Source organism: Dermacentor albipictus, chromosome 5, assembly GCF_038994185.2.
Source record: "Dermacentor albipictus isolate Rhodes 1998 colony chromosome 5, USDA_Dalb.pri_finalv2, whole genome shotgun sequence".
Taxonomy (NCBI): domain Eukaryota; kingdom Metazoa; phylum Arthropoda; class Arachnida; order Ixodida; family Ixodidae; genus Dermacentor; species Dermacentor albipictus.
The window spans coordinates 120,445,104-120,517,192 of NC_091825.1; the positions used below are offsets into that span (position 1 = coordinate 120,445,104).

The 72,089-nt window shown below is 47.6% G+C and overlaps 2 protein-coding genes across 3 annotated transcripts in view; both read right to left on the reverse strand.

Annotated features, from left to right (window-relative positions):
- Nucleotides 1-911: 911 nt before the first annotated feature.
- On the reverse strand, nucleotides 912-59,521 carry LOC135911606 (leucine-rich repeat-containing protein 24-like). Of its 2 annotated transcripts, none has more exons than XM_065443922.2 (4): nucleotides 59,383-59,521; nucleotides 39,261-40,607; nucleotides 16,605-16,753; nucleotides 912-3,173 (listed from the first exon to the last, which is right to left on the reverse strand). In XM_065443922.2, exons 2-4 carry the CDS (start codon nucleotides 40,601-40,603, stop codon nucleotides 2,980-2,982), a joined length of 1,686 nt encoding a protein of 561 aa, XP_065299994.1. In that variant the 5' UTR covers nucleotides 40,604-40,607; nucleotides 59,383-59,521; the 3' UTR covers nucleotides 912-2,979. The 2 variants fall into 2 exon arrangements, with proteins under 2 accessions (XP_065299994.1, XP_065299995.1); XM_065443923.2 differs by having other exon boundaries at nucleotides 39,261-40,146; nucleotides 59,383-59,514.
- A 9,306-nt stretch (nucleotides 59,522-68,827) lies between these two features.
- The window catches only part of eIF2gamma (eukaryotic translation initiation factor 2 subunit gamma), a 17,229-nt gene continuing 13,967 nt past the window's right edge, over nucleotides 68,828-72,089 (reverse strand). Inside the window, exon 13 of the mRNA XM_065443931.1 lies at nucleotides 68,828-68,970. Coding sequence (XP_065300003.1) covers nucleotides 68,910-68,970 — 61 coding nt within the window. The 3' untranslated portion in view covers nucleotides 68,828-68,909. The remainder of the gene's footprint in view (nucleotides 68,971-72,089) is intronic.

Sequence of the window (72,089 nt, forward strand, 5' to 3'; positions counted from 1 at the left end):
ATTTTTCGAGAAAATTATTCTGCGCCTATTCGTTTATTTATCACGTAATTCGGCATCAGCACGTCCGTGTGGAGTGACGTATGCTGTGAACCGGCGCTTTCGAGCGAATTTATTGAATCTGGCCGAGACGATATTTTCATGGGCTATAGGTTTAGCGTTTTTTCAATTTTTCGAGACGATTATTCTGTTGCTATTCACTTACTTATCACGTAATTCGGCATCAGCACATGCGTGGGGAGTGATGAATGCCATGAAGCGGCTCTTTCGAGCGAACTCATTGAATCCGGCCGAGACGATATTTTCATGGGCTTAGCGTTTTTTCTATTTTTCGAGAAAATTATTCTGTTGTTATTCGCTTACTTATCACGTAATTCGGCATCAGAACATGCGTGGGGAGTGATAAATGCCATGAACCGGCGCTTTCGAGCGAACTTATTGCATCGGGCCGAGACGATATTTTCATGGGCCGTTTGCACGTTTTGCACGTTTACCGTTTTTGCACTTTCTTACGCCGATTTGCACGATGAATAAATCGATTTGCGCAGATTTAGTTTCTTGAAAAAAAAAACGCGTATACCTTATAGCTCATTGAAATGTCTGCGCAGCAGATCAACTCACTTCTCTGGAAAGTGTTCGGTTCGGTGTACATACATGGCTCTTCATGCTAATGCACGTGGTGACTCCGATTCACGCGATGAATTGACTGATATCTGCAGGTTGTCTGACAGCAGATGAGAATGAAAACGCGGTGTGTGCTTGCAATTCTTACGTCCTACGTGGACCCTGTTGCGGCCCCATTTGAACACCGTCATCGCATACATGACCTCCCTCGCTACTAGAGGAAAAACAGTGTTAGAAATGGACATGGAAAACGTGACAAAAAAATGGAGCCGTACGCCAGCCGAAGCTGATGTCAATTCAGTCATTTATTAGACGCTTGAGAATGAGTTGAGTTCATCGCAGCCTTACAACAACTGTACATCATAATTATAAATGAGGAAGGCCGTGCCACCGAATGACATATATAACTGATTTTAAGGCAATCTAGGATCCTAGGATTTCAGCTGTTGTTTTGAGTTCAGCTAGGTTCATCAACACATGTGGAATGCGAATGCGACTTTACAGGGGAACATGTACGTTGGCCGTTTACTATTTCGTCATGGTTACCCATCTGAGCAATGTTTATTGCTTTCTCGCCTTAGTGTAGTAGAAATTCGGCGTACACACTCTAAAAATGTTTACACCCTTAAGGGTGTTTTTGTCGCACGGGTAACACCCCTACCGTAAGTGCCCTACAAAAGTTTATTTGACGACGACAACGGAGCTCTAACTAGACGTGTGATGACGAAAGACGTAGTTGAAAGCCATTAATCATTCTGCCAGCCTTGAGCGCATAGAAATATCCGATAAGAGAATCTTACAGGGCTGTTAGAATGATTATATAGTTTTCAACTACGTCTTTTGTCATCGCACGTCTCGTTAGAGCTTACAGCTCCGTTGTCATCCCCTATAAAGTTTTTTAGGGCCCTAGCGGCAGAGATGTTACCCATCTAAACATTTTATAGTTAAGGTGCCCACACTTCTGTCTTGAGCGTGTCAGCGGTACGCTACGAAGCAAATATTACGGTAATGTACGTTTAGTGCTTGGCCTGAGAGGTAATGCTGAGGGCAGCGATGACTGCTCTGACCTAGAATTACGCGGTATCCAGCCTGAAAAATCTTCAAGTTCGTAGCTGGCGTGATACAATTTCTTTTTTGCTCTGCAGCACAACACTCGAGCGCTCCAGACAGAAGTGTGAACGTCTGCGCTTCGACAAGAAAAAAAAAAGAACATTATTTTCATGAAACAAACGAAGGACATTACTGCGTCATGCTGACAAACAAACGAGAGATTCATTTATACTGGTAGCCACATAACAGTGCGGTGACCTGACACGCATGGCTCATCAGGGGCTGTATGCTCAATGGGTCACTTTCCGAAATATCAATTTCAGTGCGCTCAGGAGTCGTTAAACCATTAGAGGCGATCAACAGTGGTCGACCAGTGCTTTTGTTGAAACGTTCGTTCCGGAGAAATTCTTCGTTCGGCCCCTGTCGGACAATTCAAGTCTAGCCCAAATCTTCCTCTGGTAATAGTATACCGATAGAACACTAACGGTACGCTAAAATTATCTAATGCTAGGATCCCCTGCCACTGCAATTTGTGAGAAAATCTTCGCGCTGACATTACGTCGCGCCAAGGTGAAATTATTCCAGAAAGTGACCCATCGACAGTATACGGGCCCAACTGGATCCTTTTTCTCTCGCACGTATTGGCACAAACCTGACGCCCGTCTGCCAACATGTTCCTTGGATATAGCTCGCGGTGCACTTTGCATATGTTGAGTGTCAGGCGCTATCGGAGAAAGATAATGAGAAGGAGAAAAGAGAGAAGGGATGGGATGGATGGGGGGAAGAGGGCACACACAATCGTATCATCGTGTCCACGACGTTGGAAAGGTCAGCGCCGACGCGATCAGATGCGTGGACCACATGCACTCGATAACGATGGGGGGGGGGGGGGGGTAGTGTCCGATCTATCACAGATCCACGACCGTGAACGACGAGTCAGCGAGCGATCTGCTCTCGGCACCGACGCCATTTGTTCACCAGCTTCTCGCGAACACAACACACACTGACTGGCGTCGGATGCGAAGAGCGCCTTTGTTGAATAGGGCGCGCACGGGAAACTGTTACCGGCGCGTGAGCCGGTGCAGTGCACTGCGTAAGTGCGTGTTCCGGTCTCGAACAAAGTCCGAAGCACTCTTCAGTCCAGGAGGTTGCAGCGGCTGGGCGTTGTACTCATAAATACACACACACACACACACACACACACGGGTGGCTGTGAGCGTTGGCCGCGGTTCGGGGGTCTTCCACGAAAGACTAGCTGGCATGCACGGTGCTCCTTGGTGGTGTCGGGCGCAGTTTGGTGCGGGCTTCTCAGTGCGTGCTGAGCGGGACCAGGTCGGCGCAGCCCAGGTTGTCGTCGGTGAGCGTCAGCACGTCCGTGCCGTGCAGTTGGGGCGGCGCGTTGCACCTGATGTCGTTGCGCTGCGAGAACCTCTCCAGGTAGTTGGAGTTGGTGAACGCCCGGCCCACCCACGTCAGGTTGCAGTCGCAGAAGTACTGGTTATCTGCGAAGCGATACAGAAAAGAAGGACGGCGTGTATAGTTGTGGCCCGAGGGCGCGCGCTTATCTGGAACGAAAGCAAATTTCGGTTTCCGAGGTGTGACGTCATGAACGTCGCATTGCGCGGCGATTCACGTGTCAGATACCCCTTGCCATGTAGTTCCGTGCGAGAACTTAGCGCATGTATTCATCAAACGTCCCCTATTGCCATCCAGAATCGAACACAGCTACGGCGGCGACCAAACCGTTATAATGTCAGCCACTATCACTAATGGCGCGCGCAAGAACATCGTCCAGCGAGGACACCCTATTACATGTACATACACAATTTTAACGCGACAGCGTTAAGAGGAAGATTCAGCCAGGGGCCTCCTATCTAAATACATGGGAAAGGCGAAATCGTTTTTTTCGGCTACCACTGCAGAAATGAGGTTTGTTGCATTTAAAAGAAAAAGTTAGAACCTACTGAGTGTTTGTTGAGAATTTTTTTTATTCAGATTGTCACTTTTTTAACAAGAATTGACAAATATAGAAAATTTTCAGAAAACGAAAAATATCAAGTTTACGGCTCTGTAACTCAGCAATGAAAAAGATATAACAATTCTTTAAATTGAACCTAATAGTACATCTAAAGCAGACAAAATTGATATATACATGGCTTTCAAATAGACCACTAAACTGTGAGTAAATGTTGTGCAAAACCTTTGTAAACAACATGAAAAATTTACGTAAGATGTAAACTGACATATCAAATTTGTTCGCTTTGAATGCTCTATAATGGATGGAGTTTATACATAACTGCGCCCCGACGAACACGCGCGGTACGTGGACGCGGCCGAATACCAACGGAACGCCTTCGCAGCGGTCGTCATAGAGGCGTCAACCTGCGCCACGAGGACGGCAGCGAGCGCGAGAAGCGCCGGAGCGGAGCAAGCGGAGGAGGTAGCCATCTCCCTGGCCATCGCCGACGCCGACTGCCACACGGTGCTGAGTGACTCAAGACAGGCGGTGCGAAACTTCTCCAAAGGGCAAATCTGCAGGGAGGCTGAGCGCGTACTGCGAGCGGTAAAACTAGACGAACGAAAAGTACGACTCAAGTGGTTCCCGGCGCACGCGGGCGACGCATCGGAACGCACTGAGAACCATACGCCCCGGCGACAGACCGTCCGACGTGGTTCGGAACCAAGGACCGCATGACGGATTACAATGAAATCACGAAGGCCTACCGCTTGGCTCGCAGGACTCTTCCACCCCCGCACCCGAGACTGAGTCGAGCGGAGGCGGTGGTACTGAGACAGCTCCAGACCGGATCGCTACCGAGCCCGAAACTGATGAATCGCATGTACCCCGAGACATATCCGACAGATATGTGCAGAGTCTGCCGGAGGGAGCCCGCAGACTACACGCACATCTTGTGGGACTGCGTCAAATGTCCAGAAGATTCAAAATCCAGAACACTCCCACCGCGGCTCGAGGCAGCCGCGAAGAGCTACGACCGAGACGATCAGCTCTGGGCCGTCCAGCAGGTCCTCGAGGCGCTCGAAAGGCACGGACCCAGCGAGCCGGCAACGGCGAGCGGAGACCCGCGCCGAGTAACGGCAACTTCGAGGATGACGTAGGCCCTGGTCGGGGCGCGCGAGCGCCCAACTGCAGGCATAAAGTTTCTCCAATCCAATCCAATATACAGAACTGCGATATCCGTTCTAGGTGCAGAGTTAGTAATTCGCAAAGTGCGTGATTCATCTTTTTATAGCTCACCCATTCTTAAAAATTCAATAAAAAAGAAATTCAGCCCCTTAATCAAAATTACGCTTCCGCCAGACTCTAGAACTGTACTTTCTCTTGCAAATGCAGGACATCTCATTAAAATCGGTCCAACAGTGTTCAAGAATAAAGTTTTTCGCGTGCGGTATAACTCCCGAACCACGCATCCCCATTCATGCAGGCCCTACACGTGGCGCACAGACGTTAGTAAACTAATTGAATTTTTCAAAGAAAAATACGTCAGGAAATTCGTAAAGTACGGCTCAGAGGCAACCTACAGGCATGTTAGCGTGGGAATGTAATCTGAATATACGAGAAAACATAATGCTATTACGCGGAAACTCAAACACAAACCCCTTTTCCGGCTGTCGTTTGAGGCCTGTCTGAGTTGGCGCGGCGAGCACCGCTCAGTTCCTTGCAACCCCATCCAGATGGCGCTCTCCTTCGAGCATCCACGCGAAGGAGAGCGCCAACGGTATTACCTAGAAAATACCGTTTGCGTTGAATGGGAAGGGATGAGAAGCGCGGAGAAAGTTCAAATCAACAAGGGACTGAGGCAGGGGTGCCCTTTATCCCCGCTGCTGTTTATGATGTACACGGTGAGGATGGAGAGGGCGCTAGAAGGAAGTAATATCGGGTTTAATATTTCATACAAACAGGCAGGTACAGTAATAGAGCAGCAACTCCCAGGTTTATTTTATGCGGACGACATTGTGTTGCTCGCTAACAAGCAAAGTGATTTGCAACGTCTAGCTAATATCTGTGGACAGGAAGGCAACAATTTAGGTTTTAAATTTAGTGTTAGAAAATCAGGTGTTATGGTATTCAATGAAAACAGTGAACAGACAGTGGAGATACAGGGCCAAGAAATACCTCGGGTGACAGAATATAAATACCTTGGTATATGGATAAACGAAGGCAATGGATATATGGAAACACAGGAAAAAACCATAAAGTTAAGGGGAAGAGAAACGCAGCCATAATGAAGCACAGAGCGCTATGGGGATACAATAGGTACGAGGTCCTCCGAGGTATGTGGAAAGGGGTAATGGTTCCAGGACTTACTTTTGGAAATGCGGTTGTTTGCTTTCAATCAGGGGAACAATCAGGACTCGATGGGAAGCAAAGGTCAGTCGGTCGCCTCGCATTGGGCGCTCACGGGAAGTCCACAAACGAAGCTGTGCAGGGTGATATGGGCTGGACTAGTTTTGAAGTGAGGGAAGCTCGCAGTAAGATTAAGTATGAAGAACGCCTGAAGAATATACCAGAATAAAGTAAATGGGCTGGGAGAGTGTTCAGGTATCTGTACAGGAAAAACATTGATTCACAGTGGAGGAAAAGAACTAAGAAGCTTACCAGCAAGTATGCGGCCTGTGGTGTGGGCAACACAGCAACAAAGGTCAAGCGGAAAGTCAGAGAGGCTGAACTAATCTCATGGGTGGCGGCAGTGGAAAAGAAACCTGCCATGAGTAACCACTTAAGAGGAAAAAACGAAATCAGGAAAGAAACCATTTATGATAACTCAAAGGGAAGCTCATTACTTTTCGAAGCGAGATCGGGATGCCTTAGAACACGCACCTATAAAGCGAGATATAAGAAGGAAGAAGAAGCATGTGCTTGCTGCGGTAAAGCTAGGGAAACGACGGAGCATATTTTATTAGAATGTGAAGACCCAGCGGTCGATTTAGGCACCACTGGCCTCCTTGAAGCCCTTGGGTTCAGCGGGAGCAGTGGTAAAGCAAACAGGTCCGCAATAGACATTAGTAAGAGGCGATTGAAGGATTGGTGGAAGAAAAGTAGGGAAACGACAAAAGACGGAGACGTACAAAAACACAGTTCGCAATAGGGGATCAGAAAATTTGGACGTGGTAGTTCATAGTGTTTTTTTTGTTTTTTTTTCTTTTCTTTTTTCATTGGTTAACCTAGGTAGGATATTAGGCAGCATAGTAGCAAGAGCTTGGTGGCGCAACCCACCACCCCGTTCCAAAGGGGACGCTCATAACATCCATCCATCCATCCATCCATCCATCCGCGGCGCCCGCCGTGGGGGAAACAAAAAAAAAATGGTAGGTGACCCTGGTCTTTGAATTAGGTGTATCCTAGTGACACTCGCACCTCGGCGTTGGTGTTCTTTGGGTTAGGCGAGCGAACGTCTTTCCCCTGGCACAATATGCGGGCGAGGAGGGAGGGAGGGCGAGGAGGAAGCGCAGCGCGCGCCACCTGGCGGGGCTCAGCTCCCTATCGAGCGCCGCACGAAGCGCACCTTACGCGCCCTCTCCGGCGCTGACGTCAGAACATGCAACGAGTACGCGCGCGCAGCTGTTGCAAGCAAGCGAGCGGGCGGACGAGCAGGTGCGCATCGGGAGAAAGGAAGCGGGAGAGGAGGGAGTGACGTCACATGTGCTCTGCTAGGCAGATGTTAAGTCTATGCCAGGCAGCTATTTTCTTGTGTCACACATATTCTTGTGTGTGACGTCATTACCGACGTCATTACTTCCGCTTTCTACTGCCGGGTTTCCAGGAATTTCGCCAAAGTCGTGTTCACGTGGCGGGTCTCGAGGTCTATGAGTCTGTGCTTTGGTGTGCGGTAATCAGTGATTTCAAATTAATTCGAATTATTCCAGGCACTTCAGTTACTCAACTTGTTACTAACATGCTCTGATATCATACCTATAACCCGCCGTGGTTGCTCAGTGGCTATGGTGTTGGGCTGCTGAGCACGAGGTCGCGGGATCGAATCCCGGCCACGGCGGCCGCATTTCGATGGGGGCGAAATGCGAAAACACCCGTGTGCTTAGATTTAGGTGCACGTTAAAGAACCCCACCCCAGGTGGTCAAAATTTCCGGAGTCCTCCACTACGGCGTGCCTCATAATCAGAAAGTGGTTTTGGCACGTAAAACCCCAAATATTATTATTATTATCATACCTATAATGGAAACCATGAATTTTGTACTCTACTATTTTTTACATCTTTTTCCGATTTATATTGAATTTTGACCCCGGTCGTCTCAGGAGCTGAACCGGAAGTGCCGCGCAAGAAGCAAGAGTGTCACTCGATGCTCCGGCCACTAAAAAAGTAACTAGAAAGCTCGCCTTTGAGCATAGCGTTCGCCACCAGCGTTTCCATGGAAACATTACGGTTACCGTAAGCTGCAGTTTCCCGGGAAGCGCGAGAAGGAGTCAGGGACATTTGAATGCGATTGTGTTCCATTGTTAAAAACGAAGCTTAAACGTCCGCCAGTTTTTTTGTGAATACGGGCCTGGATTCAACCGTGTGCAGTTACCTTGACTTCGATAGCAATTTTATGGACACTCCTGGCAAATTTCCGCCGTTGGCGTCGGCAGATAGCGGGGGCAGATAGCACTCATCGCCTCTTCTACTCCGGCTTTACTTCCCCTTCCCTTCCCCTAGTGCAGGCTGGCAAACCGGAGGTTTTACCTCGGGTTAACCTCCCTACCTCTCTCTTATTTGCATCTCTCTCTCTCTCTCTCTCTCTCTGCTGCGGCTGCGCATGGCGCGTCCCCGCGCGCCCTGAAGGTGGTTTTTGGCGGTTCTTGCGGCGGGTGCAAACGCTAAGCGACCCGAGAAGCCTGATCTAGGTGCGCGCTGTGTTTTCGCGCACCTAGTTCGCATTAAAGCGAGAGGCAGTACGAAGGGCGATTCGCTCGCCGCTGCTGCCGCTTTTCATCGCGCCAGAGCTGTGACAGCAAGTGTCCGCGGTCATCGAGTGAGGTGCGCTCATGTTTTCTCGTGCAAGTGTGACACGGCGCTTGTTAATTTAGTTAGCAGGCGAATGTTTCAAGCGGTTTAAACAGTGGATAAAAACTACTAACCTTAGTTCGTATAACTGTCAAAGAATTTGCTATCGCATCAATGCTGCGCCTTGCAGGTGAAACTTCTACTCCCCCTCAACCCCCTATCTATCTATCTATCTATCTATCTATCTATCTATCTATCTATCTATCTATCTATCTATCTATCTATCTATCTATCTATCTATCTATCTATCTATCTATCTATCTATCTATCTATCTATCTATCTATCTATCTATCTATCTATCTATCTATCTATCTATCTATCTATCTATCTATCTATCTATCTATCTATCTATCTATCTATCTATCTATCTATCTAACGAAGTCTATGCGCCATTTTGGGGCAGTTCTTCCAGTACAGACGCGAAATACATGTTTCAAGAAATTGAATAAAGGAGCTACGGTGCGAACACTCCGAGTAATGAAATAAACGTTATAACCTCAAGCTATGTCTTGTTGTTTCACGTTAAGCACTGCGATGAAACGAACACAGCCCTTGAATATTCGAATGTTTTAATATATACCAAGCGAAGTAACTGAGACAAATTATTATTTAAGGAATATGTAAACCTCTCAAGAGGACGCGTACTGCTGGGAGCAAGCTCATATTTCCTTGCCCAAATACATGTGAGAAACAGGAAGACTGTGACTAGACAACTGCTGAAATGACGTGAATGAAATTCTCTACACTTAATACAGAGGACAGTGATTGGAGCATAATTTTGAGTTAGAAACTAAATTAGTTTACAAACATTTAAAAAAATGTTAAATTAAAAATAAAAGCGAGGACACCAGGTGTTTAACCATGCAACGAAAACAAATAATGCTACTTTTTATGCTGGAATTCTAGTATTGTAAATTGCTTTACAAAGTGAGACATGGTTAATAAGCGCCTTAATTACAGAGTGGTGCGCTCAGCGGCGACAGTAGCGGAGATATCATGTGATAAACGCATTTGTCGCGCCTACGAAATATAGTGTCCAGAGGCGTCATGCTAGCGTGGCCGTCTTTGGCAGGAAAGTGTCAAATCCTCTCTGTACGTTTTGACTGGTTCACTCGCCACAGTGTCTACGTAGCTGTGGCTTTCTGCCACTGAGCCTGGCAGCGGTGCACGAATTCCGACGGAGGCGGCATGCGAAAACGCGTGTGCATATCATGATGTGGCTGCACGTCAAAGAGCCCCAGGTCGTCAAAACTAACCCTAAGTCCATCACAACGGCGTTTGATTTGATCGATTCGATGAGTGGTACAGCAAAGCTCCACAGGCCTGCTGCGAGAATTCTCTTTGACGCGTTCACTATTAAGAGTATACGGTGCACGTAACCAATGACCTTACAATCGCATCATTGGATACGAGATATCGGTGTGCAAAGCCGATTGCATACTAATCACTGTCGCAAGGACATGCGCAAGCTTATCTGCAGCTCCAGGTGTCGCAACACCGGCTTTAGCAACTCCGCGTGATCGTCAGCACCGTCACCACACCATTTTGCGGTTGAATAAGCTCTCTGCAACGCCGCTTTCTATATATACTGGGCGCAGTGCATGATAAGCCTATCTACGTATCGGGTCTCGCAACACCCCTTCTGCGCAGTGGTTTCATAATGGCTATACATGCGGTGACGCTTACATTGCAGATTGCACTGACAAACGGAAAGGGGCGCTTGTCACTATACAAGGGACACGCGCGCCGAAAGATTGCAAAGATAAAGCATAAAGCGAAAAATGGCCAGTGCTTTTGCGCTAACGACCATCGGTTCTTGTAAAGAGTGCAGTTCAATAGCAGGCGGTCTTCGTGTGGCTTGAATGCCCTGTCCTCTCGGCATTCTGCGCAGGAGGCCGAGGGTCCGATTCCGGTGGTTGCATTCTGACGCGGGGCGGATTGAAAGAATGCTATAGTGTACTTACATTTATGTGCACTATAAAGGAGTCTAAAGAGCACGCGTGTTGTCTTGGAACGTCGAAACCTGTAATTTAATTTCTTTCTGTTGCCATAGTAATTACATGGACACTCCAGGCGCATTTATGCCGTCGGCGTCGCCGTCGCCGTGATGCCCCGTATAAAGTACAAGAATGATAAAATCGTAGCCGCGTGCCGTATGCTATATGCGCGAGTGAAAGGGTGCGAGGGTGAGCCGGCGATCGCAGCGCTATCTCGCGCTCGCAGCGGACGAAAGCAGGGACGAAGCGCGCCGCCTTCCGCCGCGCGCAAGACTTCGGGGGAGGGGAGGGAGGAGGGGGCGCGATCTACTCCGAGCGGCCCCGCTGTATCTTGAAAACCATCTGCGACGGGTACAGAGTCCGCGCTGCGCTGCGGTTGCTCGGCTTACTTTGCATTTATTCGAGTGGCAGCACGAAAGTGAATTGACGGCTTGCAAAAAATGCTGTTGCGCATGCGCGAACACGGATGTCACGAGCGCCCTCTAGATGGTTAGATACGAGAAGTGCGGTCGAGAGAACGGCGTGCCGTTTGAGACTTTTCCGCGAGCGAAGAACCACCGTCGTATTAAGACAAACAGCTCTGTGAAGCTTTGTAGCAGATGGGCCATATTAGCACAGTAATCTATCCTAAGCAGAGCATCACGCTCGGCCCGCCGACTTTGTTGGCAGCTGCCAATCGCTCGAGCCGGTTGGCCGAGATCTCGGTTGTTGAAGCAACAGCCGACGGCGCTTGCCATGAAAACACCGCTAGTCATAAAGCGTTTATTTTCGTCAGCATTTTAGCGTCTGTACAATTACGTCGTGGATAAATGAACATAGAGCTGGTTCTCTCTATACGAGCTCTGTCGGCAGCAAAGAGCAAACCAGGCGCGCCGCCTTGCACGGTGGTCACTGCGTGCGGCCAGTCTGCGTAACCAATTGTGGTCACTCGGCGAGACATCAGCAGTGTGTTTCGACGACATACACTCCGCTCTTTTTTGAAGGAGTGCATGTCGCTCGCACCAGTCCCGTGCTGGCATCAGCTAGCAGTCTCCAAATATATATATTTAACATAGTCTTCTTTCTTCCGTGCTGAGCCTCGACGAACCAGGCGAATAGTGGCAGCTTTAGAAATCAGGTACTGCCACACACGATCAGTTTGAATGGCACGCTTCGAGCAGTCGGAGGTCCATGTCATGTACGAAAACGGGAACGGAGTGACGGCGTCTTCAATTATTTTTGCCGCAGTGAAGAACACACGCGGCTGCCTGCGCAGAGGTCAGGCAGAAGCCGAGAAAAGAAACTCACTTTCTAGCCACATACTCTCGCGCGCAGAGCGCTGAAGCTTCGTCTGTTGTGCGACAGGAGGCGCTCCCTATTTCGCAAACCACCAATTCGCTCGCTGCTACTGCCGCCTTTCCTCAGTGCAGCGTTTTGACAGCGAGTTTCCGCGGTCATCGAGTGAGAATGTGCTCATGTTTGCTTGTGCGCGCGTGACGCCGTGCTTGCCAACTTAGTTATTCTGCCTATGTTTAAAAGTTTACACAGCCCATAATACTATATATCCTTACTTCGTATAGCTATCCACTAATTTGCTATCGCAATCGATGCTTCGCCTTTCGGGCGAAACTGCGACTTCCTTCTTTATTTTTGAGGATTATCCATGGACGTCGCGTTCAATAGCTTCCTCTATGCAGAATACCGTGACGGACAGCACTGCGAAATGCCGCCGCCACGCCTCCTGTGACGTCACACTGCTCCTCCTCAACGTCGCTCTCGCTCTGACATTGTCGAAGGCCGTTTTAATCTGCACAATGCTAAAGCGTGAAAACCCCGACAAGGACGTATCCTCCACTGCTATCAGGAACGCAGTTTTTGGCAGAGCCTCGGTCGATTCCCTCGTTTTGCTCAATAGCTGCAGCGCAACGCAGACAAAGACGAGAAAGAAAGGGCCCTGTTCAGTTTCAGTTCAGCCAAAAGACGGCAGTTCAAACAAGTTTCTTGATATGCAAACACGTCGTAAGAAAAAAAAAAAGGAAGAGAGAGAAGGAGAGCACTGCGGAGAGGTTTGCGACTATACTGAAAGGTTTATTGAGTTACGATTTCCTCGTATTCATCTGCGCGAAAGGAAGAGAGAGAGAGAGAGAGCAAGTCAGATACGGGAGACATCAAGGCACGCGCCTGGACTGCAGTACATGTGCGCAGAGATAAGATCACAATGGCCACGAATCTTTGCATCTTGGCGATCTTTTTATCCCGACTGCACTGCAATGACCTCGCTAATTGCCCAAGCGTGGCGATCGCGTGCTCTCATTTGCAGCTGCACCGAGGCGCGTAGGCGTGCCATGTCAGGCACTGCGGGTCGTCTGATAAGAATGACAAGGCTTATGGCGCTGCGAAGCAGAGCAAGAATAAGCAGAAGAAGCTAGATACAAAATCACCCCACTGTCCGTCTGCAAGTGGCCAGAAGTCGTTATGTTGTAACGCTATAATCATGACTAATTCCTCCGAAGTCAAGATGCGGGCTCACAGATGGAAACACGCGGTGAGATAAAAGCTGTTTAAACAGAGGTAAAGTGCCTCAGATGGGCTGCCGATGCTCCGATAGGTGGACCTATCTTTGTCAAAGGTGGCCTTGTCATCCTTTGGTCCAGACGGGTTTCGGCACTCAAGGCCTTAAGGGCTTTGCTGAATTCTTTAGGGGCTTGTGAATTGTGCGACCGTCTTTGAACGTTGTAGCGCGTGGTATTGCGTTGTTGTATGAATCTCCCTGAATTTTTTTTCTTCTTTCACCTTTTATTCTCTTTACCCCTTTCCCCAGCACAAGGTAGCCAGCCGGTACTTACACTGGCTAACCTCCCTGTATTTCCTCCCCTTTTGTCTCTCTCTCTCTCACTCTCTCTTGGCAAGTAAGGTTTAACGGGACAGCGACACCACGTGACGTAACTCTAAGAACGCGCTAACCCTGACCGGCCAAGGGTGACAAGGCCGCCTTTGACAAAGATAGATCCGCCTGTCGAAACGTCGGCTTATGCAGCTACTATGACGCAGCATGACTGATTCGTGTAACTTATTGAGCCCGAAACCTTCACCAATGCTCTAAAACTGCAACACGCTCGCCGTTGTGACGTTCCGTTAGCCGTCGGAATGCGCCCACGGTGCCAGGAGATCGAACCTACGACCTAACTGCGGTCAGAAACGGAATGCTATGGCCACTGAGCCACACGACAAGTTTCAAGCACTGCGCGCAGTCCTTCATCGCGGCAACCTTTTTTTAAAAGCTTTATTTTCACATTTTTGTGACCCCACAAGTTAGAACGCACGCGCGGACTTTAAGAAAATAAATTTAAATGATTGAGTTTAACATCCCTAACCGCCACAGCGGGTCATGAGGGTCGTCATATGGTGCCGCGAAAGGCCCCGCATCAATTTTGATCACACGAGGTTCTTTCACGCGGGTACAAAGCACGGTATACACCGGGGTTCTTGCACTTCACTCCCATCGAAATGAGACTGTCGCGACAGGCATTCGAACCCGCGACATAGTGTAGATCAAGATAACGCCACGGCCACTTACTGTAAAATAATTTACACCCTAAAATGGAAGAAAATTGCGTAAATCTGTCCATAACTCACATCCTTACCCCCTTTTTTTTTGATGTAAGGATGTGAGTTACAGACTGATTTACTCCCTTTTTTACTTTAGGGGTGCAAATTATTTTACAGTGTAAGCGACAATTACCAGCGGATGGACTTGAAAAAGGAAGAACCAAGAAAACGACTATATAGCGCGCCGAAGCTTTTAATTAGGGTACATCGCGCAACAATGCCAAAATGTCGTCTTTATCAAGGCACTTGGCGCGGCAAGAGCGTATGCGCATGGGGATTTCCCCGAAACTTGCAGCAATGCATGCAGCTGGATAAAAGAGGCGTGGCGTTCAGCCGTTATCTGAATGCCGTATAGCCGCCAATAGACAGAGATGCGACGATGAAGCGACATTGAATTGTAATGGCCTTTCGACTGCTTCTACTCGTGACTCGGGCAAGCCCTTGTGACCGTGACGTCACGACGTAAATTGCTATATTAAGCGCTCGAGTGTTCCGCTTTGATAGCGAGAAGCCATTAAAGCGACCGCGTGATGAGACTGGCCTGAAGAGCGCGACCGATCGAACGTGCCTCGTGGTTTGCCGCGATTTCGGCGAGGCCGTCATGTGCAGTTCCGATGAAACGGAGAGAGTAAGATCGTTCGACGCTATAGGACAATCAGGAAAGCCCCTTGACGCAACAAGGTCACTCCGTGATAATGTGCGCGAAAAAAGTTCCGTAGCAACGTAGCAATCACAAAAGGAAGAAAGAGGAAATCAAGAGAGAAAGGCATGGATTTAATGCACGGGAAAGGGAAGGCAGACAGACAAGAGGAAAGTAGAGAGAGAGAGAGAGAAGAGGATCATGGTTCGTCACGATCACGTGCTCAACAGCAGAACGCCACTGAGATCCCTCGCCAGGTTTTTCGCTGCTTTACCAAAAGTGTAATGCAACAACTGACCCGGTACAAGCTATATTGCATTTTAAAGAGGGATGCGCCCGTAACTGCGCTATCGCGCAATTTTTTTTTTCGCCGCCTAAAATTGCCAACGGCACCTGTGTCTGAATTTTCGCGCGTTTGGTTTAGTTATCCGCTGTTCTTCCCGCGTCTTTCCTTCCCCCTTACCCTTTCCCCAATGTATAGGGTAACAAACCACGTAGAAGCGCCTCTCTTGCGGTAGATCTAGATGCATAGCCCTGGGCGTTAGCGGCACATACCCACTCTGTGGGATTGGTCAAGAATCGGGTAATTCCTTGTAACAATAAGAATAGAAAAAGAATGATAAAATAAACGTTAAAAAATTGGCGAATAGGGGGTATATATGAGATATAATGGGTAGATTCTAACTTAAGATGTTAATAGAACGTATGAATTAATGAAAACAAAAGTACAGCTATTATAATGGATTTTGTAGAAATATACCAAAACTTAAGTTCTGATTTTATAGTAGAAACCTTTCTGACCCTGCACTAAAATCCTGGATGGCATCACAAACCTTCCTGTCGCTGTGCCCAAAGGTCAAGATCCCCAAAGATAGTAAATTTTGAACAGTTAAGTCTAATCTATGAAGGCGGAACGGCGTTTCTGATGTTCTTTTTCGCAATTCAAAACATATTTCAGAATGAATGAGAAAATGATCTATTGTTTCATGTTCCCCACAAGGAGGACAGTTCGGTGAGGGAGCCAGACCAGCAGATGTAGGCAAAAATTGAGCAATGGAATTCGGCAGCGTAGTCTAGTGACTGCGACTTCAAGTGCTCGTGCTTGATAGAGTTTACTATCCCAATAATGTGACAAGTACTGTAAATCTGTAGAGTTTGTTAAAGAAGGCGCGTGAAATTCACGCAGCGTCATTTGTCTCCAAAATCTCGCCCCTACAGATGGAAGCTGATGCCGGTAGGGTATCAATGACTGGGCAATATAGGGACGCTTTCGCCAACAAATCTGACATTTCCTTTAGAATTAGGCCCTTATGTACTGATACCCAAACCAATCTAATCAAAGCTAAATGAGGGGGCACTAACTATTTGAAAGCTCGCAAAACCAGGGAGTCATCAGAAGCAGTGAGGAAGGAGCACAGAGGCAGAGAATCCGTCCCGACCACTTCCGGTTAACCTGCCTGCCTCTTCCACCCCATTTCTTTGCAATCAATCAATTAATCAGTCACTCGGCGAATCAGTCAGTCAATTGATAGGCCTATCAAACAATCTATCTACATTTCAAAAGAAACCTAACGTCACCGTCGTCAACCGCTCACTTCCCACGGCGCCGGCTTTCTGTCACGGCAAAGGTGGGAACCGTGCTGTCTCCTCCCATATAGAAGGCAAAGCACGGGAGCTCACTTACTGCTCATCTCGAGTAGCCTCAGGTTCCAGAGCACGGGCGCCATGGAGCTCTCGGAGAGCGTCTGCAGGCAGTTGTTGCTCACGTCCAACAGTACCAGGGCGGGCATGTCGTTGAACATGTCCTCCGGCAACGAGCGGATTCGGTTGTGCCTGCGGCGGGAGGACAGCGAAGTGAAGGTCACACACACACGGAAGCTGTACGGAACGACGGCGACGCGCTGAAGCCAAACTTTTACTCAAATCAAACTTCAACTCAAATCAATCAAACTCTCAAACTTCAATTAAACTCAAACCAAGATTCGGGATGTTGAGGGCCCTAAATGAAAGCCGGGGAAGGGAGTCGGATTTGATCCGTGATGGCGATTTCAGCGCGACAGGAGTCTATAACGGGTGCGGGAAGAATAAGTACACTTGCTGTCGGGCGAGAGTCACAGCGATGAAAAAGAGATCCTGACTTTGATGAAAAGCTGGAGGTGTGTGAATGCAGACAACGGTGCGGGAATCGAGGTATTTGTAACTTCTGCAATGTCGAATCAAGTGCTATAGATTGCTGAGGTGCCAGGCTGTGTCAGCTCTGACTGCAATGCGCATTAACTTCTGACTATCTCTCCTTCTCCTAATATTTTCCTCTCGTGTTCCATTCCTTTGTGTAGGGTAGTCAACCAGACACGGTCTTGCTTAACCTCCCTGCACTTTATTTATCATTTTGCTTTTCTCTCTCTGGAGGTATGTTGGCGGATGGTGCGGCATGCATTACGAGGTGCGAGGTGCAATACGAAGTACGGTATTTTATTCCACAAAAAGTTTTTCGCAAAGTAAGCAGCAGGGCGGAGAAGGTGACAATCAATAAGGTGAAAGATAGAGAAAGGAAAGGCACGAAGGGTATATCGCAATTTTATCGGAACAAAATAAACCCCAGGGGGCGCAAACATATAAGTTAGGGTGCAATATTCAACTCCAGTTTTCGAGTGTTCTCGGACCCCGCAGTGGGGTATGATACGAAGTTATTAATTCAGCAGAGCTGTAAGCGAGGCCTTGATGGGGAGAAGGAAAGAAGGAGATAAGGCACGCCACGACCGATATTGAACTCGTAGGCGCCGCTTTAGAAGCTCTGCGATTACCCGCCGTGGTTGCTCAGTGGCTATGGTGATGGGCTGCTGAGCACGAGGTCGCGGGATCGAATCCCGGCCACGGCGGCCGCATTTCAATGGGGCCGAAATGCGAAAACACCCGTGTGCTTAGATTTAGGTGCACGTTAAAGAAGCCCAGGTGGTCAAAATTTCCGGAGTCCTCCTCTACGGCGTGCCTCATAATCAGAAAGTGGTTTTGGCACGTAAAACCCCATAATTTATAGAAGCTCTGGGATTAGTATTCACCCACAGCGCGATTAAAGCACCGCGTGCGTCGACTGCGGGATACGTTCGCTCTGATTGGGCGCAAGCAGGGTGCAGGCTCTACGCCGTCGAGGGGCGCAATTTCGTCACGCAACAATTGCCGCCATCAATTAATACTACGTGCATTTCATTGTCTTTAAACACTGCGCACCCTGTACTTTACGCGTCCTGCGTACTAAGCATCACGTACTTTACGGGACGCATGAGACACCGTGCACGTCTCCGTAGCGCGATGCTATTCTCGGCCGTCAAATTCGGCCACATTTCAGGGTGAGAATTCGTCGGGCTTTGGGAATTGAGAGGGGAGAATTCGCCGCCTTGATTTTCTCAGCTGTCTGAAGGGGGCTGCTACGGCCTCTCTCATTGGCTCAAAACGCCAAGATGGCGGAATTCCAACCGCCAGCGACACCATATAGCGCTCCTGGCAGGTAATTGCCGATTTTACAGAGTTGGGGAGAGGAACATGATCTTGGCTTATAGCTCGAAATGAACACGGACACAGAAAGGAGCAGACAGGACGAGCGTCCTGTCTGCTCCTTTTTGTGTCCGTGTTCATTCCGCGCTATAAGCCAAGATCACGTTACCGTACCAACTCGCACAACTGTCTATCCTTTTGAGGAGTGGAAGTACAATAAAAGTTGATGGTGCTGGTCGTGGAGTGCTAAAACACGGTCAGAACTACGCCCTATAGGTACATAACTATTTAAAGACCTATGTGTCTATGTTGTAGAACACTACATATACGCTGTGTCAAAATAGAGCGGCAGATACGTCAGTGGTCGCTTCCTGCAGCTGCAGTGGAGCCGTCACCGGGGTCTGCAATGTGGCCGCCAGCTATTTGCGCAGCCCGCCAAATAAGCGCACTGTGAGGTGCCACAACCCCGATCATCAGCATCGCCAAGGTATCTCCTCACTGTCCTTCTATTTTACTAGGAATTATCTTTTCGGACGACTTAATAACGGGCCTGGTTGTAAAACGTTTACGACTGACCAGTAGCCGTTTTCAGTTGCATAATGTGACAGCGGGAAAGACTAAATAACGCAAATTTAGACTAGGGCAAGAACATGCAGAACCCAAGGTCAGGACACTACACCACTTCGAACAAAGTAGCTCCAAGGGCAGTGTACCCACCAGCACACAAATCGCTTAACAAGCGACAAGAAGTAGCTTGGAGACGACTACAGACGAACACCTACCCCAAACCCGCAGCCTATCACTACTACTACCCGGACCAATACTCTAATACTTCCAACCATTGTAAGAAAAAAGCGGATCTATTCCATATTATGTGGTCGTGCCCTGCGGAAAATCACACAAATCACGAAATAAGTAATACTGAGCAGTGAGAGGTCGTGTTGCTCAGCTGCGACCCTGACCTGCAGGCCAAGGTCATCAAGAGAGCTGAAGAAGCCGCCCGGGGCCCAGGGGCTCGTGGCTGCCTAACAACAAGGTCATCCGTCAATGCCTTGTTTTCACATGTCTTGTTTTACTCACTCACTCCAACACATTAGCTTTTATAAACCTACGAACACTGCAAAAGAAGCTGAAGGTGTCCAAGTCAGCGCCGACACACTTAAAACGAAGCTGCCGACAACCACCACTGGGATTCGAACTTTCCTCCTTTCGCCAACTTGCTCCCGGGAGCTGCGGACGCGCTAGCCACTTGGCTATAGCGCTACACTCACGCCTGGTAATTTGCGCAAGGTTTTGGGCGTCCCACAGACTCCGAGAATGGTGCTGTCCCTGCGCGTATTTCGGAGGCAACGTGTGCATCGCAATGAAGTTATTGAGTACGATTGTCACCGGCCATCTTCGATTTGTCGTTCCGGGCTGTCCAGGGGCGGCTTGCGCGAACATTTAACAACGAAAATAAAAAAAGAATTTAGGAACGCCTTCTTAAATGTTCCACAGACAACGCCTACATCCGCACAACAACGCGTGCTTAATAAATTCGTTGTAATTTTCGGTATTAGATGTTCGTGCAAGCCGCCCCAGGACTGCAGCTCGAGACGCTGCACACGCAACGCTCATTGGCTGAAGCCCAACCATTGTGACAGCCTGCCGCTGTTGTACTGAACGAGGTACCAGAGGAATTTCTGAAGTGCGGTAATGTTCTTAATGTGTCACGTGACGGCCTTCGGGTCGTACGCCTGGCGGACGCGAGAGTATATCGCGATGCTCCAAACCTCGCGCGGCTTCTGTACCACCGTATGAAGGCAGCGCTCACGCAGATTACCAATGCCGATAGTTGCATTGCCAGTGTAAACAGGATGTAACGCCTCAAATCAAGTAAAGAATGCAGGCAAAAAGCTAAAGCTCAGTCGGAATGCATCTTGGAAAACAGACAGCGTGCCGGGGGAAATCACCCACGGCTCTGATCACTCTGGAATCCAAAGACCTGTTGAAGTGGCCTTCTATCAGCCACTTCCTTGGCAGAGCCTTTCTCCGCAGCTTGTCGCTTCTTTTTCCTTTATTTTTCTTTTTTTTAGCATTTGCTTGACGCTTCTTATCAGGCAGCGCCTTCTATATCTCGAAGGAATGCTATTACCCCAAGGTTCGTGCCAAGGTTCTCGCTGCGTGTGTAGAAGCGGGAATACAGAAGCGCTCTCGTAACTTCGTCCGCAAGGTAAAGTGACGAAAAATACGCAATCAAAGCAACAGAGAATTGCATTCACTGAAGCATCCGACCAGTGAACCACTCTCATACGAATGATATATTAGGCCGCCTATAGATTGCCTGTGCGTTGTTTGGAGAAAAGCGGAAGAGCTCAAAACAAATTCAGCGAAAAACAAATGCGAAGTTTTAGAACAGGAGCACGAGGAAAGCATATAAGTAATGAATGAGACCTTAAAAATAACATCGAATGAAATGTGGAGTACATCATACCAAGACAGAAAACAGGCCATCTGTTAGAAGTAACCAAAAAACCTAAATGTCCGCTTCAGGCGCCAGTTAACTCTGCCCACTGAAAATTTAATTTAACCACATTTCTTACATCTTCAGAATCAGTAAAAGCGTGCGCGCAGATGTAAAACAGATCTTAAGAATTTTTAATTCTTAATATTGTCGTCTCGTGCACCGTGTAATCTCGCGCAATGTTTTAAGGAAGAAAGGAAGGAAGGAAAAAGTGGAGAAGGAAAGGCAGGGAGGTTAACCAGTTTAGCTTAACCGGTTTGCTACCCTACACATGGCAGAGGGATGGGGGCGATGAAAGATGGGAAAGGGGGAGAGAAAGAGAGAGCACATAGCACAGCACACACACATCGTCCGTTAGAGTCCATCAATCCGGCAATGTTTTAAAGTTTACGTGCTACACATGGGGCACAACTTTAATGCGCTCGGAATGCTCACGCAAAACGCCGTTCACAAGATGCGCCGAGAAACGCAAAAACGGCAGCCGTTCACGCGAATGCGCCAGTCGAGACACCGACGTACTCGGGTCACGAGGACGAAGGCTGTGTTCGACATTTGACGAAGGAAGAATGGCGAGGTGAGTTTGCGAAGAGAGCAAGCAGTACGACGCGAAAGAAAGTGGTAGGGTTGACTGTCATTTATCGGTTTAGCTCGTATATGCCTTTGGCCTAGAGAGCACGTGCTCTGACGCGAGAGAGCACGTGGTCTATCACACACGTGCTCTCTTGCGCGCCTGCTCTGTTACACAGTTAAAAAAAATACAGTAGATGAAGGGAAATTTCTTGGCAGCTGTATTTCCAAGCATTTGAGCGTGAAAGTGACGGCAGGTGGCACCATTTTGTAAGGCGTACATCACGACATACTGCACATGGTACCCAATCGAATCATGCTTTTATCACGAACAATTTCTTTACTTGTTTTCTTTACTATGGCTCTCATTTTCTCCTTGGTCATGGCGATAGAAACGTCTCGTTTCAACGACGCCAGTAACTTGTCAAAAATAATAAAAACATGATCGTTGAAGTGGAGGTTGGTTTTTTTACGATGTAGGTAACACAGTTGCTTAAGTCTGGGAGAGTTTTATTAATTTTTTTTTTTATGGCCCGGATATCGTGATCGTCAAGTCGGGCGACCAGTTTCTCAGAACTACGTGACTGTACACGCAATTTTCCTCATTTGCAGCACACCCGAAACTTCGATAAATGCCAAAATAATTAATCCGTAAGAAAGGATACGGTTAAAGAACTCCAGAATTACAAGCAGCTTTCTCTCGCCATTTTACATAATGTTCGCAAACGTAACTTTCGAATGTTTGATTGTTCCTTTCTTCTTTTCTGATATTCCTTAACTGAGTGGGAACCCGCCGTTGTTGCTCAGTGGCTATGGTATTGGGCTGCTGAGCACGAGGTCGCGGGATCGAATCCCGGCCACGGCGGGCGCATTTCGATGGGGGCGAAAACACCCGTGTACTTAGATTTGGGTGCACGTTAAAGAACCCCAGGTGGTCGAAATTTCCTGAGTCCTCCACTACGGCGTGCCTCATAATCAAAAAGTGGTTTTGGCACGTAAAACCCCATAATTAAATTAATTAATTAACTCAGTGGGAATTTATTGCTTTGATAATTTTATGATAACTAACTGCTCGTCAGCGCGTTTTCCCAGACTGTTTTTATAACAAGCAGCTACATTTAAAAATACCCGCCGTGGTTGCTCAGTGGCTATGGTGTTGGGCTGCTGGGCACGAGGTCGCGGGATCGAATCCCGGCCACGGCTGCCGCATTTCGATGGGGGCTAAATGCGAAAACACCCGTGTAGTTAGATTTAGGTGCACGTTAAAGAACCCCAAGTGGTCAAAATTTCCAGAGCACTCCACTACCGCGCGCCTCATGATCAAAAGTGGTTTTGGCACGTGAAACCCCATAATTAAATTAATTAATTAACTCAGCGGGAATTTATTGCTTTGATAATTTTATGATAACCAACTGCTCGTCAGCGCGTTTTCCCAGACTATTTTTATAACAAGCAGCTACATTTAAAAATACCCGCCGTGGTTGCTCAGTGGCTATGGTGTTGGACTGCTGAGCAAGAGGTCGCGGGATCGAATCCCGGCCACGGCGGCCGCATTTCGATGGGGGCGAAATGCGAAAACACCCATGTGCTTAGATTTAGGTGCACGTTAAAGAACCCCAAGTGGTCGAAATTTCCGGAGTCCTCCACTACCGCGCGCCTCATGATCAGAAAGTGGTTTTGTCACGTAAAACCCCATAATTAAATTAATGATTAGCTCAGTGGGAATTTATTGCTTTGATAATTTTATGATAACCAGCTATTCGTTGTCGCATTTTTCCCGGACTTTCGTGTAACAAACAGTTACATTTAAAAAATCCCGTGCTGCGCACGACCTTGCGACAAAGGCGCGAAGGGCATGCGCATTTCTGTTGCACAACGACCGTATACAACGTGGCGAGTTAGCTCGATTTTCGCGTGACATAACGAGTACAGATAGAAGCGTTATCGCTCCACATGTGTAAAGGGTTCCCGGCCACACAGGCCGAGCAAAGCCGTGGCATTGTGTGCCGACCCTGTGCGATGTGGCAAGTTCGAGAGACAGCGTGCCAAAAACAATGAATCCTCGTCCGGAACCGAGGACAACTACGAACCAGCATGCCGTTCGTAGCCAGCGTCCAAGGCCTGTGTCCTTATGACGTTGGGAGCATCGTCCTTTCTCTTTTAAATAAACAAAATATTGGCAGCTCGACGCAGGCTGTTAAGAGAGAGAGAGAGGCAAGAAAGGACAGGAAGGTTAACCGGGAGGACGTGCGGTCCATACTCTGAGCGGAGGAGAGGGGATGGGAAATGAAAAGAAAGAACGCTAATGCAAAAGGACAGAGAGAGAGAGAGAGAGAGAGAGAGAGAGAGAGAGAGAGAGAGAGAGAGAGAGAGAGAGAGAGAGAGTGAAGGGACGGGGGGTTGGGAAATGAAAGGAAAGAAGGCTAATGCAAAAGGAGAGAGAGAGAGAGAGAGAGAGAGAGAGAGAGAGAGAGTGAGTGAGTGCTGCCACGTGGGCGGATGACCAAAACTGTGAAACTAGACAGAAGAACGCAAACGCACCGGAAGAATCCAGAGCTAGTGGCAGCAGAATGCGCTAAACGAAAGCGGAAGTAAGGCGGTATTTAACTCTAGATAAAAAGGCATTCTGGTGCAAGAACCATAGCGCGCCGGCTGCGTATTTCTGTATGCGATAGATGTATCCCATTATTAAAGATAAAGGGTTCGAAAGAAAAACGATAATCTTCTCTTACGAAGCTTCACTTAGCCGCGGGAAACGTCAAACATTGTTGTGATAATCGATTAACTGATTACTATTTAACACGTTTCACTAATTAACATTTAAGCTAATAACCTTAGCGCGCACGTTATATTTACAAAATGTGGAGTCAACCAGTACTCAAAGCATGGCCTCTTGATAGGAACTCAGAGCCTTGCAGCAGTTTCGAGAGACACTTAAATATCTTAAAATCTGCAGCGAAGGCCGTACTGCATCTGAGGCCTGGTCGTCACAGAAGACACAATGTACATTCTTCTATCGTTGAATTCCCGGAAGTAAATGACAATACCATGCATTGCACTGTCGTTGCTTAACATTGTTCATTGTGTTTGATGCACGTACATCTTCTGAAGTTCAGTTTCTGATCAGGAAAAAGGGGGGGTAAGTAAATTTATTATAGAGAGGGATCATTTTTTAGTTTTATAGAATTTTTAAATATAGTCTGCTGCAGATAACATAATTCTTCTAGCTCTTGAGCTGGATTATTCAGACAGGCGGACAATACTTGCATGAGCACACAAACACACATTTAACTAATTAACCAAAATTCACTAATTATCTTCTTTATTAGTTACTTTCCGGCGCGCATTGTGATTTAGGAATGGTAGCCGCAGAGTTTGCGAGGCATATCCACTTGAAATGAGTTTATAGAATGACGCCAGTTAGGAGATATGCGCCACCAAAATTGCCGTAAAAATGCACTGTTGTTCCACTTAAGTTTTTAACAAAACGCTCGCTCATGCATTGAAGCACAAAAATAACTGGTACGCCCATGCACTTCGTCCCACACTTTGGGAAACAACGTCTCGAAACTGGTGTCAGCCTGGAAATTAATTTCAATTGGGTACGTCTTGCAAGCTAACCGGCTACAACTCGTCAATTGCGATATGTGCCGTAAAGTAATTAATTGGGAAGCCAATTAGTTAATTTCTGTTAACTAGCTGAATATGTGTTTCGATTCCTCGTGCTAGTAAAGCCCGCCTCTTCGGTAACCCAGCTCAAGGACAAGAATTATGCCATCTGCCACAGGCAATTTTTAAGAATTCCATAAAACTTGAAATTGATCAACCTTCATAACTATTTTTTTAAAATTCAATATCTCTGCTTTGCCCTCAGTGCATGGCTGATAACTCACGATGATGATGTGCAGAGCTAACAAAGGCAAAGACAAAAGAACGCTCACATAGTACCAATCTATACAACATTACCGTTACATTTCAGTCATGCGCTCTCTGCAAGATAAAAGGCAGCAACGCTATTCAGTTCTGATAAGTAAGTGGACTAAGAACTGCGTTATCTGCGTTACCAAGTCAATACCCGCAAGGCTATAAAAAAATAATCCTTTACTGTATTTTATTGAGGTACGTCACAAAATATCTGCCGTTGAGACCAAGATTGTGCGCTTGGTCAACGCTCTGCTGTTACTGGGAATCCGTCTGTGGGAAAATTTACAAGGTGCACCAAGATGAGAGGGAATTATCTTTTTTTTTTAACGCGGGAGGAACCGTTGTCGAAATTGAGCGAAGGTTAAATGTCATCTACGATGCCACTACGCATTGTGCTGCGTGTTCGCCGTGCTTCACGAGATTCATTATACCAGAATTGATTCAAATTCCAGAATTCATTTCCTTGTCTCCACATGCTACATTTCTTTCATCCCACCCTGTACCCTTCCTATTGCCCCCACTGTGGGGCCAAACCCACGGTGTATCACTCCATACGGGAATGCCCTAACCCTTCAGGTGTTCCTCCTATACCCAACCCTACCCTTTCCTCTTGGGAGTCTGCGCTGCTCAGCACAAGCCAGCAGGAACAGCGACGGCTGATCCAGCGGGCTCGCGAAGTCGCGCATGGCAATGGAGCCCTGGACTGAGGGCCCCACTCGTCGAGGAAATTTTCTACTCGCTTTATGAAACAAATGTTCATTCTCTCTCTCTCTCCAGATTCAAACCATTAAACCAGATTCAAAAGATTAATTAGACCCTGCAGAATATTAAGGAACATAAGCGTGTGTGTGTGTGTGTGTGTGTGTGTGTGTGTGTGTGTGTGTGTGTGTGTGTGTGTGTGTGTGTGTGTGTGTGTGTGTGTGTGCGCGCGCGTGGGTGCGTGCGTGCGTGCGTGCGTGTGTGTGTGTGTGTGTGAGTGTGTGTGTGTGTGTGTGTGTGTGTGTGTGTGTGTGTGTGTGTGTGTGTGTGTGTGTGTGTGTGTGTGTGTGTGTGTGCGTGTGTTTGCGCGTATGTATGTGTATGTGTCGGGGGGGGGGGCGTCGGCACGCGCCTGGTGGTGCACGGGCGTAAACAGTATGCATCGAGCATTGAAAACACTTCAGACTGTACCGCGGCCTTTCTTAAGGGCGCGTTCGCTTCGTACGCAGATCATCCGTGACGGCCTTACAGCGATAAGGTATGCGCAAGCGCTGCGCGTATAAGCACGACAGCCATTGACACGCGTCGGAGATTACACGCACATTGTGCCGCCGCGCGGGCTTCTCGTAGAAGCGAGAGAAAAAGAAAGAAAGGGAAGAGCGTGGCCGTTAATACGACGCTACAGATTTGACACGACGTTCTTGATTTGTCATTCTTCTTCGTTCAATGAAGATTTTTACGCCCTCCGTGGAAGAAATACTGACAAGAGTCAGAGCTCCCTAAACAATTTACTGTAGCCCTTGAGTATAGATGATCGTTGGTGCACTAGTTGACACGTTATCTTATAGAAGAAACGACAAAAACGAGAATCACGCGTATGGCTAGACAACGCATCCCTGTTATTCTGTTTATATGGTGTTACTAGTCGTCCTGTGTTGCTTAATTTCTTTCGAGATGAAATATAGTAGCTGTTTCTATAAAGCAGTTTCGGTTTACCTTCCCAGCAGCTGGACGTGTCACGACGTCATGATACGGGAGAAAGCGTGCACAGCATACTTGCTTATTTTTTTTATATAAGCGACGTCATCATACCTACCCTACTGCTACACGACGTCAGTAAAATTTGCTGCGTGTCGCGTCGTCATGATACTGCCGATAACGCCGCCAAATCCTGCATTTACAGGTCGACCTCAGCATTACCAAATCTTATAGTAGTATACGGTCGTGTGGTCACCGAATGCACGAGCTATACATACATATATATATATATATATATATATTCACAGGGAGTGGCAGAGAGGGAGGTCGCGTGAGGATCACGTCAGCTCGACGTTTTTGGCGCGGGAGATTCAAATTGAGGAGCAACAAAGAGACCTTCGATGGCAATTTTCGACGCAGCAAAGTGAGATTATGACGGCGAATAGAAAGACGGCGATAGGCTTCCAGGTGAGCCGTCCTTTGGCCTTAATCGGCTTAATGTTTTCCCTTAGTGGTCCCCTTCGATTAGCATGCTTCTCCCCTCTCCTCAATTCTAGACTTCTACATCTCATCAGCTTCACGTTACGCGTACTCGAGTATAGACGGGACGGGATGGCTTCGTCTACCCTTTAAAAATTGCATCCTTACTATAAAAAAGCCTAAATTTACCCGCCATGTCACGTGTAAAAATTAGTATCAGGTCCACTCGGACATTTCATATTTATTTTTATCCTTTTTTTTTCTCCCACTCTTTTCTGGAATCTTTTAATCCCATTCCCCATCCCTATACAGAGTAGCATGCCAGCGGTTATATACGCGCCGGCAAAATTCTCTGTTCTTCTAATAAAGAGCCCTCCCTCTCTTCGTCCACCCAACCGTGCATATGACGTTAACGCTAGTCAGCGCGGAAGGCCAGTGTCTATGGTCAGTGTATATGACACAGCGGTGCGGAGCACGAGGACGCGGGTTCGACACCTGTCGCGGCGCGCCCGCATTCCGATGGATCGAGGCGGCATGCAAAAAAAAAAAAAACGAGGGAAGGAAGAAAAACGCTCAAGTATGCGGTGCTTTGGGTGCAAGTTAAAGAACCGCGGTTTGTCAAATTTGACCAGCAGTCACTCCCTACGGCGTCCCTCGTGACCCATTGTGGACTAAAGAATACATTGTTGCGCCAAAAAAAGGAAAATAAACACTTGGGAAGGAAGAGTACGAAACGACAGATTGAGCGCTGAAATCTGTCGTACTCTTCCTCCCCAAGTCTTTATTTTCCTTTTTTGACGCAACAATGTACAACGTTTTTTTTTTTCTTTTAGTACAAAGTTTTTATTTGGGCAACATAAATACAAGGTTTGCCCGCAAGGTAAGGCAAAAGGAGGGCGTAATCCTCCTGACTAACGCCTTTACCTCGCTGGAGCAGCAGAAGTAGCAGTCAACTGATAACAAAGTGCAACTAATATGACACAAAACTTCAAAACTATTTACAGCAAAATTTTAAACACAATGAAAAGTGTAAACCGTTTGCCAAATAGCAAGTAACTGAATAAATACAGCACAGGAAAAATAAGAACATTCTGTTATTAACAGAAATTATACATTCAGAATAGAGCACGAATAACATTACTATTGATATTAAACAAAGAAACTTTATTAACATTCGCTAAACACACAGTGATCCGAAAATATTATGTTTCGTATTGCATGTTTAAATTTGTGAATTGTTCTAGAATTTATAGCTTCGTCAACAATGTTAGGGTACATATTACATAAAGAAATGGTTTCATATTCGATCGTTTGCGTGCCATATTCTTTAGATCCCAACCAACTCGCCCAGCAACAAGTTCTACCCATTGCGAAATTTCGCGACGTTATAATCCCCACGATGCGAATTAACGTATAGGCCAGTGCGCGCGTGCGCGCACGCTGTTCTTGTTTTGGGCGTTGTTTTCCCGCGACCCCGACCCGGAGAAACTGCTCGCGACCGACGCGTGCCCCGCACAGCCCGTGCACGCACTCGACTCGAAGCCGGTCGACACCGCGGCCTGTTGCCGGCCGACAGCACTTTCTGGAGTGCGAGTGACCAAGTGTCGCGCGTTGCGAGCCTATCAGCTGCTGCCGCTGCCGCCGCGACCAGACCGGCCGTGCGACTCAGCTTATATTGGTTCTGTGTGGCGAACACACGAGCGGTGTACAACGGCCGCGCAGCCAAGACAAAGCCGCCAACGCTATATAAACCTTCGGGCGATACAACGCGAAGAATACACATTACGTATATACGCATTCCACGTATTACGTGGAATGGCCGACAGCCCTACTTGCGACACCTGCGGCTGCGAGGAGACGATTGAGCACCTCCTTTGTGACTGTCCCAGCTACAAAGTGCCAAGAACAGTGCTCGTGACCGCGCTCGAAAAACTGTTTAATCGCCCCTTTACAGAGGAGAAAGCTCTAGGACACTGGTCCAGACGGGCTTCGGCACTCAAGGCCTTAAGGGCTTTGCTGAAGTTTTTAAGGACATGCAAATTGTGCGATCGCCTTTGAGTGTTGTACCGCGTAGTGTCGCGTTACTGCGTGAATTTCCTTATTTTTTTTCTCCTATTCTTCTTCTTTCTCCTTTTATTCCCTTTACCCCTTTCCCCAGCACAGGGTAGCCAGCCCGTACTTACACTGGCTAACCTCCCTGTCTTTCCTCCACTTTGTCTCTCTCTCTCTCTATTACGTAGATCATATAGAGACCACGTCGAGGAAGTTTGCAGGAGCTGGGCATTGGGATTCGCACTTACCGCTTGCCGAATCCACAATACGAGGAAGCCGCAAACGAACGGCAGAGGAAGAGAGAGGGCCAAGCGAATGCACTGCCTCTAACCGAAGATAAAAAATGAACGAAGAAGATTTCGCAAGCCGATGGGTAGCGAGCGATTAATATCGTTTATCAATGGGCGAACGAGAGCCCTCGAAGCTGTTTGAAGAACGTTCTTGCGAGGGGCCCGGGCTGTTCACGGGGCCACCACTTACGCTGGCGGGAGATCACACGAGCATCATACTAAGAAGGCTCGCTAGTGGGGCAAGGTGGAATACAGCGGTTCAGATTGTAAGCGGTATTTGATTTACAGAGTACCAAGAGAGAAAAAGTATAGGGTGTACAAGCCCGCATGGATCTTGACTTCTAACTGGGAGCGTACATAAAGCACGAGACGACTACACACAGTCGCTACACCATGAACTATGTACACGGACACCAGTCCCTTTCCCATCCCGGACATTTCCCCTCGGTTCCCCAGTGGTTTCCCACAAGGCCACCGCTGTGGTTTCCGAACGGTGGCGTGAACGGACGCATCAACAGCCAAAAAAATCCCGCGAAACCATATAGCACCGCAAAGTGCAGCTCCAATACTGCACCATCGCGAGCTATTTAACTCCAAGTCAGAATCAGTTCCGTTGTCATGCAAGATCAGCCAAGGCAGTTCCTTCTCGAATCCTGCCCTACCTCTGCCGCAAAGCACTGTGGGCAGCCCTCCGCATTGGCGTAACACCTCTCCACAGCTGCGTGCGCTCTCCCGAGCGGAATAAATACTTAATGCGGTGATCTCGGAGGCCACGGCACGAGTAGAGAAACCAGCTTCCCCTCCTCCCCCGCTGACCTCTGTCCCTTCGCCGTTGGCCGGAACCGACCGCTTTTTTACACGCATTTCGCCAAGCGCGTCCAGCCACTCAACCCACTCGCTGAAGGCAGGCCCGACTAAACGCGACCCGACTCCCACTCCCCTCGACATCGTTCGAATAAACCCAATGACCTGAATCAACGTAAGAGCAGCGCAAAAAAAAAGGGGGGGGGGGGGGGGGAGTTGGGCTAAAAAAAAAATGGCTGTGGCTTAGGTAAGGTTAAGCCCAGGATGCGAAGCATACTAGCCTTTATTTTAGTTGTTGAACCACTGTTTAGCCTGGTGAACTGCTGTTGCTTGGCTATATTTGGTTCGGCTAGACGAAGAAACAACTCATGCGTTACCCTGCTTCGCCTTCAAGAGTGGAACGCGACAGCGTTCCCGTCGACCCGCCAAGGGGTGTAAGACAATGGGCTACAGGGCAGCGACTACGCGCCCCGCATTGGACGCGGTGAGCGTCGAGCAAAGCAGCGTTCGGCGCGGCAACGAAATGTGCGCCTGAGCAAGAGACGCACGCCTTAGAAACAGCGCGTTTCTAAGGCAACACCGTATTCACTAGAGGCGTTTTTGTACCGCTTTGAAGCGTTGTACTCGTGGCTCAGTGGTAGCGTCTCCGTCCCACACTCCGGAGACCCTGGTTCGATTCCCACCCAGCCCGTCTTGCAAGAGTTGAGCCAAAGCCACTTCTCCTCTGTCGTGACGTCACGGTGTCACGTGATTTCATGGTCACCGCCGCGCCTGAGGAGCTGGGTTGAGCCCTCGTAATATGCTTCGCATAAAAACACATGTAGAAAAAGGACGCCCTGTTCCCCGTATGTGTGTGTGTGAGTCTTTTAGCACTGTTGTTGGGTTCGTTCTCGATGATCCAACCAGCTCTATAGTCAGTGCGCTACCGGTGGCCTTATGAGTCAATGCGATGCAGGTGGTGGTCCAACTCATCCCGACTTCGTCAAGCCCGTCTAAGCACCGCTACTGCATGTGATTATTGCGGTCAAGTTGCAGGCACCTATGTGCTCGATTTCGTTTACTACGCGCAATGCAGCAAAAACATACTTGTCGCGTCGATCAACTAGAGAGGAGAACCAAAAGGGTTTCTCATATGTAGGCTGCCTTTCAACGACCTTCGCGCGACGCGGTTTGTATGCGGAAGCTTCACGGAGCGATTATTGGTGCGCAATTGGCTAGCCGCCCTCCCTTCTCGGGAAAACGCAGTCGGTTCTCGTTGCTGATCAGTTGGCACGAGCCGTGTAGTCAGCACTGTGCAACAAGGGGTGCGTGAAACTGAGTGAACGCATGAACGTTACAGAGAACAATAGACGGCAATCGGGAAGAGAGTGCAACGACCGCTGATTGCAATCACGCGAGACGCGGGGCTCTTCGACAACTGGTGACACACCCCTGAGCTCAACTCGCAGAAGCCTCGGGCACAACAGTTGCCGGCTACGTTTGCCAGGCTATAGCCCCCAGCCTGCTGCGACACCACCACCACCAACAACAAGAACAATAGACGGACAATCGGGAAATTCTACTCAGAACAGCGTCCGGGTTGGAATCCCGCACCAGCACAGGGTAACAGGCTAATGCAAGTATGAAAGGGAGAGGGCCTGTTCCAATCCAAACAAATGTTCCAAGCGTGTTCCAAAAGAGTTCAGCCGGAGTTCCAATGCAAGTGCGGCAACACCGCAGAGAAACTTGGAAGTAGCCCTCGCAAGCCGATTATAGCGTGCACAAAACTGTAGCGATGTTGTCGTATCCGACTGCGCGCTACGCATACCAGGTCGTGCTGGGCACTCGAGGCTAGTGACTGAAGGCGATTCCAACGCAGAAGGTCACGTGGCGACGCTACGCGCGAGATCGCGCGATTGCCGCCCTGAATGGCCGCGTTACGCTTCTCCAGAGCCAACATCGTTGCTGCTTCCAGTACGAGTGCTTTGTGTTTTGAAATTCGTTCTATAGACCGCTGTATCAGGTCAGCATTTTAGGAGGATTCCAGCTTTTAAGGTGAACGCCACGATATATATATAGCACTGAACTCGGGACACATCAAGAGAGGGAACGACCGTTATTCAAACGGGAGAGTGGTGCGATGAACCGAATTGCTGGATCACGCGGCTGCGACGGCCGCTATCGCCAAACGAAGGGTACACGGAACGTAGCTCCCGATGATGAGCGGTTATTGCCTCACGTTTTTTTTTTTTTTTCGTAAGCTCTAAATAGAAGCTCTCCCATCGCGCATGCTATCCTTATCGCGCTGCATTGTTTCGCTGCTCGCATAATGCGCGGTCAATTCGATCAACGACGGACCTTCGCATCTGCGCTTCGCTAACACTGTCCTTGAGCCGGGAGCGCGTCACTCTCGAGCCCTCGTGCCCAACGTGCTTTGAGGTCGTAGCTGAAGCTCAATGCAGTTCATCATCATCATCATCAGCCTGGTTACGCCCACTGCAGGGCAAAGGCCTCTCCCATATTTCTCCAACAACCCCGGTCATGTACTAATTGTGGCCATGCCGTCCCTGCAAACTTCTTAATCTCATCCGCCCACCTAACTTTCTGCCGCCCCCTGGTACTCTTCCCTCCCCTTGGAATCCCGTCCGTAACCCTTAATGACCATCGGTTATCCTCCCTCCTCATTACATGTCCTGCCCATGCCCATTTCTTTTTCTTGATTTCAACTAAGATGTCATTACCTCGCGTTTGTTCCCTCACCCAATCTGCTCTTTTCTTATCCCTTAACGTTACACCTATCATTCACCTATCATCAGAATGCAGTTAGCGCGCCCAAAGTACTCTTTATAGGAGACCTCGAAATATACAAACTGAGAGGTACTGAGTTCACGCGGTGTGCTCATTGTAAACGTACCTGTCGCCCCGTTGCTAAGCTCATGTTGTAAGGTACGTGCGAGCCTGTTATCATTCACGTGCAGTATCTATTCACGTGCAGCGTATTCAGGTGCAGCTCTACGACGCGCAGTATGCGCGTACTTCTTCAATTTAGGCGTCTCGAAGGCCATGACCGAAGTTTACTCGACCATTTTTCACGTGCCTCGTTACCTCTGACGACGCAGTATACATTTACGTGTGTTGAATCATGCAGTTTGAACTTTTCCCCGCTTCAGCGTGTGAAAAGCAACATGATTGATTGATTGATTGATTGATTGATTGATTGATTGATTGATTGATTGATTGATTGATTGATTGATTGATTGATTGATTGATTGATTGATTGATTGATTGATTGATTGATTGATTGATTGATTGATTGATTGATTGATCGATCGATCGATCGATCGATCGATCGACCGACCGACCGACCGACCGACCGACCGACCGACCGACCGACCGACTGACTGACTGACTGACTGACTGACTGACTGACCGACCGACTGACTGACTGACTGACTGACTGACTGACTTACCGACCAGAGTTTAAAGATTCGAAGCAACACTTCCGCTACGAGGGACTCCGCGTGCATTGGAGTGATCCGCTTTAATTTTGACCACCTGGAGTGTATACCTTAAAGCACAGCTCAAAATAACCGCATCCAAGGCCGGGTATCCAAACCGCGACCTTGCGCTGAGCTCCACAACGCCACAGTCACTGAGGCATTATCGCCGTACAATTTCACTTGCTCGTACAACTGTGACTGCACAGCCCACGAAACAGGAGCGGCCGGCATGCACACTCGAGACGCCAACGCCTCCAGTTCCCAGACGTACACTACACGAGTAATACGCAAGAGTCGAGGCATATATAAGTATATACGAACAAGCGGCGATGCGCGAACCATTGCGTGACTTCGAACAATATGGGGCATACTTCCTCCCAGGAGAAAGTGCGGAAAACAAACGAAAAAGGTCAAGTACCCGCCGAACGCTTATCGGCGGCACGCCATACAGCGCGACGCCAGCGTGGTTTTCGAAGAGGGGGGGCTCCCTCTTCTCGAGACGCCGCGGTTTGGCCCGGCACCGATGGCCGTGTGAGAAACGAAACCGCTATCGTGCTCACGTTGCACTGAGCACAGCGAAAGCTAAGAACGGAACAAGGACCGCGTTTTTTTCTTTCTTTCTTTTGCCCAAATATGTGCGGCAGAGCTATCGTCATCGTGATCGATCCCGTCTGTTCCTCTTTGCCGGACGACGGTACTGCAAGCTAATTTGTTTATATTAGACAGAAGACCATTCACTCTTAAAAAGATACTTGGCCCATGGCCAACTGCGGGCCTTCAAAAAAGAGCACTTCTTGCTCTGAAAAAGTTTTTAGAGGAGACCAACATTTTGGGAAAATATTAAGTATCAGATGATCCGAATACTTTAATGAGTTACATAAACGTTGTTCGTTGTTCATAATTGGGTTATGGGGTAATCGCATCTTTTACACAACATGTATAATCCTGTTCTGTACTTGCAGTGTATTACATGTGTTGTGTGTTTTGGCTGTTGAAAACAACTGACTTTATATATGCGTACGTGGTCTGAACAAGTGCACAGAACTTTGCGACTCATGTACTGCTGGACTGTATATTTTTTTACTGATCCGGTGTTCTACTGAGTGTTATATTTTGTGTCGCTATTCTCTCTTTTTACGCAAATTCGTTTCCTTTGCCAAGTGACAAGGAGTAGCCGGTGCCACCATAAAGGCGCCAACCTCTCCTAACATTCACTTCAATAAAAAAAAAAAAAGACATCAAGTGTTACCGCACGCTGTTCCCGTGGGAAATGTTCCGCGCGTGTTCTCGTAATTTCAGATTACGACCTATGTAGGCTCTGTTCGCAAACAGGGACACTCACACACATAATGTGGGAATGCACCTCGCTCCCGTTCTCTCATCCCCCCCGTCAGCAGCGAGACTGACCGGACAGCCTGGCTCAGTTCCGGGGACGTCGACCGACTGCTTGAACTGGTGGACTGGGCGGAGGAGGCCAAGTAAGGCCCAGGGCCTTACTTGAGCCCGATCCCTCAGCCACCTCCCCTTTCTCCTTCCCGCTTTCAGTAAAGTTTACCACCACCACCACCAAATTTACCGCGTTATTCGGGAGCGACATAAGGGCTCCAACACTATTTCGCGTGGAATGGCTGAAGCTCACACTCGAGTGGGGGGAAGCGCCGGTAAAATAAAGATTATTCCTAGCTCTCTTTCTTCACACTATTTCCGTAAGAATAACACGGAAAACATGCGGAAATACAAGAATGGACACAAATTCGTTTAGTAAGGATGTGGCGGTAATGTCCGCAACTCGCGCGTATACAGTGTTGTCGAAACTTCGTGGAATTAAAAGCGAGCAAACGACGTGAAGGAGACAAACAGTTGAGACATTAGTTTTCGAGAATTGTGCACTAGGTCCTCGCATAAACACAAGGGTGATGCGGCACAAAAAACACAATCCGATGCACAGAGTTTCGTACAGTCACTCCAGCAATCCAGTTCAGTTCACCCCAGTTCAGCCAGCATGGAAATGATGGGTATAGTACATGGATTTGCCTCAACTTCGTCCTTATGGCTTTAAATGGCTTCGCGACTTTGCAGAGTGACCATCTTTAAGAAAGCGTTATGCATAATTCCGCAAGCATTATTAAAATTGTCCGACGGAAGGATTCGAACAGAGGACCTCTAGCACAGAGACCCGATATTGAAACTATTACGCCACGAACCCAAGGACAAGCGGAACCATTGCAATCACCAGTGATTGTGCGTGCTTGCCGAGTCATATCACCTTCTGTATTAAAACAAGTTGACTCGCCATTACGGCCCTACTAAAGTGGGTGTCCAGGGAAGCAGTTGTAAAATTACCACTGCAACTGCTGAGGAGGGTATGCGATGCTTTATTGGCGGTTCGGGTGCTTGTTTTGAGCTTCTTCCTTATTGAAACGCACGCTGTTCTGTGCGTTGTACGCGTGATTCCAATGAATGCATGCACTGTTCGTTTCGCTTTGCTGAGTGCTTGTAGCCACTGCATTACGAGGGAGATGAGCCATTGCATTCTTTTACTTGCTCAGGGGAAGTACGGACATTAGAGATGATGGTAATTTATGCTCACGGTCGGACACGAAACATGCCGACCATCGAAAGAATAACAGTTTCGCTGTAAAAAAAAAGTATAAGCTGCTTTCAAATTTAGGCCAATTTAGGCCCAGATAAAGCGCAATAAACGAAGCCACAAGATATTCTGAAGCCCTAAGCAAGAAGATCAGACTAATACACGTACTACCTATCGCAGCGCCACAGTTCCCTATGATAATTATATGAAACTCTATGGTCAGCTACTTGAAAGAAACCTGTGACATGAGGAAGAAGCCCGACAAGAACAACACGGGCTCGCTAAGTTATAAAAAAGTCAGAACCAGATTTCTACGTTTCGCTGCCCAAACCAATCTCTGGTTCACAACTCGATAGCAGGCTACAGTGGTGGCCTTGTCGTGGATCAAGCCCACCACCATAACATGTCTGCCACCCTCTGAGTTGCAGCGTTTCGTCCATAGTGGTGGTGTGATTAGCTAGTTTGTTTGCTAGATTTTTTTTTAGACAAAGTTTTTCGCCATTGAAGGTATAGCATGCTGATTCCTTACCCATGTCGTCTTACTGTTTCAAGCACATTAGGGAGTTTTAGATTTTTCGCGTCCAATGATCAGGCACGCAAACATCCGAACTTACATGCGAACGCAAAGACAGTATGATATAACGCAAAGGGCTAACACTGGAGTTTGGGTCTTTGCTGCGTACACAAAGATGCTTGGGCGCGATATTCCTAAAACTCCCTATTATGATCAAGGGACCTGTATTGCGGCCCGTCACCGTGACTTTTTCATCGCCATCGTGAAAAAATGTGGGCCCCGAAACGTCCCAAATGTGTAACTCGTTACTATTGAATTTCACGCGTGAATGTATAACTTTACTGAACATCTGAAAGCAAGCTCGTGTTAGCTTTCTCGAGAAGCTATTGACTGGAGCATTTTAGCATTTCACAGCACGCACGACAGCTATACACCAAGTTAAGAGAGACTCGTGTGGGCCACAATACGCGAAAACATAATAGGTTCTCGTTGTATGCGGCACACCACAAAACATGAAAGCATAATCATGTTTTTGTTGTCGATACTAAGCACAAGTCTTTACAGTTGTAAAATATCGGATCTCCAGAAAAGCCCGTTAGACTAGCTGCTCTGTTTTACAGCGACGGACATAGACGCTTGTTCCGTGTAATGTCGAAGTCTTTAGGGAATGGGTGGCGGAAATTGTCGACTTTTCAACTTGCAGGTGCTTGCTCTATAGCGAGGCTACCGTAGTAATTTCCCATACCGTTTCATTTCACAAGATGAATAGTTCTCTAAAGCTCTTCGCGCAAGGAAACCACAGAGTGCATCAAATTCGCATTCTTCTCAGCACATGCACGGGAAGTATTTTCTCTCAGCTATCAGTCTAAGGCCGGAACGAATATATGGAGCAAAACAGATACAGCGTGTAATGAGAATTTGCCTTGAATTTGTCGATTATCATTTCAATTTTTATTTCTGTTGTAAACGGGCACTACATGCAATATGTCCAAAAACAGGCATTCAGTAACGCCTCACCAAAGGCTGCAATGAGTGCCAGATTGTTGGGTAACTGACAGCTAACAACTCGAAGTCATTGGGAAAAAAGGAGCCACCGATACTTCGTAAAATAAAATGAGGCCAAATAGCGAAGAAGTGAATAATTGCGAGGGCTCATACGTACTCATACTACACCGTTTAATTTTTAACTCCGCACTTAAACGCGAGAATTATGTGAAAGGCAAACCCAGATACCATGCTTGATTTTTGCTTTTTTTCGAGTAGGTAACCCAGAAGATCTGCAGCACACAACAGTGTTCTGACCGCAGTATCAACCGGAAGTCAGAAAACTAGCCATAGTTGTACGACGGATTGACAAAGGACCTATATCAGCAAGAAGGCTAAGGTTCAAGCGACAACACAGGCCTGAAGCCCAAGTAATGAACATTAACATTGAACATTAACGTTGTTTCTGTGTGATATGCGTCCCCTGAAGGGTGATACACAACGGCTATGAGCCATAAGTGAACAAGGTAACTGGGCAGGAAAACGGAGTTCTCCATTGAATTCAGCTACGCTACATAAAGCAAGGACTGGAATGAGAGTAACCACGGGACCGACAGTTGCCAACATTCAGTGGACCCTTACCGACTTGACCGATTCGCATAATTTATCCTGCCGAGCACGATCTCGTGATTGATGAGCGTGGTTTCGTTTCTGCAGCGCGGCGGCATTTCGAGAGCAGTCGATTGCAACTGCATGACAATTTGCCGGAATCCAACACGTTGCTCATCTGCAAACACTATGATTTAATCACGGCGATATACTTTTTTTCTTCGTCTACAGCCTACAGTGCTGCGTACACTCCCGCTATACAGACCCGCATGCACCTATGAACCAACCTATGAAGGACGTGTTGTTACACCGGTCCCTCATCGGCTCAGCGGTCAAGGAGCAACGTTCCTTTCATCACAGACAACGTATACGCACCTGAGGGAAAGGACGGTCAGATTGGTCGCCGGCGTCGGGAAGACGTTCCTGGTGATCTTCTCCAGCCTGGTGAACGATATCTCCAGGTCCCGAATCTCCAGACCCAGGAAGGCGCCTTCGTCGACGCGCTCGAGGCTGCCGCCCTGCACCATCACGTGCGAGAGGCTCTTGGGCATGAGCGAGAAGCTCTTGTCCAGCCTGGGGAAGTCCGACGAGAAGACGAACAGCCGCCGCAGGTTCTTCAGGCGCCCCAGCGCGCTCCAGTGCAGCTGCTCGAGCCCCTTGGCGCGCTTTATCTCGATCATGGTCAGGGTGTCGTCGAAGCCGTCGAACAGGTTGCTCGCGTTGCAGACGTTCGTGAAGTCGGCCATGTACGTGTACAGCTCGGTCACGCGCACGCCGCCGAACACGTCCGAGGGCGCGTCCTTGAGGTTGTACTTGGACAGCTCGAACTCGAACACGGACGAGCCGCGGAGCGCGGCCAGCGCGCTCTTGAGCGCCCTCCGGTCGACGTCCTTGCACTCGACGCGCTCGTAGTTGTGGTAGCTGAAGCAGCTGCAAGGCCGCAGCAAGTCCTTCTTGGGACAGGCCGCGCCCACGGGCTCGACGCATGTGCCGAGCGCCAGCTGGAGGAACACGAGCAGGGGCAGCCGCAGCGTGGCCAGGGTAGCAACAGCACGGCCCGATCTCCGGGAGTGGGAAGCCATGAGTGCACACGGTATAGGCGGATGTAGTTTTCCTGATGTAGATAGCGGGCTGGCCAGCGCGCCGTGTCTGTAGAAGTTGCCGTCCTCGAAGCTACTTCTTCGCCGCCACCGTGCTACCACCGCCGCTGCTGCCGCTGTTCCGGGGGGCCCAGCCTTTCTGCTGCTGCCGCCTGCGGTTGCTGTCACAGCCGGGACCGAAAAGAAGCGCCAACGAGGTTCGAGGAGAGGAGCGCTGGCGGCGGGCCTCGCTGATAGTGACTCCACAGTCTCACCTGCCGCAGCTGCTGCTCGCTGGACGTCACCTTGCTTCTCCTCTCTATCTCTTTTTGCTCTTTCCGAAATTCTTTCGATGCGTTTTTTTCTTTTTTTGTTACCGTACCGCCCAACGCGAAACCTCGGATGCGCGGCCGGCGGGACGCGAGCGTGTCGCCCCCGATGTCCAGACCGGGAATTAACATCGCCGAGCGCTCCGATAAGCGACAACCGAATTTCGCAGATACGACACCAGGTAGCGGAAGATTGCGGACGCGCAGGGAGTCCACTCCAGAGTCGCGTGGAACGAGCCCGATAAAGAGAGGACGGGCACGTCGTCTCTCCTTTTGTTACTTGTTCCCGGTACCCGATGTCTTGCCGCATGCTCCTGTCGGACAAGAGAGAGAGAGAAAAAGAAAAGCAAGAGCGGCACCAGCAAGCCTCAGAGCGTGCCTGAGATAAATGTTTATCACGGGCTGTTCGTATACTACTTGCGTGCCGTCCACCGTTCGTGTGTCGTGGACGTGCCCAATTAGCATCCTATGCAAAACCCGCTCGCGATACCGCGTTCTGCAGGAGTTTTTGCAGTCAGAACTGGTTTTCTGTAGGGAAAGGTCGAGGTCTTATTTATCGTTACTCTCTTTTTCTTTTTGCCCCGTTATCGTCAACTACCTTGTTGCGTCGTGTGTCCCATATCCGCACTTTTATAGCTTCCGCCCGTATCGCTGTGCCATTACGCTTGACAGTCGGTATTGAAAGGCTGCTGCTGCTTAGGTCCTTTCCTGTCTAGGGATGGTCGGTTAATACTTTTTTTGTTCGATTAACGATTATCATTCATCATTTTAGCGTTTAATCGATTAATCGCTTTCCATCGAGTTTTTTTATCGATTTATTGATTAACTGAAGTTCTTGCCGGGAACTTTTAGAAAAGTTGAAACACGGTTATCTACTTTTGTAGGAATCAATTTTAATGTTCGAGATGCGGAACCAAGTTAGAAATACGAGTGTATGAATTTTGATAGAGAATAATCTTTGTTAAAGATTAGATAAAGTTGGCATTAGTGCTCTTTGAAGAGACAAATAAGGTGGCACTTAGAGTAGAATTAAACATATATGGCACTAGTCAATCACTGTACAGTAGAGTTAAACAAGAAAATTACTGGTTCAGGATTTCAAGCCACATATTCTTTTCTATAGAGCGAAGGTATGTCAACTGGCTTGGATGCTTGAGTGAAACCGACGCCTTCTTTGGATGGCCGCACAACCAGCACGCGATAATAGATTTAGAATAGAAGCTACGGATTTGCTGGATTCGACATGAACTCCACCGTTATGTCAAATACGTGCTCCTTACCGGTGCGAATGCTGTGCCAAGGTCTTTAGTGAACTGGCAGTGACACTGCAATCAACGACTGGGTTGCTATAGCGTACCTTGAGTTGCGAGAGCATTTCTAGCTTCCAGCTTCGGACGACGTGTGCGGTGAGGGGTGTTACGGTCGGCATGCGGGGGCTCGCGATCTTCGGAGAAGCGACATCCGAACCCTTCCCAGCCCGCTGCGACGACTCGCCTTGTAAAGACAACAATGCGCCGCCTCAACAGCCAAACGGCGCCGGCATGTCTAGCCACGTTCGGCGGGCCGAGTATTGTTAGTCTATTCGCTGTCGCTTTCCCGGTTTGCTTGGAGCGAGAGAACTCCTGGAAATGAATGTTTTGCGATGCTTTCTCGCGGGCCCCAAGAGTCGTCACAGTCAACGGACAGACGCGGCGGCCACAGACTGCGGGGTCAGCTCTGGGAACAAGAGGCGCCTGCTCGGGTCAAGACCTCTGTCTAAGAGAACCCTCTCACCTCGGTGTGATCAGTGAAACCAAAGTGCGGAAGTGAGTGTGTGAACCCTCCCCCTCAAAGGCGGGTCGACGACGATGACTCTGGACGCTTCCATTGGTCGAAGGATGAACGGCAGTTTTCCCTCACCTAGGGATCTAGGGAGGACAGAGTGTTTTTAAGCAGCCATTTCCGGCTCTTAGGTGTGCATTCTCTCTCAGTCATGTTAGTCTGATGAAGTGTAACGTTCCCCACCCTTCATGTAGATATTGCAAATAAATCTCATATTCCTCGTTCTCGATGAGAACAAGTCACTCCCTTCAACAACGTCCTCAGCGTGGATGAGTCGGACGACGGCATGGGCCAGCTACCATTTATTTCATGCCCAGCCCCAATCCTTACAGGGGTGAAGAGAGGGGAAGCGCTGGGCTCGGCATCACTCACAACTCGTAAAAACAGTCGACAGTCGTTTTACCTAGAGCCGCAGAATCACTGCTCGTGCTCCGCCATTCAAGTGCGATATAAAAATTTTGAGCCACTCCTGTCAAACTTTAGGAAACGATTGATCGAACAGTTCTAATCGATTAAGTCGATTAAATGAAAGGTGGGCATCGATGAAGATTACTCGTATTGCGGGGTACCGTTAATCGATTAATCGTTCATCGATGTTACCAACCCTTTTCCTACCGGTCTCTTTTCTCCCTTCCCTGGCTTTACTACAAGACACTTTACTACTTTGACACGTAATGCGTTAGCATTACGAATGTCAAAGCGGGAAAAAGTGTATGTATGTGAAACGTGGGTAGCCGGTCACGTGATATATATATATATATACATTCATTTGGGCTAGATGGTGCATACTTGAATTAGGAATGAACAGCGCCAACTAAGACGATCACAAGTGGGGGGAACGACACAGGACAAGCGCCAACTTCATCTATCTTTATTCACCGAAAAATCAGCAAATATAAGGGAAAAGACAGACATGCGCGCAATGACCATCATGCGTCATCTGCCAAACCGTTCCAGATAGGGCATTTCGCTTTTGAAGAGGGTCACGGAAGTATCAATAACACAGTTTTTTCCTTTTTTCTTTATACGGAATGCTTCTAAAACCTCACGTGCCTTTGTTTCCCTACTTCTGCCAAGAATCTTTATCTCTCCGAACCGTGGTTCACACTTCCTGCAGTACTGGCATTGTTTTTGTGGCGAATGTTCTGCCGCTTGGTGACACGCAGTGCAAGTTGCGCAATGTTGCGAAAGATGCGCACCTGCTTCTTTCAGCGACCTCACATGTTCAGCAGCACGGTCGTTCACGCATCTGCCCGTTTGGCCCACATAGGTTTTCCCGCACGTCAAAGGTATTTCATATACCACACCGGTGCAGCACTTTACAAACTGCTTTCCATGTTTTTTGGTGCAGTTGCTCCTCGTACCCTGGCTCGCGGCGCAGAGCTGAGCTTGTTTTTCGAGGAGCCGAAAACACGAATAAAATAAACACGAAAATAAATAAAAAAAATAATACGCAGAGCGAGGTGCCAATTGAAGAGAAACGCAGCAACGGGCGGGAGGCGATCGGGCAACGTGATGAAATCCGTTTGAAAGCACAGCCTCGTGCCGGGTAAGACAAGACGCGCGCAATCCGAGATTGCTGGCAGAGCCACTCGTACTGTGCAGTCGAGATAATTAAATTAGGCCGTCGATGAGGATTGCAATTATGCTGGTAGCAAATGACGCGTTCGTGCCGTGCCATTCGTTGACACGGATATACATGCGGGCGCTTAACTCTCAAAACGCTGCGACTCGTCTGACCTTTTTTTTTTTGCTTTGTTTTGTGTTTGTCTACTGCTCCAGGAAATGCGTGGAAAAGTGGGCAGCAACAAAACCATCAGCACGCGAAGGTGTAACTTCGGACTGTTCCTTGTTTGCGCAAGCTTTCCCCGCAACCTGTCCGAAAAGATAGTGACGGGACAGCCTTTGTATGCAGCCACGGGCTTTTCGAACCGGGCATGTTTGTCGGCAGTGGAAATGAGTGCAAGCCTATAGAACAACAGCACTCGCGCAAGCCACACGAAAAACGCCCATCAGCTTGTTGCGAGAAGAAAGGTGCAAGCTGTGTACACACGCTCCTGCAATGGTACATGTCGGGAAATGCTGTTTGCACTGCAGCAATATACGTCCCCATGAGGAGAGGTACATCATGGAAGCCGGAGGAGCCAATTGCGACAGGGCTGGTTGCTGAGGTTCACGTATTTATTTCTGAATGCCTCGATCTCAGAGAGGTCATACAGGAGGGGTGGTACCTAACAAAATTGTTTCATACAGTAAGCGCGAAACACACGAAAAAAAAAGAAGATGTACTGCGCATAAAAAAAAACGAATAACAATTTGTTACAGTCGAAGGGTGAAAAATCAATAAGTAACAAAATAGGTTCCTAAGCAAGAAGGCAGAACGAAACCATAAATGACACTGCCGACTAAAAAAATGATGTCGTGGCCTGCAGGGTACATCAGCTAACTATACAGGATGCTCAAAATGAAGTTGTATGGTTTGCTTAAAGTTAGGCACTGGTAGGCACGCGAAGATCACCTGTGCAAGTAAGTTATGTGGCCGGGGGGAACACAAAGTGAGATGATAATTATCGCTGTCAGCAGCCCAATGAACTAAAATTAGTTCATTGGGCTGCTAAAACTTCTAAAACTCCCAAAACTAAAATGAACTACAGTAAGTGGTGTAGGGGTTGGAGGACGGACTTCGGGATGAAAACCAAACTTGGGAGGATTTATTCTACATTATGTACAGGGAGGTGAGAGACAAGTATCAGTCGTACAGTCATTACGGGCCGGCAGCAACTCGGACGCTGCGGCCCGCGGATGTGAATCAGGGAATCAGGGCATGTCCCAGAATCCTCAGGTCTCTCTGGAAGGCTTCTTATAAACCCTTCGAGCACTGCAAGTCACGTCATGTTTGACCAATGGGAGAGTCCGCTCCGATGACGCCACTTTCAGCCAATGGTAGGCGCCCGTGTCGCGGTGTCACACCTGGCGGCTCTCTGCGGTCTTGCCTCGCAGACTGGCAATGCACTTCTAACGAGGAGAAGGGGAGGGCTGCTCATGCTCCATTGTCGGATGCCCACCTGCTAATCCCGGCGGCGCACGAACTTGTTGGCACGTGAACTTGTTGCCTTAAACTTGTTTGCTCGGCCGCTCCTCTGGAATGCGCTTTCCTGCTTCTGCATTCCTCAATTAGCTGTGCTGCAATCCGATGTGGTCTGGGGAACTCGAAGTAATCGCAGGAAACAGCTCCATATCTAACAGTGGATATGTTTGTACTGAAAAGGTAGAGGCAGTCGTGTTTTTACACAGTATCAGTTGGAAGAGTTCTTCTAGCACGTCTGTGCTCCGAGATATCCGACTCCAGATTTTAATTGTCATTCGCATGATTACGCAGACAAGAGAATGAGGATCCGCGCAAAGCTCCTCCCTGCATGTGACGCGACTATTGTGTGCGGCGTTAAGTCTGACAATGGGGCGGAGGCATTGGCAAAGATGATAACTATGCCCCTTCCCTTCTCGGCTGTCGAAATGAAAAACCCAAGAACCCGGAACCACTGTCGTAACACACGACCGAGCAGCCTGTTACCACGGGGGCAGCTGCCATGCCGAGACAATGGAGCGAGCGGAGAAGCCGGAGGGAAGTGCGCGTTCGTAATGGTGACTATAGACGAGCGGGCACGGTACTTCCCTGGGCTACGCAAACGAAATGACTGCTGATTTCTAAGTATTGTAAGTTTCGTAGAAGTGCAGGAGCCACAATTCCACGGCACACCACGCTGTCATATCTTGGTTTCGCCAGCCGAGAGGGGAAGGGAAACAGTTATCATCATTGCCTACATGCCTCCGCCCAGTTGTCAAACTAAACGCCACACGCAACAGCCGTGCCACATCGGGGAGGAGTTTTGCGCCGATCATCACTTTCTTGCGTGCGTAAATCTTGCCAGATCAGGCCCAGAACCCAAAATTAATACACCAAAAATAGCCAGCATACTTTCCGGAAGGGAGCAGTGGGAGACTTGGCTCGCCAGCGAGGATCGGGAGATGCAACTGTAGCGCTCCTCGACCAAGCACTGCGGACCGCTCAAGCCAGCGGGGCCCTGGACTAGGGGCTCCACCCACTCGCTTTCTGCATTTTTTTTCTTTTAAATAAACGTTTTGATATATATAATCATGCGAACAACAATCGAAATCTGGAGTCGGATATATCTCGGACCACAGACATTCTTGAAGAATTCTTCCAAGTGAGATTGTCTAGAAAAATGACTGCAGCTCCAACTTTTCAATACAAACATACCCGCTTACTGCAGTCAATAAAAAGTAAATTATTAAATTTTAGTTAATTGGGCTGCTGACGGCGGTAATTACAATCTCACTTTATGCCTCCTGGCCACACAACTTATTTGCACAGGTGGTCATCGCGCCCCTTCCAGTACCTAACTTTAAGAAAACCATAAAGCTTAATTTTGAACGCCCGGTTAGCGCAGGTTTTGAAATGTTCGGGTGCTCTGTAGGAGTACGCACGCGACTAATATAGCCTGTAGTCAGCCACTTTAGGGGCAAACGCTACAATTTTTTTTGTGTGTGTTCTCTTTAGTTGCATAATCAGTCAAGGTTATTTCAATCGAATCCGAGTCTCATTTAGAGACACACTCCCAATGTGCAAATTGCAGTGTGCTCTAGGAAACGTCCGATTCACATTCAGCAGTACATTCGTGCATGTTACGCAGTCATTTTTTTTCGCCTCACAAAGAAAGCCAGCGAATTATGAAAATGCCCACGTGAATATGTCAGCATGTAACTGGTGCATGCTAACGTTATTTAATCCCTCGCTAACCCCGCGGGCATTCTTAGCGCAGAACTATAAAGCGTCCAGCTGCTGCGCTTGTGGAATCCGCACAGCGTCGCAGAAATTTAAAATAATATTTAATATCGGAGAGCGGCATAAAAAGGCTAGATAAACAGATAATTACACACATACAATGACTCAAGTAGGCTAGCTGAGAACTCTAACCGCATTAAAATAAGAGGAGGAATAAAGTGAAGCCTTCAACTGGCAGATATATAGCACGACCGAAGACCTTTTATTTCACAGACCCTTTTCGTTTTATGAAGTATAGGTTATAGAAGTCAACAGACACGCTCATCTGGCCAACCTCTACGGCTCCATCGACTTACTTTACTCTATCTACTTTACTTTACTCCATCGACTTACTTAAGGTGCGCACTAACTTTAAACTGATAAAACATATTCTTCTTAGAGGCTGTTCTCACTCATCTGTCGGAGAAGGGTCCGTTATACCAGCGGAGAAAACGGGTGCCAAGCTTGCTTTTTTGTTTTAATCTTTGCTGCGAAGCATCAGCGCCGGTCTATGGCAGCGTTACGTCACGTGATCAACACCGCTCACGCAAGGAATGTCGCTGGAGAGGCCTATACCTTTCGGCGCGGGCACTTTTGCCTTCGTCTTCGAGTTGCTGCCCCGGCGAAGGCGCGTTCCTTTGATTCGCCGCGCGATGGCGAAGTGGCTACGGCGTAAGCTCTGCTGAGCACGAGGTCGCGGGTTCGAGCCCGACCGCGCGCGGCCACATTCCGATGGGCGGGTGGGGGGTGGAACGCAAATACGCTTCTGTATACCGTGCGTCGTTCAGCACGTTCGAGAAGCCCGCGAGTGGTCAAAGTTAATCCGGAGTCCCCCACTACATACCCAGCGCGTGCCTCACAATCAGATCGTGGTTCGGGCAAACCTAAAACCACAAAATTTAATCTTGAACAGAGCTCGAAGGAGTGAGACACTCGGAGAGAGAGAGAGAGAGAGAAACAACTTTACTGGTGCATTATGAACTGAAACGCGTTAAGCGTCTGATGGGGTGGCTCCCTCTTCGCGGGCTCCATATGCTTCCAGGGCCGCCTGGCCCCTGTGGATCAGTCGGAGCTGGTCTTCCAGGGCGGAGCTGGACAGCATGATCTCCCATCGCTCGGAAAGAGTGGGGATAGCAGGGGGGTTAGTTATGGGTATAGGTGGGGGGTGGTCTATGGAAAAATTGCACTCTCCTATGACGTGCCGAAGGGTGCCTAATGCATTGCAGTGAGGACATGTGTTCTTATATCTCTCTGGGTACATTTTGTTCTGGAGGCAGGGGTGGGGAAAGGATCCTGCCTGGATTTGCCTGTATATTGTTTGTTCGGCTCTGGTCAAGGAGTGGTGGGGGTGCGGGAATGTCTTCCTGCCGTCCCTGTAATATCTGACTATATCTCTGTAATTTGTGATGGGTTGCCATCCCCTTGCCTCCTCCTCGTTGGCCCGGGAGTTTAGCGCTCGGGCCTGTTGATGAGCATATTCATTGCCCTCAACTAAGGAGTGAGCTGGGACCCAAACTAATTCGATTGCTTGTTTAGGAGGCGTAGCTTTACCAAGAATTTTTAGTGCCCCAAGGGACACCCAGCCAGATCTGTAGTTCTTGTATGCAGCTTGTGAGTCCGTGACGATCTTGGTGACGTTTGGTTGCAGGAGTGCGAGAGCTATCGCTGCTTCTTCTGCTTCCTCCGAAGACGGAGTGTAGATTGATGCGCAGGTGACCAGCTTCTCTAGCCCGGTGACCACGACTGTTGCCCTCGTGGAGCGTTTCGATAGAGAGGCGTCTGTATATAAAACAGTGTCGTCTTCCTCCAGGGTCCTGGAGATGGCTCTTGCGCGGGCGTCGCGTCGTCCGGCATGCCTTGTGGGGTTCATGTTGCGTGGTAGTGGTTTGCATTCCAACTTCTCACTCAACTTTTCGGGTAATTGGTCGTGGCGGGTGTAGTGCGATTCTTGCCATCCTAGCTTGCGGAGGACGCTTCTGCCCGCCTTGGTCTGGCTAAGGCGTACCCTTTGATTGGATAGGTGGGCTTCTACGAGCTCGGCTACTGTGTTGTGGACTCCCATTTGAAGTAATTTTGTCGTGGATGAATTTATGGGAATACCCAGGGCCTGCTTCGTGGCTTTCCTGATTATTGCGTCAAGTAGTGAGACGTCCTTCTTGAGGAGCTGCAGGTACGGCGCCGCGTAGACGATTCGTGATATAACAAAGGCCTCAACGAGGCGCAAGGTGTCCGATTCCTTCAGACCCCTCCACCTGTTGGCCACTCGTCTGATCATGTTCAAGATTTGGTCTGACGTGAGCTTCATTTTTCTAATCATGGCTGTTGCCTTGCCGTCTGCCTGGATCAGGAGGCCCAGGATCCTGAGTTGTGGTACCGGGAGGATCCGGTTCCCTTCCAAAGTGATTTCTATATTTTCTGCTTGTGTACGTGATGCACGTGGTCTGACAATGGTCAGCTCCGATTTTTGAGGCGAACAGCAAAGGCCACATGTCTTCACATAGCTGTTGATCGTGTCAGCCGCTTTTTGGAGCGTGTTTTCTATCCAGCCATCCGACCCTGCCCTCGCAGTCCAGAGGGTGATGTCGTCGGCATATAATGCATGGCCCAGACCATCTATTGATTCGAGAAGCTTGGGCAACGGCAGGAGAGCCATGTTAAATAAGAGGGGGGAAAGGACCGAACCTTGAGGCGTTCCTCGATCCCCCAGGTAGATCGGTTGGGATGTCTCCTCTCCTATTCTGATCCTTGCCGTTCGGTTACGAAGAAAGTCTCGGATGTAGTTGTAAGTTTTCACTCCACAACCCGTGTTGCGCAGGTTGCGGAGGACACTTTCATGTGTGACGTTATCAAAGGCCCCTGTGAGGTCTAGCGCTAGTATCGCTCGCGGCGCCTGCTTCGTTGCTCGCTTAATTACCAGTTCGTTGAGTTGTACGAGAACATCCTGGGTGCCCAGGTGTTGCCTAAAGCCATACATTGTGAGACACTCGGAGAACGATAACCTCATCGTAAAAGAGTGACAAAATTAGCGCCAAGTTTGTCCGACGCAGCATGGTGAAGTCCATCACGACGTCAAAACACTGTGCTTGGAACGAAAGTAGGTGGTTTAAAGAGGAACGCTAATCTATAGGGGGAGAAAACTCCAGACTATTGGATATACCCGTGAAATGCAAGAATACTCTCACTAAATGACCGCTCAACCACTTTCAATAAGATTAGTGGAACTTAAGAAAGAAAACTACGTTCTACCGGCCGTCGGAAGCCGAATTTAGTTTCATGGGTTCCAATGTTTTACTAAAATTGACAAAAATAGGCAACATTAAAAAAAACTTGTAGCAGGAAGTTTACAAATACATAACTCAGTACTAAAAAAAGATCCCGCTGTTTATAAGCTGCATCTGCTCAAGCATATCTGAAGCAGACAAGTGTGATACGTGAATTCGTAGCTTACGTGTATGAAGTTACCGCAATGCCTAGGGGTTTTTGAAAAGATCCTGCTTACAAATCAGTGGTGTATAACAGAGTGGTGTAAGTGCACTACGTATGTTCTCTTTAGATGCCCTAATGCTAGACGCAGTTTGCACGATGGCGATATCGTTCTTTATGTCCGAGTTAAAAAGCTGTAAACATGATAGTTTTGTTTATTATGATGCAATTTTCATAACTATTTTAAATTGATAGCGTAATTTAAGCATCTAATTCATACAGTTGGCATATTCTGCCTTATTCTTTTAAATGCGGCAGACCTCATTAAATTCGGTGCACCTGTTGCCGAGAAAAACGATGTCTCCCGTTCTTGTATATTTAGATACGAGCTCCCAAGCAAAAGCGAAAGTCTGCACGTTTTCCTGCTCTCTCTCTCTCTCTCTTTGCGCGTTCTCATTGACAAGAGTTCGACAAAGCTCGTCTGGTCAGGTAGCATGTTACAAAAAGTGAGTTGAAGTCACTGACCAGGACAAAATTATTCTCAACAAGGAACCCGACTCAGTCCGAAAAGTAATAATAAATAATAGTAATGTTGACTTGGTCGCGGCGACCTCAATTTTTCACTTACTGTGTCAAGAAAGGTTAAGTTGTCATCGTGCCGACTAAGCACATTCCCGGGACAACTGGACATATTGTTTCAGTGAAATATTTACGTATCCAGCTTCGTAGTTTGCGTCTCTTTTCTGCGAGTAAATACTTCGGCCTGTAATGACAAACTAACCAGAATACGTCCGAAGACAAGCAAATTGTATCGGACGAGATCTTTCATATTTTTTCACGTATCGAACACGACTTCCTTCCAGCGCATATGCTGTTTTTCTCTTAATTAAATTAACAAAATTATGGGGTTTTACGTGCCAAAACCACTTTATGACTATGAGGCACGCCGTAGAGGGGGAGTCCGGAAATTTCAGCCACCTGGGGTTCTTTAACGTGCACCTAAATCTAAGTATCACGGGTGTTTTCGCATTTCGCCTCCATTGAAATGCGGCCGCCGTGGCCGGGATACGATCCCGCGACCTCGTGCTCAGCAGCCCAACACCATAGCCACTGAGCAACCACGGCGGGTTGTTTTTCTCTCTTGAAGCAGTCCAGGCTGTTCAGTATTCAGACTCCTGTCGATGTGTGCTTGATCCTTTTCGTCACTCTCCTTTTTTTTTCACGCTTCCTTTTAATTAAATCATTTTGAGCTGAAGTAGCATTACTTGTTATCAGTATATGGATGGATATACGGATTATCAGTATATGGATTATGTTCATCTCAAGCTCAGTGGATCTTTCAGGCAGAAAGCTATAGCCACAAAAACTGTGAGAACATCCATTGGAGATTACCCTGAGGTATGTACAGTCGCCCAAATCTTTAACTGGTGTGCGGGAGCGGCGACTTTTCCGGGCGTCAGCGCCGTATGACGCGGCGAGGCTGGAAACAGCCTAGTAGACGATGGGCCCAGCTGAGCGCGCTTTGTCCGCATGCGCTTAGCCTCAGACTGTTTCCAGCCTCGCCCCGTCAAACGGCGCTGACGCACGGAAAAGTCGCCACTCCCGCACACCAGTTAAAGATTTGGGCGACTGTACATGCTGCGCTGGGATAACAGACAGCACGAATGGGCATGATCACTTCAACCTTTTGCCGCGGAAGGAGCATATTCAACATTTATTTGAGCACGTTTGCCGACTAAAAATACCATAATTTTACCCCCAAAATGTGAGTTTCTTCCGGTAGGCGAATCATTCGCAGCAATAGCAAAGTACTGGACAGCTGCACAAATCAAGGTAGTTTTTAGGCCGTACAAATTGCAGCAAACATTGGCTTACTAGTTAAATTAGCGACCATGACGTGACTCGCACAGAGGAAAACAAATAAATATATTTCGTGACCATTCCTATACCTAGTCAAGCGTTGTTCGCATAGCTGGAGGCATTCAAATCAGACTATTATGTCACCGGCACGCCATCGCTTATGTAAAGCAAAAACTGCAGGCAGCAGGCGGAAAATTTAGGCGCTCCCCATTGAAGTTGTTCCACACAGAAGTAGGGCATGAAAAAAGTGACCCTAAATTCGGAAAACGATATGCACCGTTCTTCCACGCGAGCTTTTCTTTTTTTAATTTTTCTCTCTCTCTCTTTTTTTTTTACTGCTCATTTTCAGAGCAGCGCGGATCAACGCAAGGTGTGTTCCAGAAACCTGCGGCACGGTGACCGCTTTTGAAATGGGTATAAGATAAACCAGTTTTATCGTCGGCACATCCGTCGTCAAAAAAACGGAACGCCAACACGTCGAACTACTTCTCTTCAAACCAGGTATGCGCAGCAATCTTGTTCCGTGCAATAGGAAAGCCACAAATCTTGCGGATGCGGTTGTGAGCTCCGTCTCTTACATCAGCGGTGTTACTCGCGGAATCCGACGCGCGGGACACATTGCAGCACGATCGTTAACTTGGAGATTATTCGCTCTAAGGCACGTGTCCCAATCGCAGGATTGAAGCCTGGACCCAATGAAGTCCATATCGGTTTAGAAGAAATCACCTGATTAGCGCAAGGCCAGTTTAGAGATTACGTCCCCAATATCTGTAGCGAGATATAGATATTGAGGTCACAGTTAGCGTTTATCGGGACTCGATAGTTCCACAGCACGCTGATAAGCGTGGCCTTGCGAGATGCAACGAAGCAAGAACAGTCCATGTATGGGGGGAAGCTGAAACGCGTATAGCAGCTACCCTATACGCAGTGCCTATATGCCGCGTCTGGCTGAATCTACAACCACGGTGGGCATTAAAAGTGCGATATATGGTGCAAGGAGTGAACAATTCGAGGAGCAGGTTGCGGTAATTCGTTACGAATTGACGATTGTTGTCGTACTTATCAAGACATCCTGCAATAGTTGCATGCAGCTGCAGCGGATGTGAATGTGCGGTATAGTTGCCGAACTGGCAGAGACATCATGACGTGATTGAAAAGAAGAAAAAAGCTTGTCCGCCAAGTTGACCGAGACTTCACGTGGAGGTCACTCTATCTGCGACAACACGGTGAAGAGTGGCAGTGCGAAAATATGGCGTCGTGGCCCACTTAAGGAATGAACTCTGTTCGTAACGGAAACCGGCCGGTCTTTATGGGCTATAGTACACGAGTCGATAGCCGAGGCACTGGCTAATGACAAACATTCTTAGAAATACAAATCATATAATCATATAAATGTTGGCTCTTTCGGCAGTTACTCGAGGACGAGTGCTTGCGACGCTGAAGAGAAGGAATGAAGGAAGTGGTGTTACGGAACGTAAGCGTTGAGCATTAAAAAAAAAATTATATACGATTTCGTGGTTAACAGCTAGAAAAAGTTTCGTGTCCCATAGCATTTCTGTAAAACAACACACGATGCAATTTTTGTCCTGTTTGCAAAAGCGAATGACGCAGTTACTAATAATAAATTAACAATCGTAATCACAATGCAGATCCCCCAGTACAGTTGGGAAGCAGTATAGAGCTAAGCTGTGGCATCCACTACACCACTGCATGGCGCCCAGCCGCGGCGCGCGCCGTCTGTTCACTTGCCTGATGACGTCATCGTTTGCGCCAAGCGACCGGCTCCGCACCTCTCACCCTCCTCACCCCCCATCACGCTCCTCTCCATAGTAGAGACACCGCCATCGGCAATTACAGTTAAACCCATCGGACGCAACGAAGAAGCCTTCGCATTAGTAGCAGTATAGTAGTGGTGGTTGCGAGAGACAACTGCGAATGCATGGTGCGTTTAAAGAGCGAGTAACAGGAACGGTGGTCGTTTTCTGTTTTCTAATATTTTACAGACGCAATGAAGTGTGCGTGGTGTCTGCTCGCCATCTGCGTTCTTGCCGCTTTGAACGAATGCCTCGGTGAGTGCATAAAACTTCAGCAATTTGATACCATACGATGTTGACGTGGCGGACGCGAACCTTTTCTACCGCCAATTGTTACCTTTGCTGCTTTACCGGAGAGAATTTAGATTCAGGAAACTGGTATGGCACATGCGATATGGCGCTCGCAGACTCTGTAGTCTCGACTCCCTAGAATATGGTGCTAGAACTGCATTTGTCGAGCTACAAACACGTTTTATCCACCAACAAAGGGAGAATAGTGAAAGACAGAGGCATCGAAGGTTGAATGGAGAGTGGGAGGAAGTGGGGGCCGCGCTTTCCTTTTTTTACTTGCGATAGCAAGGTAATTATACTTAGCGGTTTGTGAATGCTCTTGTCTGCAGCCTTTTGCGTGTCATATGTCTAGTCACAGAAGGTACAGAAAACGCGGGAACAACGCAAAGGTGTGCGTGAACTGAAATCTCGAAGGCCATCATACACCGAATGCATTCCAGACGGCACCACGATACCACGTCATAGCAAACTAGGAAAAATCACTAAAACCTGGCTAGGGAAAATCCAACGTCCACCTCAATTTGCGATTGATGAGCAAGAGGACGTACTTCAGCGGCACCTTATGTAGGAGGAACCTGAAGTTGCTATCGCTATAGTCCTTTTAGTCGCACTTTCGTGTGAAAAGCCTTCAATTTATTTCATATTTTAATCACCCATCATAGACATGGAAAATGAGAAACGCAGGGAGTGAGGACACAGCTGCTCTTAACAGTGCTGACTAATATGAAGAGCTGAAGAGATAACACGCCTCTGATGCACGCGACACTGATAGCAATTCTGAATTCAGATTCCCTTATATCTGTAGTGACGCAAGACGCTTAGGTATGTGAGCGGAAGCGCAACAGTGATTAGGTTTTTAAGAACCAAAACCACATGTGAAGCTAACCCCCCTAATATTATATAATATTAATACTAATTAGTATAATATTATTACTAATATAACCCCCTCCCCCCCAAGGATGACTTAGAAGGCGAACACAAGTCATTTGCTCACCGGACGGGATACCGCGAACTATTTTAACGTTCATGCCCAAATTTCCATCGGGTGACACCGTTAAATGTCGGAGTACTTAAACCTACTGTCCAAGCGAGGCGAAGGTTGGCATTAATATACGAAGGCTTAAGCTGATAACCGATAACTTGGTAGAACAATATAAATCTCAGGCTGCATGAAGCTAACTTCCACAAGGGCACATCTCCACGTCGGGGCGAAGACAGGTTTGACGACGTTGCATTGTCGAAACCGTGGGTTGCAGCCCGAGATGTCCCTCGTTCGACCAGTGTACACTGTAAAATAATTTACACCCTTAAAAATGAAAAAGGGTGTAAATGTGTCTATAACTCACACCTCTAGGGTATCAGCTATACACTGTAATATAATTTACACCATAAAAAGTGAAAAATGGTGTAAATGTGTATATAACTCACACCCTTAGGATGTCCGTTCTATAGATAACACCCTGAGGGTGTGAGTTACAGACACATTTACACCTTTTTTTTTCACTTTTTAGGGTGTAAATAGTCTTACAGTGTATAATGTACACCCTAATGATGTTAGTTATATACACATTTACACCCTTATTCACTTTTTAGGGTGTAAATTATTTTACAGTGTAGATCACACTCTGAAGTCTGCCGTATACGATTAGATTGCAATGCGCCAGCGGAGAGACGTCAAGTGAAGGACGAGTCTAAAATGTGGTTGCGCTACAGAATGAAAATACTGCAACAGCGCAAATAATTTTTTTTTCTCTTCCAAATGGCACCATTTAACGACGGCTGTAATTTCTGCCGCTTTTGCAGGAGCCAATGGATTGAGACAGTGAGTACTGTTTTTGTTTTTTCTCCGAAGCGCCACATACACCCATTAACGAGTCTTTTACACCTTTCTGGTGCATTTTAGCACATGACGACGCACGCCGATCTCCATAATTATTTTGGGCTAATTCTGCATTTTTCCTTCGCGCCAAAACCATTATCTGATTACGAGGCGCGCCGCAGTGCGGGAATTCTTTATTAATTTTGACCTATTGGGGTTCTTTGAAGAGCACCTAAACCTAAGTACACACACTAGCGTTTTTGCATTCCACCCTCATCGAAATGTGGCTGGGTTCATACCCGCGAGCGTGAGTTCAGCAATGAAATCATGCGCGGATCCACGGGGATGCACGATGTCCTGACCCTCCCCCCCCCCCCCTCCCCCCCCCCTCCGTGAAATTTGTGTACGTGACAAATTAATGAAGTCCTTCTTCCCAGCTGTTACTGTTCTTTTGCTCTGTGGATACAAGATAGGTATGATGATCATTGAAGAGAACCCGTAAGCACGTAAAGAACTCATCACTATCATCATCAATCAACATCTCAAGGGCAGGTTTGAGATGGGTGATTGAAATGAGATGGCGACTGATTGAGATGGCTCCTAGAAAAAAAAAAGAATAAACTTGGATCCCCACTTGGCGCAACTTATGCATGGCATGTGCATATTGAAGAGAACCCGTAAGCATGTAAAGAACTCATCACTATCATCATCAATCACCATCTCAAAGGCAGGTTTGAGATGGGTGATTGAAATGAGATGGTGACTGATTGAGATGGCTCCTCGAAAAAAAAAAAAGAAAGCTTGGATCCCCGCCTGGGCGCAACTTATGCATGGCATGTGCATGGCGTTGCAACGAAGTAAGAAAAATTGAACTTTCACCATGCGACAATTTGCTTCGCCGCAGCAATGTCTTTCTTTCTTTTGGGGGGCGGGGGCACGGAAATGAAAAAGAAAACGCAAGGAAAGCGTGTTGGCCATAATCGAATGCCTACTTTGGGCACCTAATGCGGCTACCGAAGGAATATCGAAGAAATCGTGAGACGCTTGGTCCACAAAGAACCATAGGCATACTGCTCGGTATTCTACACCGGCGAGACAAAATTTTCCTGAGAGGTTGCGCTCAAGCGAACGCGTTGCAATCGAGCCCCTGCAATGATGGCGGCGAGCGACCATGCATTGTTTCTTTTTCTCGTCTGCTAGCCAGGGAGCGTCCAAAACTATTCCAGGCGAAAATCCACTAGGCCAGAGAAAAAAATTACCGACGATTACGTTACTTCCTAATGCGAAATTTGAGCGCAGCAAATAAGCTGTTTCACCTTTTCGATAGATTGAGGCAAAGAAATCGAGCAACACATGTATGCGCTATCACAGAATTTTTTTTTATTTTTCACACGTATTCCTTTAACAAAGACTCCACTAACAGTTCTTGACAGTCATGAAGGAAGCTTTGTGGTCGGAGAAATAGACTGATATATGTTCGACTTGGTACACCAATGCTTGATTCTCAAAGACGTTCACAAAGACGTTCACAACTGGGCCCTTAATGCCATATTGGCCTCCGCCGTGCATCAGTCGTCGCACTTGCATGAATGGGATTCGCGGAGATACGAGTCTTACACTCACCGCATTAAGTTGTGGAAGGTGCGCTGGCCTCGAGGGATATTTGTAACCGTTTGTTGTCGAAATAACAACCAAAACAAGCGCGAACGAGACCGACCCAACAGAACCAAACAGGCGCGGGCGAGAGCTGTGGCGCGAGCAGACGATAGTACGAAACGAGCGGATCGGCTGAGACCAGACCCGAGTGCGCATCGAGCCGTAAGGAGGGTCCGCATGACACCAGCATCGCGCGCGCACGTCACTGAAGGGGCCGCTCTCATTGGTCTCCGCCGCTCGCGTCCTTCGTCTCCCACTCCAGCGAAGGGGGGCGGAGCTGGTTACGAGGCCAACGCCGACGACGACGCGAAACCCAGGAACGGACGCCAAAGAGCTGCGCTCTAAAAACGATCGAACGCGCATCGAAGTGCACCGCACGATAGCCGGGGCAACACGAGAAAAACGCATGCGCTCTGGCCGGTTCCGGCAGCGCGCGGCAGCGTTGCCAGATTGGAAAGTCGGCACGACACCAGAAACTCGCTAAAATTTCCCCAGATTTCAGCAGAAAATAAAATTGCCTTAAAATGCACAAAAATGACCAAGAATTAACATTCGTCAAGCACTCATCTTATTATATATATAAAATCACGATGAGAAGCCTTTAATCATCCCTTGGAGCATCGTAGATGCCTGAACGAAACCTTCGTAGCATATCGTCTGTGATAGTGAACTTCACGCAACACCCCTCTCTGGAGGCCAACGTTGTGCGTATTAGTACAATGGAATCCAAAGTTTTCAGCGACATTTTGTTCCTGTACTTCGTCTTAACACGCGTGACCTGACTGAAGACACGCTCCACCACTGCATTCGACACTGGGCAAGAAAGACATGCCAGTGCATACAATGCAAGTTCCTGGTAGGGCTTTTCCCTCATGGCATTTTTAAACTTGAAAATTCTAGCCCAGAATGTTGCAGAATCCTCAGGAAGTTTCCCGTCGAAGACGGCCTGCGCAACAGGATTTGTGACACAGCGAAACGAGCGGAGTGTCAGCACGTGTGTTGGCTGGCCACTTGACGCATTGCCGGTGGCCCGGCGTTGCTCTTCCCGTGCTTCCCACGGTAAATTCATTCCTCCACTAGAACAGCCGGTGCCGTCTATTGAAACGACTTATAACTATACGTGCGTTGAAACCTAGCGCTAGCATCACACGCTAGCACAAACCTTAGCTACAGTAAGCTTTATATAGTTCACTGTACCCTAGCAGTAGCACAGCAACACAGGGATTTCATGAGGAATAAACAAACAAAAATATAGGCCTTAGAATCTTGGCGGCCGTAGGCGCTACCTAGTGTTCAAATGTTTGGATGAGCAGCGCGGGTAGACTGTAATTTCGGTAGAGTGGTTTTCCTCAGATATCCCCAGATTTTGTCTGGTGTAGTAGTTTGTTGGCCTGGCCACCGGGAGCGCTACATTTTCACCAGATTTCCGAAATCTGGTGGCCAATTTCACCAGATGGCAACGCTGGCGCGCGGGTAAACGAGAACGTCAACAACAACAAATAGGCTTAATGTGTCCTCGCGAATAAAAGTAAAAGTACAAAGATAAATAAGAGAGTAGTTACCTTTGGTGGCTTTAGCGTCTTGACACGGATGCTTTGGCGCAGGTGAAAAAAAAATGTTGATATTCTGTTCTTTGACATACCGGCACAAATCAACCACGTCAACGCTTCGTCTCGTGCATTGTCAACTTGTCTGGTAGGGTGTTGATTCGGCTTGTCTCGTTGTATGATCCGATGTACGACTTTAGGAAAGTCAATGCACCTTTGGCGTCAAATGTTTGTAACAACATTAAACCCACAAAATTCCGGATCTGAAAATCTAAAGCAGTGGAAATGGCAATGCACCTATCGCATCAAACGTTTAAGAAATTTATACCCATAAAGTTTCAGAATTGAAATCCATGCGCTCCGTAGATTCCGCGGCCTTCGCAATGTGCCACGACGAGCCCGTCGTCATCGAAACGCCCTTGAAACTTCGTTCTCGGATGGGGCCCCTTGCGTTACGATATGTGACTGCCGGTGCATGGGCGTTGCCGCGAAATCCAGCCCGATTTCGCAATGTTCGCGCTGAACACACTTTTCGAGCGTGAAAAGGACACTCTAGACAAAATCCAGCATGATTTCCGGCGCCGTGGGTTGTTTTGGTCGGCGGCGCACGACAGCATTTCGGGGGGGGGGGGGGGGGGCTTATGAGGCTTCAGCCCTTCCCCCCCCTCCCTCCTGGCTACGCCTCTGTTAAGATAACCACCGGTTGTCCAAATTTATCCGGAGTCCCCGGGACACTACGGCGTGCCTCATAATCAGACCGTGGTTTTGGCACGTAACACCTCATAATTATTTCCTTTTAACCGCGGAAACTCGCCGTCAAAGCGTTGGCGCGAGGAAACGCGGCAGCAGCAGCGAGCGAAGTGACATTCGTGCTGCCTATCGCTTCAACGTAAAGTGAGCGCCGAGAACACACGGCACGCTCAAAGCTACGAGCCACCGAAAGCACCTAGACTCTGGCCCCAACGCAAATCGCTCTCAGGATACGGCCACGCTACCGCGCGCAGCCACCACATGCGCAGTCGCAGCCGGAGTGGAACACCGCCCCACCCCCTCTCTCCCCTACCCTCGGTGCCTCGCGCACGATGGACCGAGATAATAATAATATATGGTGTTTTACGTGCCAAAACCACTTTCTGATTATGAGGCACGCCGTAGTGGAAGGCTCCGGAAATTTCGACCACCTGGGGTTCTTTAACGTGCACCTAAATCTAAGTACACAGGTGTTTTCGCATTTCGCCCCCATCGAAATGCGGCCGCCGTGGCCGGGATTCGATCCCGCGACCTCGTGCTCAGCAGCCTAACACCATAGCCACTGAGCAACCACGGCGGGTGATGGACCGAGACGGCGCGCTCCACTCGCACATGCAGCGTAGGACGTTCCGCCGTTGGAATTTATACGAAACCTCACGGCGACGGCGGAAATGCGCTAGGAGTGTCCATATAATTGCTATTGCAACAACAACAACAACAACAATAATAATAGATTCCTCACGCTACACTTGACGGATATGTCTGCGTCAGCATGAAGTGACCATCCTCTCAGATTCAATGATTCACACACAATAGGGTAAGCTCCTCTAGCCCAACCTTGGTCAGATATGGGTAGACAGCGAAGGAGTAGTTGGGGCAGGCATGACAAAATAGCTCGAGATTGACATCGGCTTTACATAGGTCAGTCGTCAGGGGGCCTACGTTGGGCCAATCACTGGCCAACGTTATGCACGGCATGACGAATTTTCGGATGGGTACAACCTGCTCAACAGTTTGTCTGAAATCAAAATAGTTTTTCCGTGAACTTGGACACCACATTTTTGATAAGTATTCAGTCCTAGGGTGGGCACGTGCACTGCAACACAGTCTATTTTTCTTGTGCCACAGGTAATGCTGATAATGCCAACTGCCGCCACGGAATCGTAGGTTCACCCGGTGAACTTCGTACTATGACTGACACACTCTGAAGAATAAAGGAATACGCATCTTAAAGACATACATACACGTATATGTTGCTGGTAAAAGAAGCAATATACCAGGTGTTTCTAGAAAGATATGAGCCAATTTTTAAAAATTGTCTTAGGCAGAAAGCACAATCCTAGTCCTTGAGTTGCATTGCTCAAATGCAGGGACACTATTTGCACAAGAAATCTAAATGTAGAAGTGATTAACAAAAATTCACTCACTAAGTTTTTAGCTAATTACCTTACATCAAAAAGCAATTTACTGTTTATAGCTGGGGAGTTCACAAGGCACACCACTTGAAATGAATCCTCAAGATAACACCAGCTTCGAGATTTTCAAAGTGTGTGGCGAAATACACTGCCGTTCCAGTTACTTCTGTGCGTTATGCATAAAAGTTTTTTGTTAAGTGAAACAACGGTGAATTTTTTAACGTAAGTTTGACGGCACATATTTATGCACAACACAAAGTGCTTTGTGTTGTCTTATGTGCCTTTCTGTGCGTTCGGTCATTCTGCCTGCACTACAACAAAGAAGATGCATGCCGTACCAACAAGCCCACATAGCTGCCCTTATTGAGCTTCTCTTCATTTGGAATATTCCTGACATCCATTGTTCAGAAACAACAGACTCACACCAGGTTTCGATTGCAATATTTTCTGGGCATCAGGCATGCACTTTAATGACACTGCATTTCTATTTATTGCAAGACAGCAGGGGGGGAGGGGGCGAGGATATTTTGTAAGTGGTCCACTTAGTAGGCATGAACATTTAACATGCTGCCAGAGTACTGATAGGCTGGGTAGGAAGGGGCGGGGGCTGTCTCCTTCTGACACATACCTTAGACCAGTCAGTCAGAACTTCAGCAACAGACGTTGTCTGGTGGTCCTTCCGTAGAGTGTTTTCATTTTATTTTCAATACTGTTAGACTTTTCAGGCTGTTACAGGGTGGGAAAAAGAACTACTTCTACAAAAAGCATTTCCAGCCTTTTTTGAAATTTGTTCAGAGAATTATGGTTTGCAAACACAACACAATCAAGACTGTTCCAAAATTTAAATAGGTTGTTATGTTGCTACAGGCGAGGTCGAAAATTTAAGTACATCAACTCTTCGGTGAGTAGGGCCAGACAGCTATGGTTTGTTCAAGTTGGGGCCACGGCACCAGCATGGCCTCCGTGATTCGGGTCGTGTGAGCTCAGAGGCTACAGTGCTGACACGAATTTGCCAGAGCTAACAAGTACATATATCAGTACAAGTGAGTGATCATATTGTAGTGTTTTCGCAATTAAACTCATAAGATAATCTGCAAAGGTTCAAAAACAAAAACTTGATTTGGAAATTAAACACTCTTTCTATGTGTCTATTGCGAGAATGTCCAGTAATGATTTATTTCTTATATTTACCACTACCTATAAAGGGAACATCAAGACCGAGCTGACGTTGCTTCAGGAAGGGCTGAAAAAGAAAAAGACGCAGAAGAACCTGATTCATCTGTTAGCGTAAGTAATGTTAACTGAATTTTGCAATTGCTTCATGGTGCCATGTTGGGAAGCACTAGTCGTTCCTTCCATTTTCCTAAATTCTTCTTTTACTGTTACCTTTCCATTCTCTTTCCAAAGTCCATATATCCTGCAGTATGAGTTTTCCCTTACAAGATTCAAAAGTTTACTGCCACAACCTGCTTGTTTCCCACACAGCTGGCACCAAACGAGATGCTACAAAAATTGGCTTAAAACCCAGTCATAACGAGCCTGTACACAAAAAGTAACTTCCAGTACCGAACCATTGGAACAGTACAAACATTACTAAATGTGTGGTACCATACGGGTGCACGAATGTCTTTGCAATTACTGATTGCTTTCTTTCTTTCCCTGTTTTTGCTCTGTTTGCAGGGTACCAAGGTGTCAATGACCGAAATCATTAGCTTCATCAAAGAGTTTGCCAGCAAGATGTCTGAAAGGAAATCTGGTGGTTAGGAAACATAGTCGCAAGAGTCCCATGCAGTGAAATATGCTGGTACACAGCACACTGTCTGCGCATCTACGACTTGCAAGATTTGCCTATACCCGCTCCATGTTTCTTACAGGTGCTCAAATATTAAAATTTCTTAACTGAATGGAATTTGAGTATCCAAGAAAAGCTGGGCTTCAATTATCTTATAAGAGTGCTGAAAGCTGGGTGAGTGGGCAGGTATTCATTATGAAACTGCAGCAAAGGTAACACACTGCACTTGTCTGTTACCATTGCTTTGTGTCTCATTTGTTGTGTGCACGCTGCAGTTTCATAATCAATTATTTTGTTCAATGCTGACCATTTCCCATGTATTATTCTAAATAAAAAAATGAAACAGCACTTGCAACATTAACAAGATGAAACAAAAATAATATTTCAGATACAATGAGCTACCATACAAGTAACTTATGGAGCAAACATCAGCCATTGGAATGACTGCAAGATATTGTGCGAGAATAGTATACTAACCCCCAAAATTAGCTGAGAAACGTGTGCCTCTGTGATGCAACAATGCCTCCCAAAGCATAGTTCTCTGGAGCAGTCATTGCCAACTACTGTATTTTCGTTTGTGCTACATAATTAAAGAGCATTTTAGGTGGCCTTGTAAAGCTGTTTGCCCAGGTGGGTTCTAATGACCATTCTGTAGTGAGCCAAAAAGGAGTGTTAGAAAATATTTAATGCACAGTTCTTGAATTGAATTCAAATTGAAGAATGGGCTATTCTGCTTGTGCTTGGAATGTCAAACATTTGCACAACTCCAGTGTTTAGTGTACATAGACCACACCAAAATCACAGTGCAGTACTTCCTCCAGCATTTCACTTTTCACCCATTACTACTGTTTTCCTGTGCCTGTAGAAAAGGGCTTACTACAATGGCATGGACACTGCACAAGGTGTGCTTACTCCTTGCTGCAAAGTACTGAGAGTGAAAGCGTTGGCCCTGTCAGAACTACAGGCGGCCTAGCCCATGGCTGAAACACACTACAAAGAAACAAGAAAGGCACAGAGTAAATGTGTTGCTTTCTTCCTACATGGTGTGACTGTGAGTAAATCCACCAAACAGGCACAGGCACAGACAGCAGGTTGTACAAGTAAGATAGAAAGAGACAGCGGTATTGTAGCGGCTGTTTCTTACTCGTATACTCCCACCATGTGATGAAATGCACCATCATCGTGTCAAGCTGCATTCAAGAAGTATTTGTTGTAAACTGTGCCCTACAGCTGCTCTTATGTTTTGCCTTTCTTATGTTTGTACTTTTGGGGAATGCGGACACTATTATGCGTTCATTGCATCCTTCACAGAGCTATAGTACTGTATCATACTGCAGCACTGCTAACATACATTGTTAAGCTAAAACAACAATGTCATGTGTTCACCCTCCCTTCATGCAGGGAACCTTGCATCATTTGTATTCGAGTTCTATTTTCCATACTGCGTTCTCTCATAAATAAAAAAAAAGTGTTATCTACTTCATCCATTTGTATTGAACTTCCTATATATGGCTAACACAAATTTTATAGGAGGGCCAAGATATACTTTACTTCAATACCTCTTGCAACATACATATTGTGTTCTTTGTATAGTACTTGTCTCGAAATAAACGATCAAATTGCAGAATCGTGTCTTATGCTGCTTTTTTCATTGCAAAGTTTAGCTGAAGGACGTTCAGACGTACTTGGTGTGAAAGAAATTTCAGGGTTGAAGGTTGCGTTTGAAATCCTCGGATGGTGTTCTAACTGTATGCGTGTACGACGCAGCACGCAAGGAAACTCCTGCAGGGCAGAAGGAACAGCCTCCTTGCAGCTACCAGACATCGCACCTCAACGGTGCCCGAGATGAGACCGACAGGAATCCAAGGAAACCAATGGCATTATTCAGTGTCCAGTGAAATAGTGGATAACGATAGCTAGACATTTGCTACCCAAACCCAATCACACACACAACAGCTCAGCAAGAACACTACTGTGCTGATAGTGTGCATACATGCAATACTCACGAAAGCAGTGGAAGGCAGAACGCTGCCACTTGCTTCAACAAACCCCCCCCCCCAACCCCCCCCAACGATCAACCATATCGTTGATGGTGCATCCACTTTGCTTTGTTGTACGTGCAGCCAAACTACTCCACATCTCTGGAGACTCTCTACCCTTCCATGCACGAGCTGCATAAGTGGCGTCAGCAAGACAGTACAATGCCGCTGCCAACGTGAATGCGCCTCAAGCACATTCACATCGGCGATGTATAATTGTTATGGCAAAACAAAGGAGAGGGAGGGTGGGGGATTGCAGTTGGGGGATAACTGGGGGTGGAGGACTAGGGAGCAGCTGAGTGAATTGTGAGCTTTAATGTACCAAAACTACACAGCGAGTTATCAGGGACGCTGTAGTGGAGGGCACCGGAAAAAGTTTGATCACCCGAGGTTTCTTAAAAGGGACTCTAAAGAGAAAAACTATTCGAGTCCTATTAGCAAGTAAGTTAGCCTTTTACAACACATACACACCCACACACACAAAAAAACCCGCTCAGTTTGGGATGAGGCATGGTAAGCCAAAAACGACACGAAAACGAAAGATGGGAGGCGACAGCACCTTAATGTTCCCGTATGGGCTCGCAGAAACATCAGAAATTTTTGAGGGCATCTGCTCATGCCTAACCAATTTTGTGTCGGCAAGGCCAACTGGAATCTTTTTTTAAGACAGCCAAGCACATATTCTACAAGTTTCAAGGCCTTTTACTGCAAACTGCCCAAATACAAAAACAATACTTTCCAATCCTTGATGTCACACCAATGTACTGGTGCCAGGGTTTTGGTAAAAAGAATAGAAGTTGGACCTTCATTTTCTATTTTAATAATCAATATATTCCAGCAAAAATGACGAAAATGGAGTTTTGGAAGCATATATTATCAGTCTAAAGTGGTTTAATTTTTTTTTGTGTCCCCCTTAACTAGTGTCTAAAACACAGTGCATTAACATTTCTGCATTCCGCCCTCATAAGAATGCAGCTATTGAGACCGGGAATTGAACCCATAGCTTTGTGCATAGCAGCGCAACACTATAGCCACTGAGGGAAGCCTGCACTGAGGTGGGCCAACTTGTTCAGACAATTATTCGAATCAGCAGAATTGCTATATAGACTTCCGTTAATTTGACTCCAGTTAACTCGACACCGACCGAAGTTCTTGGCCGGGCCCAATGCCATTTCTAAGGGACCAGAATTTCCTTATTTCCATCCTGAAATTGGCCTTCGATGGATAACGTGAACTTGGCTGGTCAACACGCATGCACCCGACACCGATAATGGTGACTCCAATAGCAGCAGCATCTGTCTAGGCAACACTTAGGGTACAATGAATACGTCCAACAGACGTCATCTCACATGGTAAAAGCATATTATTGGGTTGCCTTAGGAAGATTTTAAAGCAAGTGATAGCTGGCCAATAGTATTACCACAGTATACACCCGAATCTACCACGTGCCTTTTCTTTTTCTATAATGAAAGTTCACTCGAGAACTGCTTAGCGGTGCAATCCAATACAAAACCAAAACTGCGTTTCAACAGCCTACTGTGAGAGCCAGCCTAGCCAGTGTCATCGGCATTGCCGTCACACAATGGCGACTATAGATGACATAAAGCTTCCTACAATAATTACTACAGGGAACTGTAGCGCTGCAATCGTTCAGCCAAAATGGGAACGATAGGTAGCACAAGGATCTGTTTGATCTTTGTGCTTGTGGATTCAAACATTCTTGTGACGTTGTTTATAATGCTTCATCTGCCTTCATTGTCCTAAATTTCAGAGCAACCTGTACTTTTTTATTGGCAGAGACTCTGAAAACAAAAACAAACACTACTACTAGAAGTGGTTCAGCGTGTCGGGGTGGTCAAAACAATCGCGTCAAGCGTGTCAACGCGCTGGCTTGCACCCACGAGAAATTCGTAAGGGTGTTCTATGCTGCTTGTCGATGTGCGAGCCTGTGGTGTAATGGTTTCAACATGGTGCTTTTGCGCTAGAGGTTCTGCGCTAGAATCTTGCTGCCAGACAACTTTAGCAATGTTTATTCAATTATTTATTACAAGGCACTTTGATGAAAATGATGACTTTACAAAGTCACGAAGCCGTCTGAAGCCAGAAGGACGAAGTCTAGGCAAATCCCTGCGCTGCCCATCATTCCCATGCTGGCTGACCCGCTTGCAGCTCCTGTAGACGGTAGCGCCAGAGTGCCTTCTCGCAATTATTCTACGAAACTCTATGATGAATGGCAACCATGGTGCAAGGAGGACAGGTGCTCCGATGAGCACTGGAATGTTCGGTTACACCAAGCTCTGCCACAAGGGGCAGCACATATCTTGGAGGCCAGTCACTGCACCATTACTATCGCAGGAAGTGTAGCCATGGTTACACTGTGGCACGAAGCACTTATCAATTGGTGCGAAGTCGTTGCTGGTATAACATGTTTTGACAGGCATACTATGTACCGTATTTATCTGAATCTAGGCCGATAGCTTCTTTCTTTTCCTTTTCTTCAAATAATAATTTACCAAATTCTAGGGTTAGCCTTGATTTGAGGAGTTTAAAAAACGCGCCAGTTTTTAATTGAAGTTGGTAAATATGGTGCATAGCTGGCGCCACCTAGAAAAGTCGGTACGGCAGCCACTGCTAGTCGCGCCAGTAGCCAACTGAAGTACACGAGCAACATTGCCACTTTGACCTCTGTCGCATCGGCACGTGATGTGGCATTATCGTAACGGCACCAAACAGGCAATGCTGCTATGTTGCTGCTTTCAAATGAAAAGTTGTGCTAGCCGTAGAGGCATCGTGAAAAGTTCAAGCCTGGTGGGACATTGGCATCGATGGGAAAAATGTTTGTCGTCGGAGGGAGCAACAGGAGACGCTTATTGCATGCACTGGCTGCAACGAGTTGACAGCGTTTAAGGAAGATAGCGACGTAGAATGAGCTCGCTCGGCATGTTCATATTGAATAAGTGCAGTTTTCATTTTATGAATGCTGTCCTCGCTTTTTTGTTCGGCCTACATTCAAGCTAAGTTTTTATAACATTTTCTTTCTGGCATCAGACTTTCGGGGGTCGGCTCTTAGAATTGGGGCCGGCCTAGATTCGAGTAAATACGGTGCTAATTAGAGCTGCATCTAGAACCACAATCATTAGTAAGGAAAACATGGGGAAGGCGGGAGATGGAAATTCAAGACGATGAGTAATACGAGGACACGGTGAAAGCAGGAAGCAACGTTTCAACAAGTGGACTTGTCTTCTTCATTAGTAAGGAGTTAGCTAGGGCTATAAAGACTGAACAGCAGAATGCTTGAAACCAATTTTCCTTACTTAGGGTCCTTTAACAAGCAGGTGGTGCACAATTATTTTTTAGTATTTGACATCGCAAAACATTATCCTTCAATTAACTGAATCAATTTTGTTCGAAATGAAAAACAAATTATAGAAAAGTGTAGTGAAGTTTTCTACTGTAGACAACAGTGACCATTTTTATCATGTTTATTTGTGAACAAAGAAAAAAAAATAATAACTGACGTTAAACTGATGCTCTCAACTTTAAACCTCACTCTTGTGAAGTCGGCTTCACAGTGATGCCTCGTCGAATCTGGCCCCAACCGATCAACCTGAAATGATATGAATACAATAAGTGGGTTGCTACAAATTCAACACTGTAACAAAAGCCATTGCAATAAAAGTGCAACATTAACAGTAAGCGTCAAGCAGAACAACAAGCAGAACAGCAACAAGACGGCATGTGTACTTATTGACGCATAATGAACCAGCTTATTACAATACGTAAATCCTTATTAAGCATCAAGCAAGAACCAGATCAAGGAGGAAAATATCGTTTTTGTGCTGGGAAACTCCTAACTTCAGCATCTGCAAAGCCTAATCTAAACAGCATTAAGGGGGGAGGTGGGGATCGGAACTAACTTTCTTGTTTCTTGACAGAAAGGGCTGAAATTTGGCACACACACTGCATATTGCTAGAAAGAGACAAATCTAAAATTTCATAAAGATATCTTCATTAGTTTTTGTTTTATAAGAATTTATAAGTTCCTTGCTTGTGGAAAGCCTGGCACAGTAACGAAACATGATAGGAAGCTGGGAATACTGTGCATGTTTGCCCAAATGTCTAATCTACATCAAGACAGTGTTCGATTTTTTTTTTGGTGCACTAATAATTTTTTGTTCAACATAACACGCACCTCACTGTGCTTCACTGCATGGAGCCATGTAGTTATTGTGAATATAATTAAATAACGGAAAGATAAAGAAACATATTAAGACTGTCTTTAAATACAGCACAGCTTATGGATCACAGCAAAACAAACTGGATCAAAATCGGTCCAGCCATTGTTGCGCTATGCTTTCCACGAGCGAGGTCATTGACAAAAAAAAACGCAATAGAGAAAACGGGCTGCAAAGTTTTGAAAGCACTGCAAATTTATTAAAAAGCACCAGGGCTGTAATATTTTGATTCATTGCTGCCAGGCATCTTCTTGCACCTTTGCTTCTTTGTTTGGTGGGCTTTGGATGCCTTCTTCAGGCGTTCCTTATCCTTTTCTTGAGCCCTCTGGACGGCAAGGGTACCAGGACGTACACCCAAGGTAGCACACATTTCCGAGTAAGCTCTTTGGCTCCCTGAATTATATTTCAAAATTGCCTCGTTCACTGCTGTCTCTACCGCAAAACGTGAGGCATGCTCATCCTTTGACAATGTTGACCAAATAACTGAGTGCAAGCTTTCAGCTGCATTCTGGGTCCTTCCACCCTTGCAGCGCTCCAGCAAGTGGACGTCTGAAAGACGTTGATACAGAGGCAGCATGGCTTGGGAAACTCTGCTCATAAGCTTGTATTTGTGAGCAGGCTGTGGTTCTTTTTTCGCTTCTGCTGCTCTCTGCTCACACCAGCTGAGAGGGCCAGGGGGGCACAGCTCATGGTGGGGGTCACTGTCAGTAGATGACACGTGATAATACGTGGCCATGACAGCTTTCTGCATTGCAGCAACATCATTAATGTTCTTGCTGATAGCCAGGCCATAGTAGTTGGTGAGCTTTTTTATCAACTGTTGTGTGAGCCCACCTTTGCCACCAAGTGGTTCCCCTTTCTTGGCCTTGCTCACAATGGAGCGAAGGCCAGTGCCCATTCTTTTTTTCACATGGTTTATGCAGTCTTCTTTTGTGACTGCTATAAAAATGCCTGGAAAACACGGCTGTCTCCATCAGAGATGACTGCAGTATATCGCAGGTCGTTCTTGACCAATGAACGTCCAAAAAGCTGCAATGCGGCCTCCACTTCCATTCGCCCAGAGCCAACTTCAGTGTTTTTTTGACACTGGTGCTGCTGCCTCCACTGAAAGTATGTGGGGTCACTCTCTTCTGGGCCCAGGCTACACCCAAGGCAGAAGTTTGACAGGACAACACTGTCCAGCACAAGCCCTGTATGAAATTCTGTTATGCATCCAACCCCAATGTGGGAGCCGTGACCACGCGTGAGCCAAGTGCCATCATATACAACGGTCACATTTTTCGTGAAGCCAACCTCCATCTCGCTGTACACCTTCTTCACAGCAGCTACAGCATCTGTAAAGATGTTGTTGGCAGCCTCCCCTGCAGCAGGCTTGAACAGCCCCTTCAAGTGGCCCTGGAATGTTTTGTGGTGCAAACCACGATGGGACACATTCATTGTGGCCCAGAAATCGTTCAGGGCTGTCTGCCCTTTGCCTATTGCTTGAACAGCTTGCATTGAGCGAATGTTCACGTCAAACACCCTTGCACTTTCCTTCCTTTGAGAGGACCACTGGGACTCAATAGGGCCACAAGTAGTGCATGACAGCACCATTTTCACTGCCAGACCGAGCCTAGTATCGCAGTGCACACTCACAGAACGCTGTTGGCATCTTGTGCACAGAGTTTTGGCGATCAAAGCGTTAATCGCGGAAAACTGCACAATAATGTACTCACTGTCACAAGGGGCCGAAATTTGTTCTTGGCCTTGCTAGTCCATCAAACTGAACTTCCGCGCTCAGTTGCGGACACTGCGCGAAGGGAGTGGCGAACACTGCACGCCTGCGCTTCTGCTGTCACTGCTGACACGAAATGCGGCTCGAGGCGCACCTGAATCGTGCAACGTTTGGGCGAAGATTCGTCTGGTGAACCTTGAGTCACTATACTGTAGCTCGTCGACGGTTGGGGCTCACTCGCAGGTTGCGCGTCCCTGTCGCACGATGCGTCGGAAACAGGGTACACCGTCTCTGCTGGCGATGGTGATCTTCGACCCGCGTCACCTCCAACGACGCGATCTCGGTTGCTGACGCACGCGGCCGTACGCACAGGTGCGAGCGCCTCCGTTGGCACGTCTTCCGGTGGCTTGGTTATCGGGGTAGATGGCACAGGGCGATTGTCGGCTTCGCTGCTGGAATCGCGCGGTGCAAGATAGCACGGCACGTTATCCGCGTGTTCAGTAGGGTGCTCCGCTTCTCCCGCTGGCCGCTGTCTTTTTCTCGCCGTAGGAGGCTTGCGCTTCCGTTTTCCGAAGGCGTGCTTCGTCAAAAATTTCTTTTCGAACGAGCGACGATCCATCACTGATCTGAGAGCTTTCAGAAATCCGAATTCTGCGAGTGTCAAATCAAGACCAACGCCGGCGTGGTTTGCAAAGCAGACAACTGCGGCCAGGTGTGGTTGCCAGCTTGCCCGCTGCCGCAGCAGCAACCAATGGCGAGACGCCTTTCAGCGCGGGA

Bases quoted from the DNA above. Each gene is read 5' to 3' on its own strand.
- LOC135911606 (XM_065443922.2), bottom strand. From the start codon at position 40,603: ATGCGGCAAGACATCGGGTACCGGGAACAAGTAACAAAAGGAGAGACG. The intron at 16,754-39,260 runs GTGCGTATACGT...CTCCCGCCGCAG, and splicing joins CTGACCGTCCTTTCCCTCAG to GCACAACCGAATCCGCTCGT. The intron at 3,174-16,604 runs GTAAGTGAGCTC...ATCGCTTCGCAG, and splicing joins GAGGCTACTCGAGATGAGCA to ATAACCAGTACTTCTGCGAC.